General features: G+C 44.9%; 1 protein-coding gene and 1 long non-coding RNA gene across 8 annotated transcripts; both read right to left on the reverse strand.

Annotated features, from left to right (window-relative positions):
* Positions 1 to 3,744: 3,744 nt before the first annotated feature.
* On the reverse strand, positions 3,745 to 29,281 carry DCTD (dCMP deaminase). Of its 7 annotated transcripts, none has more exons than XR_015156096.1 (7): positions 29,193 to 29,281; positions 26,509 to 26,623; positions 26,017 to 26,152; positions 23,126 to 23,348; positions 8,761 to 8,877; positions 7,318 to 7,414; positions 3,745 to 5,027 (listed from the first exon to the last, which is right to left on the reverse strand). XR_015156096.1 is itself a non-coding variant. In XM_086379901.1 (6 exons), exons 2-6 carry the CDS (start codon positions 26,614 to 26,616, stop codon positions 4,949 to 4,951), a joined length of 537 nt encoding a protein of 178 aa, XP_086236027.1. In that variant the 5' UTR covers positions 26,617 to 26,623; positions 28,588 to 28,643; the 3' UTR covers positions 3,745 to 4,948. The 7 variants fall into 7 exon arrangements, 4 of the variants coding, with proteins under 4 accessions (XP_086236027.1, XP_086236030.1, XP_086236028.1 ...); XR_015156095.1 differs by lacking the exon at positions 29,193 to 29,281 and adding an exon at positions 28,588 to 28,643; XM_086379901.1 differs by lacking the exons at positions 23,126 to 23,348; positions 29,193 to 29,281 and adding an exon at positions 28,588 to 28,643.
* A 27,357-nt stretch (positions 29,282 to 56,638) lies between these two features.
* LOC147343546 (uncharacterized) lies at positions 56,639 to 57,344 on the reverse strand. The gene is made up of 2 exons (XR_015156098.1): positions 57,236 to 57,344; positions 56,639 to 56,814 (listed from the first exon to the last, which is right to left on the reverse strand). It is a non-coding gene; the product is annotated as an uncharacterized LOC147343546 (long non-coding RNA).
* Between the last annotated feature and the right edge of the window lie 14,745 nt (positions 57,345 to 72,089).

The raw sequence follows: 72,089 nt of genomic DNA on the forward strand, positions 1-72,089 counted from the left end.
CATATTAAAAAGCAGAGACATTACTTTGCCAACAAAGGTCCGTCTAGTCAAGGCTATGGTTTTTCCAGTGGTCACGTATGGATGTGAGAGTTGGACTGTGAAGAAAGCTGAGTGTCTAAGAATTGATGTTTTTGAACTGTGGTGTTGAAGACTCTTGAGAGTCCCTTGGACTGCAAGAAGATCCAACCAGTCCATCCTAAAGGAGATCAGTCCTGGGTGTTCATTGGAAGGACTGATGCTGAAGCTGAAATTCCAATGCTTTGGCCACCTGATGTGAAGAGCTGACTCATTGGAAAGGACCCTGATGCTGGGTAAGATTGAGGGCAGGAGGAGAAGGGGACGACAGAGGATGAGATGGTTGGATGGCATCACCAACTCGATGGACATGGGTTTGGGTGGATTCCAGGAGTTGGTGATGGACAGGAAGGCCTGGCGTGCTGAGGTTCATGGGGTCACAAAGAGTCGGACATGACTGAGTGACTAAACTGAACAATTCTGAAAAATGGAACCAGCTCCAAGTCTTTCCAGAACTCTTGGGCACCCTTCATGGGATAAATGTGATCCCAACTCCAAAAGACTGTGGCCCAGAGTTGCTTTGCCAGCTTCTGCCAATGCTAAGCTCTCATCACCATGGTTCCCAGAACTGAGCAGAGCACAGACCTTCTCATTGAGAGCCTGGTCCTCCCACAGAGCTTAAAGGCCACTCTCCTAACCGATGACTCGCAGAATCTACCACTTTCAGAGTAACCTTAGTTTAAAACAACAACAAGTGAACTATGAGTGTGAAAACGTCTCACCAGCATCACCAAGAGGAAAACTACCTGCCTGCACTCTCGGGCGCTCCTATTACAAGTCAATTCTCCAATCTAAATATTTTTAATCCTCAGGTGGATATGGATATTAGACCAAAAGTTCTCCTCGGGACTTCCCTGGTGGTCCAGTGGTTAAGACTCCCTGCTTCCACTGTAAAAGGTGCAGGTTTGATTCCTGGTCGGGGAACTAAGATCCTGCATGCTGCATGGCTTGGCAAAAAAAAAAAAATTAAATGCAAGAAATAAGCATATTCAAAACCCCGCACAAAAACCCCCCAAACCCCTGCTTCCTCTAGAGGCACAGAGGAAATGTAGATACCGGTCATACAAGCCTACATTTTTATTCAAGCTCTTCTCAACCTTTCTTTTTATGCTTGTTTCCTTATTTTGCTTCATTTTTAATTAAGGAGGAAATGGCTAATATCTCTGATCACTTCCATTGCTGGACCTTGTTGGGCTTCATAAGTCTCTAAGGACAGACTCTTTGAAAAAGGAAGAGAGAGCACAGAATGTGTCAGGGAAATGGAGTTCCTATCATTTCACTGAGAAATTTTGCCTTTTAAATGGAGTTCTCCTACCAACAGTTCCATGAAAGATGGTTTCCCTATTGTCATTTATTACCCATGACAGGCAGCAACACTGCCTGCGAATCAGCCTCCATTCACAATTATCCAGCCTAGCCTGCAAGGCAAGAGAAGGCTCGAAACGCCTTCCTTCTGGAGCGCCGTTCCCAAAGGCAACAGTTCAAAGCAAACCTCTATTAACTGGAACGCTGATATCTACCAAGTTCTCTGGACAGAAGATTCCACTGCTCCTACAGTGATATGGGAAACTAACACGGGAATTATGTGCACTCCAGTCACCAGGAAGTCCAGCAACGTGGCTATACATGGACACTTTATATCCCCACCCATGGGCGATCACCACCACAAACACAACCCAGCAGACTATCAAAAGACGTGCTTCCTTTCTAGCAAGGATCCTCCTTGTTAACCTCCTCCCAGGAAGGCAATGAAAAAAAAATTATTTTCACTAAAAATAAAATGGGACAAAATATGACAATATCAAAATTAAGTAAATTAAATGCACTACAGTCATTCCTTGGTATCCTAGGGGATTGGTCCCAGGACCCCTGTGGATACCCAAATCCATAGGTGCTCAAGTCCCTTAAATAAAATGGCACAGTATTTGCATATAACCCACGAATATCCTCTGCATAGTTTAAGTCCTCTCTAGATCACTTATCATACCTAAGTAAATAGTTGTAAATACAATATAAACCTACATCTAGGCAAGACCTCAGGGGTATTTAGGGTTTGTCCCACACCACTGCAATAAAGCAAGTATCACAATAAATCAAGTCATGTGCATTTTTTGGTTTCCAAAAGTCATGTTTACACTACACTACAGTCTATTAAGTGTGCAACAGCATTATGCCAAAAAATGCATATACCTTAATCAAAAAATACTGAACTGCTAAAAATGCTAACCATCATCAGAATCTTCAGTGTTATATTCTTTTTGCAACAGTAACCTCAAAGATCACAGATCCCCATAATAAACATTAATAAAGAAGCTTAATATATTGTGAGAATTATCAAAACGTGACACAGAAATATGAAGTGAGCAGATGCCATTGAAAAAATGCTGCTGATAGACTTGCTCCAACAAGGGTTGCCACAAACCTTCCATATGTAAGAAACACAGTATCTGCAGAACACGGTAAATAGACATCTGCCTGGAAATAAATGGACATGGTAAATTCAAGTTTTGCTTTTAAGAACTTTCTGGGTTTTTTTTTTCTCGAACATTTTTGATCTGAGGTTGGTTAAACCTGCATATGTGGAATCCAGGATCATCGAGGGCTGACTGGACAGGATACTAACCCCTAGGCGTATTCACAGATGTGATGTAACAATGACAAGTGCGTACGTGCTGTTGCTTCACTCGTGCCTGACTCTCTGACTCTATGGACTGTAGCCCACCAGGCTCCTCTGTCCATGAGATTCTCCAGGCAAGAATACTGGAGTGGGTTGCCCTGCCCTCCTCCAGGGGATCCTCCCAACCCAGGGATCGAACCCACATCTCTTACATCTCCTTGCATTGACAGGCGGGTTCTTTACCACTGGCACCATCCCTGCCAGAATGGCTCACAACTCATTTACAGCAACATAAAAATATTAACCTATATTGTCCATCTTTAACTATCTATACTGATTTTTTTTGTCTACCTACTTTTTGTTCTGTGCATTTTACAGCAGAGGGTGGGGGGTTTGAAGGAGATAATAGAGAAAAAAAAACTGAGGAGAGTAAAGGAGGTTTAGAGAAAGAATGCGATAGGAGAACAGCAGGAAAAGCCAGACTGGAGACTGGAGGATTCTGGGAGGGAGGAGGGCCTGGGACCAGTCAGGTTGCTGAGATGACCTGTCGGACAGCCACACCTGAGATGGGAGCAGGGCGTGCTGGGGAGACAGAGGGGGAAGACAGCCTTCCTGCATATCTCGTTTCTAGTCCATGGAGACGCATCACCCATCAGCCCCGGGGAAGGCACACAGTATCGGTGCCTCAATCTGTTCTCTGAGCATTAAAATACATGCAGTGTCTCTGAAAAAGGAAATGGCAACCCACTCCAGTATTCTTGCCTGGAGAATCCCAGGGACAGAGAAGCAGGCTCCTCTGTCCATGGGGTAGCAAGAGTTGGACATGACTTAGACTAAACCACCACCACCACCTCCTGTGGGAGTTTTCTCCCAAGAGTTTCCTGGGGTTCAGATAATGCATTATGGTCAGGTTTTTATGTTGTCTGCCAGGTTATGCTAGATGGAAAAAAATAAAATAAAATACATGCAGTGTGCTTCAGAGACAACCCGGAGACGACAGAAACAGAGTCGATCACATCATTATAATATAAAAACGAACATACCTCAGCGTGGCGGATTCTAATACGATTTTAATAATGTTGGCAAGGAGCCAAATTACAAATGCCCCAGAATCTGGAGTGCAGAACCTCAGAGACAAAATAAAAACTCATAAAAAGAGGAGAGTCTTTTTAAACGGTCATAATCTTTAGGATAAAGAAACCATTTTCTCAACGAAGGTACTGAGCGCATTTAATAAGAATTAAATGAGATTAAAGACAAGGTGTGCTGTGACCCATTCCCCAAACGGCGGTGATTAGGAAGGTGAGATTCATGTCGATGATGAAGGCAGGGCGCCAGGCGCACATGGGAGCTCGCGTCACCAACAGACGTAGACGAAACGGAAACCTGCTCCCATTTCACTGATAGGCAAGAAGAGGGCAGCCTTGGAAATGGTCCCTGGTGGCACGTGGGGCGGCAGGTGCATGCCCACCCTTCCACCCATACAACCCACCACCCAGCAGGGTGTGGACCTGGGGCGAGGCAGGGAGACAGGCTGCCTCCTCCGGGAGCAACTCGTTACTCAGAGATGCTAAGGTAAGAGCTCCACATCCCCCACAAACCAAGAGTGAGAAGCTGGAACAACAGGGGTCCCCAGCCCCTAGAGGGACAGGGTGCCACCACCCCGGGGGTGGCAGGACCGCAGAAGTGGAAAAAGAACCCCCCGCCTCAGCGACACTCATCACCCGTCAGGATGAAGGTGCACCCTCTGCAGGATTTCTGGGTGGGTGGGGGCGTCCCCTCAACTCTCCAGAGCAAATGCCTAAATGCTACTGTCCTGTGGGTCTCTCTCTTCTCCCCGAGGCCAGATGTTCAGTGCAGGGTGTCTGCTCATCCCGGAAGGAACACAACCACAATTATGTTTGTTGCCAGCACACGTGGTGTTGAAGAGTGGCTGTGAAACAGTGGATGACACACGGCTGACCCCCTTCTGCAGAGCCACCGGTGAACCAGGAGACTGGAGACCGGAGGAGACCGGAGACCGGAGACCAGAGGGGGCAACGCCTTTACTTTAAACCCTAAATCAAGAGTTTCAACAGATGCAGATTCCATGAGACTGGAGAGGGAGTCGGGAAGACTTGAGGTTTTATACTCTTTAGATGTCGACTTTGGCCATCCCGGCTATTAAAAAGTTATGTGTAACTTCAAGATGAGACACATTAGCAGCTTCTTAGAAGAGGATAATCCCAGTCTTCGGGAGATTTAATGAGATGGCGCTCACTGCAGCTTCTGACTTGGTCTGCTGTTAATTGAATCAAAGTCAATGACAATCTGGCTGCACTTTGGTGTGAATTTCCTAAAGTTAAGAAACAAAACATAGAAAGACATTATCCAGTGAGGAGTTAGAGCCATTTGTTTACTTTGGCTTAACCTACATTTTCTGCAGGGAGGGAAAAAAAAATTCCCTGGGATTCACTTGATATTTTGTCTCTATAGGAGCCAATTAGAGTGCACCATACCGAGAGAAACAGGGACAGGAAAAGACTAAAGACAAAAAAAGAGGCATGGGGTGGCTTGGTTTGTGTGTTCGTCAGCTGGCTGAGTTCATGAATTACTGGGGAATCAGAGGATTTCTAACAACTTAGCTGCACGGCATGACATCCGATGACTAGTTTCCCCACCAGATTTATCTTATTGCTTAGGAAATTTCTGCAGCCAACCTGCAATTGCTCTAAAGCAAAAAAAAAAAAAAGAGTACATTTTCTTTTGCTCTTGTGCATAGCCAAAATCAGCCAGCTCTAATGAAGAGTCATTTTAAAAATCATGTTCTATAAATGCAGAAGTAAAATAAACTCAAGATTTTTTTTTTTTTTACTCATTAATGTATCTTCTCAAAAAGGTAAAAAGAACATACTTGAGGACTAAACATATTCTTTAAAAAATCAGTAAACAGTAAATATCTAATTATTGTTGTTTAGTCACTAAGTCGTATCTGATTCTTTTGCAACCCCATGGACTATAGCCGGCCAGGCTCCTCTGTCCAAGGAATTCTCCAGGCAAGAATACTGAAGAGGGTTGCCATTTACTTCTCCAGGGGATGTTCTCAACCCAGGGATCAAACCTGTGTCTCCCACATTGGCAGGCAGATTCTTTGCTGCTGCTGCTGCTTATTTAGGTGCTTCAGCCATGTCCTACCATGCAACCCCATGGACTATAGCCCGCCAGGTTCCTCTGTCCATGGCATTCTCCAGGCAAGATACTGGAGTGGGCTGCCATGCCCTCCTCCAGGGGATCTTCCCAACCCAGACAGACTCTTTACGACTTGTAAATAATTTGTTTCTCATAAGGCACAATAGTCCAAGAGATTCATTACATAACCTACATCCCTAAAAAATCCAAAAAGTTAGCCATGTTACCAATTATAAGGACCCCAGCTGTGGACCACAGATACTCTAAAGGAACATCTTCAGGAGTTTTCAGTCTAAAAGAAGTTTCTACCAGAAACCAAAGGTGGTTGGACTGACTTGCAAGTAACATGTACCTCCCAATATGTGCATAGCAAAGAAAAGCACACAAATCTCAACAACTTTAAATCCCAACTTAAACTATTCCTGTAAAAAGAAGTCCCAGCGTTCCAACCTAGCAGGTTACTTGCACCTTAAATTTTTTTTATGCCAGAGTTGTTATGTTACATCTGCAAAATTTAGAAAGGTTTAATGTTAATATAATAAAATGTGTGAATTTTAAAATTTGTCACTACCAGAATAATTAGTTCAAGCCCTGGGAAGCCATTAATATTAAAGTGTAATCATTACACCGTCTTCTGATACTTCTGTCACCACCCATTAAAATCAACCCTGAGGATAATCTTTAGAGCCGAAACTCATCATATTTAGAAAGGTGCTTCCTGTATCCAGACAAAACTCTAACCCCCAAAAGATACACATACCCCTATGTTCACAGCAGGACTATTCACAGCAGGCAGCACATGGAAGCAGCCTAAATGTGCATCGACAGGTGAATGAATAGAGAAGATGGGGTAGACATACACAGTGGAGTACTACTCGGCCATAGAAAAGAATGAAATGATGCCACATGGATGTAACCAGAGATGATCAAACTGTGTGCAGCAAGTCAGAAAAGAGAAAGACAAATACCACATGGTATCCCTTCTATGTGCAACCTAAAATATGACACAGGTATCTATGAAAGAGAAACAGATTCACAAACATATAGAACAGTCTTGTGGTTGCCAAGGGCAATGGCACTGGGGGAGAGACGGAGTGGGAGGCTGGGGTTCGCAGATGTAAGCTTTCATGAATGGAATGGATAAACAACAAGGTCCTACTGTGTAGCACAGAGAACCATAGTGAGTATCCTATGATAAACCATAAAGGAATATTAAAAAAAAATGTGTGTGTGTGTGTATATATATATATATATATGTATAACTGAATCACTTTGCTGTACAGCAGAAATTAGCACAGCATTGTAAGTCAACTATGCTTCAATTAAAAAAAAATAAAAGAGGCTCCCAAGTGTGGCAGTCAGGCCTCCCAGGCAGAAATCAAAGAGCAGACAAGGTCAAACGTGCAGTCTTCATCAGGCTTTTCCCAAGGCCTTCTCCCCCAGTGGTTCCCACTCACCTGAAGGAGACCCCGGCCATTTCAAACAGGAGCCTCGCAGCTGTTGTCTCATTGCTGTCGTGGTATTTATCAGACATGAAGATAACTTCTTTTATACCTTAAAAGGCAACGATGGAAGAAATCTCATTATGGGCACGCAGAGACACTGCAACAGGCATGCAGACAGGAGCCCCGGGCGAGTCTGACGAGTCACGCTTCCTGAGTGGACCAGCACACGCCGTCCAGTTACTGACACCTGTGTCTGCTGCTGTCAAATACAGCAGTGGACGGATGATATGTCATCTGCCCTCCAGTCTTTATGGATTTTTTTTTTAATAAATGCAAAGTGAAAACATGTCAAATAGTCAAGCCTTGATCCGATTAACAAATTTTCTTTACTGCAGGCAATCGAATATTCTTTTTTTCACAAGGCAATGACTCCTTAACTCAAGAAGCTAGTCGGGGTGGTACAGAAGGCTGGCACCATCAAAGATGTGGACCAGCGTACTGCCAAGTAAAGACTCTGCAGACCAGTTCAAGCCAGCAGACCAGTCCAAGACAAAGGGCCCATATGGTTTCCTTCCCTGTCTCACTGGGCGGTTCGAGCATGAGGGCCAAGAGTCTGGAGGGCATGTGACATGTCACCCACTCCTCCACCAGCCTTGGAAGCTGCTCTTCCACGCACCCGCCGTCACCTCTGTGCTTGAGGATGGCAAGGAAAACTCGCAGAGGATGGTGCGCCGCCAATGAGGAAGCCCACAATGTTCCTTAATGGAGACTCTCGATCCTGAACCCCCCAGATCCCTTCTGCTCAGAGATCCATGGGCTTGTGATAAACAGCCCCGTTAAAGCACACATCTGGCTAACATGATAAGTCTTTAAATCTCAAGCCGAGAGCTTTATGGAGATAAAGTGTAACTGAATCTGAGATGTGACAGTTTGAAAAAGGTGAAATATTCAGCACACAATGGTGCAGATTTATGGTAACCGTAACGTGAGAAAAACCTGAAGTCGGACCATTTGAGCCTTAACGACGTTTATATGTAGAAAGATGTTTACATCCCAAGTATCTACCATATATTAGAGACAAATTAAAATTTCATATAGAGACTCCCAGCTGACTTTATTTCTGACAAAAGTTCACTTCTCTCCCTCCCCCCTAATCTATGCACAATATGTCAGAAAATGGTAACTTGACAGTAATTATACGCAACGCCTGTGTTGTTTTTTTGGCAGCTTGCAGTTTAAGAAGTTGCAAACTAAATTAAAAACATGCTAAGAATCACAGAGGATGCAATTAGTCTTAGAATACCTGGCACTGTTCAAAAATAAAACACAGGAAATACCTTGCAAAGTTGATAGTGCAATTAATTTAGATCTAAACAATAGCGATTTAAGATCAAACACATCTGCATTGAGCAGGCAGAGATGCAGACGCGACAAATGGGACGGCCCGGGTCCTACCTGCCTGGATGATGAGCTTAGCACATTCATTACACGGGAACAAGGCGACGTACATGGTACAGCCTTTCACGTCTGCTGAGTTTTTGTTCATAATGGCATTCAGCTCGGCGTGGCACACTGCAGATTTGAAGGAGAAAGAAAACCTTAAGACTGCAAGCTCGTGAAGAATTTGCTGATAGTGTTGAGGCATTCCGCTTGCCCCTCTGAAATCACACAGACGATAGGCTCAATTTTTCAAAAATTGATTAGAGATGGAAACTACTGAAAAACAAGTGCTGCCTGGACTGACGGGTTGGCGATGAGCAGCGAAACTGTTGACCGCAGCAGCCCTGGGCCTGTCGGCACCTAGAGCAGCCAGGAGGGGCTGAGGTCGTGTCTTCGCCCACCCCACGCAGAGCAAGAGTTCACGGCTCCACGAGACCCTGGGGATGGAACTGCCGCACCATTTGTGTGTTGATAAGCACACGCGGGGATATTTGCCCGAGCCATTAAAAGGGCAAAGAGCAATTTTAAGAGCAAGAGAATCAGGAAGTGAAGCTAAGCATTTCTGTCCCCAGGGATCTGCTGCACCATACGGTTCTCCGTTCACACACCCCCAAGAAAAAGATCAGCGGATAACCAGCAGTTTGTCACCAGAAAGAAAAACATCCAACCACTTAATGACCATGGAAAGTCGAGTTCTTGCTATACATGTCAGTGACCCCAGTCGGTGATCTAAGGGCATCCCCAGGCTTGACTGAGTCCAGGGTTAAGGAGGCCCCCTCCTCTCCTGTTCTGCACCTGTTGCAGCCCACCCATCTCCTCAGCTACTTGGCGAGCTGTTCCCATCACCTAACCCACAGGGCACTCCTGGGAAGGAGCTAGAATCCTTCCCCACTGGGCTCTACGCCAGAGTCCTAGACCTGCTTTGTCAGGCTGCTGTATTGCTTTCTAATAACATCACTTAAGTTTCTGGCTGCATTATCTAAAATTGTTCCTGTGGTTGTGATTTGCAGACTTGTCTGCCCCGTTGGACTTCCCCAGGGAGGACACACCCACGTCTGTGTCCCACACCTGGACACTGTGATGGTCTGGGGAATGGTCAGGGCTTTGGAATTTTTGGGATTCTCTCTGCAGACACATTGAGGAAACACTGCCTTATAGAATCCTCTCGTATCTGCAGGGGGGCCTAACACATTCCAGGCACACCAGTGCTAGATAAATGTTTATTGAATGAATTCCCATCTGGCCCTGGTCCAAATCATACAAAAGTCCTAATTCTTAATATAGGGCCTTCCAAGATCTCCCCCTCCATTTCCAACTCATCCACCTTCTACCCTGAGCACCTTCCTCCAGGAGCACTGAGGCTGTAAAAGTTGCTGCTTACCAACCGGTTCTACAAGATCAGGTCAGCAGCAACTGCAGTCACTGACCTGCCGTGCACCCTGAAAGGAATTCAGGACACAGCACAGGCACAGGCACTCTGGGCTCTGGGAAAGCAGGCAGAACAGGCCCTTAGACAGTTAGAGACATCTTTCAGGAAAAAATCAGGTACCGATTCCAAGAAAATATTTTGATGATCCCAGATTCATGAATCTTCCCATACTTCAGTTCAGTTCAGTTCAGTCACTCAGTCATGTCCGTCTCTTTGCAACCCCATGGACTGCAGCACAGCCAGGCCTCCCTGTCCATCACCAACTCCTGGAGTTTAACTCAAACTCATGTCCATTGAGTTGGTGATGCCATCCAACCGTCTCATCCTCTGTCATCCCCTTCTCCCCCTACCTTCAATCTTTCCCAGCATCAGGGTCTTTTCCAGTGAGTCAGTTCTTCGTATCAGTGGCCAAAGTATTGGAGCTCCAGCTTCAGCATCAGTCCTTCCAATAAATATTCAGGACTTAGGAAAGCACTAAACTCATTAACTGAGATACCTGTTTCTCGTGACTGGCTTATACTGATGGCACAAACTCCTTAGCCAAATCATGTATACACAGACTTCCCTAGCTATCTCTTCTGAGCTGCTCCTCTGACCGACCTGAGAGGCTGAATCCTGGCTACAGTCCTCAGTAAGACCCTGAATAAGCTCTGAATAAGAGCTCTTATGATCTCTGTTTTTCTCTCAGTCTACAAGGCCTTAAAACAAGAGAGGCCTGAACTCATGGCTCTCATGTATTCAAGCCAGGGCATGCTCGCTTGGTCAATGCACTTTTTTTTTTTTTAATCAATGCACTTTTACTCTGGCTCAGACAAGACACAGACCCCGCTCCACTTCCTCCCCAGGTCTCCAGTTTTCAGGGGACGTGCTAAGTGTCCCTGCAAACCCCGCAGCAGCTCTGCAATGCTGCAGGCAGAAAGCTGACCAAGGGCCTCTCGAGATGTTGAGGGGCCCTCATTTTAGCCTATGAATAACCACGATTTAGCCGCATGTGGAAATGAACATCTCTGGCATTGTTAAGAAATTCTAAAGGAGAAAAAAAAAAGCTGTGTTTCATCAGATCACAGCCAGTCAGAGAACAATCCTCGCTGACTGCAGAGGGAGCGGAGCCTGGCTCCCCGAGGCTCTGTGCTGTAAACCCCGGGATGGGGGGACGCTCAGGGCTCTCAGGGCACTGGCCTGGGAGGGGCCCCGTTAGCCTCATTTCCCTCCTGGGTGACCAAGATGTTCCCTAGCTGGTATTAACACTGCTCAGTGTTAAAAACAATTAGATGTAATTGTTTCTTTTACTTCCCCCTTGAGGGCAGAGCCCAGCCTTTCAGGTTCTCCGTAACTCCCCCAGAGCCCAGTGTTATGCCATGAACATAATGGGTGTTAAATATTTACTGAATGAATAAAGGAGGGAATTCAGATTCCAATTATTGATGGGGACATTGGGGAAAATACAGAAGGTCCTCTTAAATTCAAATAGTAAAAATATGCTTTCCCCTCTAATGACTGTTTTTTGATGGTGCTGGTATTAATATTCAGAACTGCAGTTTCTGAATCTGTTAGGAAACACTAGGATATGGTCTTCTTTTGCCTCTCTTAAAAACAGTCACATTGAAACTACCTTCCTCTAATTCATTGGAGGCAGTTTGGGGCAAAATTTAACATTATGTCTGCACTCATTAATGAAAATTATCACATGAAACAGATTCTCTTGGGTGGCATCCGACATCCCTGTATCAAGGGTAATTTATAGAAGTAATACACAGGACTATAAAACAGACTTCCTGTCTCTTAACTACAAACATCACAGAATGGAGAATACAGAGCTTCTTGTTAGAGAAACAAGAGGTCTCCCAGGCATTTAAGCGGCTGAGTGCTGGGCACACGTGAGTAAAGGAACAAGTCACAATCCACCATCCTGCATGTTCAAAACCAGACAAGACAAAAGCGAAACCCAGGCGTCCCACCCACGCTTCGCTGCCCTTGCTAACCCGTGCACCCCTCCAATTGCAGATGCATCCAACACCTGCCCCAGCCACCGAACTCTAACACCTGCGTCTTAAGCCTGCCTCTGAGGGTTGAGGGGAGAAGCCCCCCATCCCCGCCCCTGGAAGCACCTGACACTCAGGGGCCCCCCTGTGCTGTCAGCCTGGGTCCCCGGGTCTGAAAGTCTCCCTGGCCTGGCTGACCTCTTAGCTCCGCTGCCTCCAGTCTCAGTGGCCCTGACCCTTGCTTCCCCTCCAAAACTGCCCTGGCAAAGTTAAGTAAGTTCCTAAAAACTGTCCTGGGTATAACCTTTATTTGCTGGATCGCCATGTAAAAAGTTTAAGAAATACTAGTTCATGGAAACCTGGTGACCTCTGTAACGTGCCACAGCATGTATACAGTTGAGTTCAGTTGCTCAGTTGTGTCCGACTCTTTGCAGCCCATGGACTGCAGCACGCCAGGCTTCCCTGTCCATCACCAACTCCCAGAGCTTGCTCAAACTCACGTCCATCAAGTCGTTGATGCCATCCAACCAACTCATCCTCTGTCATCCCCTTCTCCCTGCTGCCTTCAATCTTTCCCAGCATCAGGGTCTTTTCAAATGAGTCAGTTCTTCGCATCAGGTGGCCAAAGTGATTGGAGTTTCAGCTTCAGCGTCAGTCCTTCCAAAGAATATTCAGGACTGATTTCCTTTAGGATTGACTGGTTTGATCTCTTTGCAGTCCAAGGGACATGTATATAACCAACTATTTAAAAAAAAGCTAAGCCCTAGGGTTATATACATGTCCCTTGGACTGCAAAGAGATCAAACCAGTCAATCCTAAAGGAAATCAGTCCTGAATATTCTTTGGAATGACTGACGCTGAAGCTGAAACTCCAATCTGCCAATTTCTGTGGTAGAAATACTCCCTGGGGGCCAATTCCAAGCTCCCAAAGTGATTATCATTGCGGAGAGATGCATAGAAGAGGCTGCGCCCACACCCCACCAGGCAGCCTCCTCCTTACCTGAATCCAGTCCCTTTCTGGCTTCAATCTCTGGGTTCCCTGCTCTCCTGGCCCCTGATTCTTGACCCCTCTCCCCCCAGCAGCCCTCTCAGCATCACCAGACCCTATCTCTGTGCGTCTCTGCCCTGCTCTCAGGTTTCTGGGCAATTCCCAAGGTGCAATCCTGCTCTTTGGTTTTCTTCCCACAATGGTCAACTTTGAGAATTCATCCATTCATAGATTCTCATAGAGCAGATCTATTTGTAAAACCCTGAAATCTACATTTCTAACCCCAATTTCCCATATTCTCCGCAGCCTTCTTCTTTGGGGGGTGGGGGTGGGGGGCAGAGTCCACTATGATAAACACTCCGCAGATATCTGATGACACCAAGTTAAAGAGTGCCTTTATCTTTTTGAGTGTTAGCGTTCTTATGATGGAGCTTAGGAAGAGCTTCAGCTGGAACTACAAACAGGCCTAAGCACAAAAACCAAGCAAGGAGGATGGTTCTGTTACTGATCTCAAGAGGAGCCTGGTTTCCACATTCAGTGTAGGAATCAGGACCAAGTATTCCCAAGAGACACAGTATCTAGGAAGTATTCAGAAGACAGTTAAATTGTTACACACAAGAAGACTCATTTTCTGTTTACCCAGAATTACTCACCTATGGCTGAGCAATAAGCAAAAGAAGTCTCCAAATACTACATGTATCTTTGTTAAGCACAAACAGTGACACAGAAACCTTCACTGATTCTCAACACTGTTAAAAAGGAAAAGAATCAAATGCTGAAAATATCAGATTGATGCTTCCAAAAGTTCTTGATTGCTAGAAGGAGAACCTCTGTTTCAGGTAATTATAAGACAATTCATATGCTTTGGTCTTTTTTCTTTTATATTACTGACTGTCAGAATTCAGAACGCATTAACCTTGGCCCACTGAGAAGAGACTGTATAATTAGAAAACTGTATTTTTCAAATTCCCTCTTACTAGGGCTTGATTAATCCTTACTGTCTCATGTAGGCGTTTCTCTGGAAGTTTGACAAATTAACAGGATATATTCCATCCTTCGTTAGATTTAAGAGACTCAACATTTTATAGATTTAACTTTCATCTCATTTGATGTAAGACTAATACAATATCTATTTTAGACAGTAGCATTATTAAGGTTTACTTAAATAGTTTTTTTTTTTTTTTAAAGAAGCCTCAGAATAAAGGCTAAACAACTGCTAATTGCTGCACAAATAATTTAATAATGTGATTCTAGCCCAAACTTATCATCACGTGGCTGCTAGGACGTGAGGGGAGCTACCAGGGCCTGATATAATTTGGGGTCAGGAAAATGAAGTTTCTATTCTGGTTAAACTCTCCAGGTTATTTAAGATTCCTTCTCGTTAGTAGTACAGGATTTTACTTGAAGAAAATGACTTTCGAGGGCCTGAGGGCTATTCTGCTGAGGCTGACCTAGAAAGCGGGACAGGCTGGTGAGCAGGCAGTGTCCGGGTGAGTGAACAGTCCAGACACAGGGCACCTGTTGAACTCAGCCTGGCCCGCACTGCCTTCTACCAGCGCTCCCCAGGCTGCATTGGACAGGCCTCGGCGTCTCTGGGGACACTCCTGGGCCCCTGACTGATGGCCGTGACATTTCTTGCGGCGGTGAGGCCAACCAGGATCAAAGTAGGGACAGTCTGTCTCACTGCTGAGATAGAGGGTCAGGACTCGGAGCCAAGAAGGGTGCGCTCAGGGCTGGAAATAGGTGGGAAGCTTCACCCTGCAATTAATAACTGACACAAAACAGGGTGCCGGAGTTCAAGGTTGATCCGTGTATTAAAAAAAAAAAAACAACTCAGTGTTAATTCTTTCAAGATACTCCACTTCTCTTCTGATGGCAGAGCTTTTTTGGCATTCCTTCTGGAAAGCAGGGTCTGTGTTTTTACTGCTGGAGTCATAGAGGGAAGCGAGGGGTTCACCCGGGTCCGTCTCTTGGAGCAGAAGCACCCGCTGACCCCCTCGGACACCTGATGGGGGGCTTCCACTGAGGGGTTGGCGTGTGTCCGCTCCTCCAACAGATCCATGCAGGGGCCGCTTCCCTGCTTCAGGAGTTAAGACGGAATTTCCACTACCTGTTTCTTAATTATTGAAGGATATCCTGACAGGGCTTCATCCATCACCACCAGCCTCCAAAGGACCCGTCCTTCAAGTCAGTAATTGAACAGCAGGGGAGCCTGCAAGGTGAAGCCCTCCCTTGGACAGGTTTACACTGCTGTATTTAAAACGGAGCGCCAACAAGGACCTACTAGACAGCACAGGGAACTCTGCTCAATGAGATGTGCCAGCCTGGATGGGAGGGGAGTTTAGGGGAGAATGGATACATGTATGCATGGCTGAGGCCCTTTGCAGTCCACCTGAGACCGTCACAACATTGTTAATCGGCTATACTCCAATACAAAAGAAAAAGTAAAAACAAAAACAGAAAGTGAATCCCTCCCCGCCTGACCACCCCCGGCACCCCCACGAAGGTTATAAACTATCCGTTATCCCCCAAATCCACAGCAAACATAGCCACAATTTGGCTCTCAACATCACACCTCATCACTCTTGTGTCTCACCTCCCATCCGTGAAGTTCCCACATCTGCAAAGTAGCGACTGGATTCGTTATCAGAGTTTCAATGGACTGGAGGTTAAGGTGGATAGGGGAAAGGGAGAACCAACTTAGAAACCCGCAGTTATATCGCTTCTTTAAAAGAAAGTGTTGATCGCTCAGTTGTGTCTGACTCTATGATCTCATGAAATATAGGAGCCCCCAGGCTCCTCTATCCACGGAACTCTCCAGGCAAGAATATTGGAGTGGGTTGCCATTCCCTCCTCCAGGGGGATCTTCCCGATCCAGGGATCGAACCCAGGTCTCCTGCACTGCAGGCGGATTCTTTACCGTCTAAGCCCCCTTCTCAGGGACTCTTCCCCCCACCAGAACCTGCGAGTTCTATGACCCTCTACATCCCGTGAAGCTCAGCCTCCTGGTCTATGAAACTGAAAGAAAGGGACCTGCCTCTGAGACCCGCCATGCATGCTATGTGTGCAGCCCCAAAGGTGAACTTGGTAAACGTCGGCTCCTGCTGACCCCTCCCGAGACCAGTCGCTGCCCACCTGAGACCCTGAGGCCCCCAGCTGCTCAGGGGGGTGAGCAGGAGGGGAGACATCTCTTCCCCCTCCGTCCCCTGCCCTGGTCCCCATCCCCTGCCCCCTTCCTCTTGCTGAGGCTGCTGGCGAGCAGCTCAGGCACCCAGGGGAGCCACTTAGCCCCAATGGTAGTGCTTAGGGCTAAAGAGACTTCTGACTGTGGTGTTTCCATTACTGATAACACAGCCCCCGGAACTCTAATTACGCTGCCTCCCTGTGTGCTAAGGGCACACAATCAGGTCAGAGGGAGGAGGAGCTGGAAACGCTGCACTTCACCGCGGGGTGAGCCGTGCCCTTCTCACCGTGCATGTGCGACAAGACTCGTCTGATGCTGAAAGGGGGAGGCGCACCACCATTGGACAGCGTCGTGATGCGAACAGTCAAGCTCCCCCACTCCCCTCCAGGTTAACAGCTTTTAAGAGTGAACTGGGACTGACCAATGGGCACTGGACCGGGAGTCAGGACGTGGGTTCTACCTGACCCCAGCTCTATCAGGCATGCCTCCTCGGGCAACATGCTGATCCCGACTCGGCCGGAGGAAAGGGGGCTGAACTGATAATTCGAGATTCCTGGGTGAGACCCAAGCTCCTGTCCCTGCCCCACACTTCCCGGGCAGCTCTCAGCCCCTCCCGACACAACCACGCCTCTTCCTCCTCCCCAGTGCCCATGCCACTCCTGCGCCTCCTCCCTCCCCTTTCCGCCGCGACCTCCCCCATCCTTCACCGAAATAGGAAATTGATCACATTGCTGTTGTTCAGTCGCTCAGTCGCGTCCGACTCTTTGTGACCCCATGGACTGCAGCACGCCAGACTTCCCTGTCCTTCACTATCTCCTGGAGCTTGCTCAAACTCATGGTCACTGAATCAGTGATGCCATCCAACCATCTCATCCTCTTCCTTCCCCTTCTCCTCCCGCCTTCAGTCTTTCCCAGAATTGGGGTCTTTTCCAGTAACTCAGCTCTTCACATCAAAGGTGGCCAAAGGATTGGAGCTTCAGCTTCAACATCAGTCCTTCCAGTGAATATTCAGGATTGATTTCCTTTAGGATGGGCTGGTTTGATCTCCTTGCAGTCCAAGGGACTCTCAAGAGTCTTCTCCAACACCACAATTCAAAAGCATCAATTCTTCAGCACTCAGCCCTCTTTATAGTCCAACTCTCACATCCATACATGGCTGCTGGAAAAACAATATAGCCTGGACTATATGGACCTTTGTTGGCAGAGTGATGTCTCTAACACTGTCTAGGTTAGTCATAGGTTTTCTTCCAAAGAGCAAGCATCTTTTAATTTCATGGCTGCAGTGATTTTGGAGCCCAAGAAAATCACGTCCCCACCTGTAACTCCAGGAACCGAAGGTCGGCTGCCATGGGCTCTGTCCCCACACAATGTCCTCCCCCATCACTAAGCGATGAGCTTGGGGACCAGCCCTCTCACATCCCTCATCAATCTCTCTCTCTCTCTCCTGGAGTATTCCCATCTGCAAGCAACTATGTGCTGCAAAAACAGACACCAGACCCTCCCCTTGGTCAGACAACATAAACCTCTCCCTTGCCGCACCCCAGTCCTGCAGCTGGCCGTCAATCTGCTCTCTTCCCAGACACCTCAAAACCGGATCTCCATCCGCTCTGCCCACTGCCTCACCTGCTGTGCGCCCTCCACCTGCCTCCAGTGTACCTTCAACCCTCCCTGCTGCCTGGAGCTGCTCTCTGCAATGGGGACATGACCCCGTGGTGCTGAACCACACGGGCATTTTCCCACCTCCCTGGACCTCTCGGCAGCCTTTGGTGTGGCCGCCCCTTGCTACTTCTGGAAACACTGTTCCGCGTGCTCCCTAACGTCATAGTCCTTCCCTGCAGCCCCTTCTGCTTCCATCAGCCTCTGCACCCATGGTGCTCAGGGACGCGGCCAGGGCCCAGCCTCTGCGTGCTCTCCCTGAGTCACCTCACCCATCCCCATGAAGTCATCCCAGGCCAACAGGCCACGCAGACATCACCCTCTGCTCTCATACCCAGCCTACAGACCTCACACCCTCCATGGGAGCTCCCACAGATGCCTCCAACCTCACGGCTCCAGATTTCCCTGGCTCTGACCCCAGACCTAGGTCATGGGACCAAAGCTCTTCCCATCCGCCAGGACCCGCCCATCCTTACCTGATGGGGCCTAATGAATCCTTCAGATCTCCAGGTAATGCTCACTTCCTCAAAAAGAACATTCAGCAACATCTGTTTATGCCAGTCCCAGCCACCTGCTCTACTACTAGTCTGCAAGCTCCTTGAACACAGAGGCCATGGTCATTATTTACTGCTGTTGAGTGCCTAGCATAGAATATGTATCATAGATCTCCCGTAAGTTTGCTGAGTAAATGAACAGCTACAGGTGAACATACCCGGGAAGACATCATGTATTATAAAATACAGTTACAATTTTTAAAAAAGGAAGCAAGAAGCCTCAAGAACTCAGCAACAGACCACTCAAAGTGATACAAGAATACAGGGCTCATTAGTATTTACTTCACCTTCTAAAAAGTTATAATTCACTTGCAGAAGCAAAAAGGACATGGAGGAATTCTGCTTCTCTTTCCCACCTAAACTCAAAATTAATGGCATTTTGAACAAAGTCTTTTAATTGCAGAATTTAAAAATTCATGCTCGGTTATCTTATTCAATATTTTAAAGTTACTATGGCATCTATCATTTGAAAGAAGCACAGAGATGAAATTTACACCTCCACTAACTGGCCAGGACCTGTGCATCAGATGGTTAGAGCAGGGAGAAGACGGGCACGTTCTAATCCCCAAATTCTCCATTTATCATAGGATTTCCTGAAGCCGGGCCAGCATCCGTGTTTCAATAACCATCACCAGATGGACTGACTCACAGAGGACTCGCCAGTCCTTTCTTTCTGTTTGGTCTTAGAATCACCAAGCATGATTCTTGGTCTTGACTAAGCATGTCTCCTCTCTTCATATATTTCCTTGTACTTACAGATGGGCTGGAGGAGGAAATGGCAACCCACTCCAGTGTTCGGGCCTTGAGAATTCCATGGACAGAGGAGCCTGGCGGGCTACTGTCCATGGGGTCACAAAAAGCTGGACACGACTGAGCGACTCAAGCATGCACGCCCACGTGGGGTCTTCTTCACTGCTGTCCGCCAACCTTTTTCTCATCTGTTTGTGGATGAAACACTCTTCAACTGTCCCCTCCTGCCTGGTTCATACATCTCAGAACTGAAGCAGATTTGAATCGCTGGAAGGAGGGGAAGGTATAAAGCCTGTTCTCTATTAATTTGTCCACAAGCACAGATGCATATTCCTTCTGTGTTGCTGCCATTAGCAGCCGTTTGCTGTAGCTCTCACCCCAGATGCTTCCAGAATGCCTTAAAAAAAAAACCCTAAGCAGAGAAACTATACCCTGATTGAATACAATCAAAGCTATATTGTTTAATTTTTCTGGAGAAGTCTAGAACTGGTGGAGTCCTCAGTAATCACTTATTTCATAGAGATATTGGGATGTGAAAGTCAAGTTGTGTATCTGACAGCCCCACAATCCCTGGGGTTTACACACACCACACCCGGAGCCCAGGCTCTGGACAGTCAGTCTAGGAGGATTCTCTCGTGTGAACCTGATAACTGTCATCTTAAGCACTGCGCAGCTTTTCTTAGCCAGTATGCATATTCAAGGTTTGCACAGTCCTATCCAAATATAAAACCATAGTCCCTTAAGAAGCAGAAGCCAAAAAACAATACAAATATTTGCAAAAATCTCTAGGAACCAAACTTTGGTGTGTATTTCTGGGAGAAGATATGTATCAGTGACAGCATTAACACAGCTTATGAAAGATGGACTCTTGATGGAAAAAAACTCAAAACAAAACCTTAACAATTCAGGCCAGTTTCAGAACAGATCAAACGAGATCAGCATAACTGACACAGAATAGATGGATAAAGACCCCAAGGGTCATCAGAGTCAGCGGCTCTCTGTCAGCACACTGCCTGGTACACAGAGTTTCTAAGCAAAAGCTTATCATTGTAGAGAATTAAAGAAGTTATATTTATCATTCAGATAATTAATGGGCTGACACGCTTGATACAACCTAAACGAGGCTGAATGTGGCCCTGAAGTTTTACAGAGGCCATTAATCTCTCAGCAAACCTTTTATTTAGAGACAGTACAAACTTTAGCCTGCTTCCTGGTCATCAATTTGGAAATCACTAACCTTGAGTTGTTTTAAGTTTTATTATAAACTTCCATGAAGTAAACAGACTCTTTATAAGCAAAGGCCAATAAGTGTATTTTCATGGGTAGGTTTGATCCCATAGATGAGCATTTGAGCTGTTCCTACATTGCCTCCACAGAGCCAGGTATTCGTATGCATTGTTACTACACATCCTTTCTAGATACTCATGGTGAAATAGTAATCTCCTGCTCTTTGAAAATAATTAGCCCTGAATCTATAGATTAAAATGTATAGGTAATGAGACTTTCCTGGCAGTCCTGTGGTTTAGACTTAGCCTTTCACTGCAGGGAGCGCAGGTTCAACCCCTAGTTGAGAAGCTAAGATCTCACAAAAAACATAAAAACACAAGCACTATTGTAACAAATTGTATGCAACAAATTCAATAAAGACTTTAAAAATGGTCCACATCAAAAAACTTTTAAAACAGATAAAAGTCAAATAAATGAATAAAATCATGATTTGTTCTTTCCTAAGGACTGTTTATAAATGTTTATAAACATTTATACCTGAAAATGAAATACACTTATGTTAAGCTGGTTGAATGTCAGGGGGAGCCTCATACATAAGCCGTTGTGTTTGCCTGTTTGTCTAAGACAGTACATGGTTGAAACCAAAGTTTGCCTCTCTTTTCATAAAAACGATCCCCTTTATTTCTTTACTGTAAACTTGCTCCAAGGTTTTCCATTGATTACACTAGTTATTTTGTATAAAGTCCCTAATTAGACCCACTGTCAGGATACGAGTGCAGGATGGCCAGGGCAGGGGAAGGGGGGTTGGGGGCTGCCACCAGTGAAATTAGAATTCTGCAGGAAAAGAAACAGCAAGTCATCAAATCCATGGATCTGCCTAACAGAACCAGAGGGCATTCAGTTTCAACCAGCTGAGGGAACAAATTTGATCTTAATTACTAAGAAGCTCCTACAAGTTGTGAGGAAGCCACAGCTTAAGGAGGATCAGCCTCCTAAGTTCTTGATAAATTAGTTTCTCAAGACTAACCTTTTGGATGCCAAAGAAATATATCACATGCGTGGCAGTCAGGAAAATGTCAGTGTTCAAGGGGGTAAGGTAAACGGCTAAGGAAATCACGAAAATGACATCTATGCATGCTTAACAATATGCTAAATCTGAAAAATAAAGATTACATTTAAATATAAAATTGAAAGAACTGCCACATACTGGCAAAACTGTTTCAAGCTGCCATGTTCAACTCTTGCCTTAATTAATTCCAGCACTTTCCTTCCCAGCATTATACCCTTTTTAGAGTTTTTCTGCAGAAATACGAACTGACTCTGGAAAAAGCCCCACATCGCCATGTTTAGCTGATGCATCAGAGAACAGGGCTACCCACCCCCTTGGGACATCAAGACTATGGTCCCTTCCATGATGAAAAGGGCAAAGCAACAGGCAAAGCAATCCTGGCTTCGTGATTGACCGGGATGGGAAGAGGAGGCCAAGCAAAGGCATGTGCTTCCCCACGAATCCCTTCTCCCGTGGGAACCAGCATGGCAGGAAAACCCAGGCAAGCTTGATGTGCATGGGGAGCTCCTTTACAAACATGAACTTTAACAACAGCTCCTGAGAAAGAAAGAAGCTGATTTCACGCCAACACTCGGTCTGTAAACCATGTCATCAAAATCGCTTATGAAAACCCACAGAAAGAGCGATCTCTGCATTACCACAAGTATTTCACCTCCATTTTATAAAATTGGTATTTTGATTAAATGTGCTTCACTCTGATAAATTCCACAAAGAGAAACGAATGGAAAATGTCAGCTGAATTCTTCATCCTGGGGTTAGCAACCACCCCCTCATGAAAATCAAAGCCTTCCAAAGGTTTTTACCTGGTAAATTAGATAAATCTGCTCCTTCCTGGGTTTTTTTTTGTTGTTGTTTTTTTTTCCATTGTCATTCATGTGAAAAGTTGTCACTATAATAATGCTGATTTCTTCCTGACACAGTTAACTGACATCATACTATCTTTTGGATTTTTCGGGAAAGAGATGAGATAAAATGCAGTTTCCTTGGCAGGGGGAATTTTCATTTTCCATATTAATACTACATTATCGTCAAATCATTTCCTGAAGTTTTGATCCTAAGCCTGGAAGAACAGAAACACCCTTTAAAAATGCCTCTCCAGAGACCTGGCCCAGAAGCCCAGTCTTCCTATTCTGACACATGTATTCTGTGCTTACCTCCTGTCCACAAAGTGTCAATCAAGACTGCTGCTGCTGCTAAGTCACTTCAGTCGTGTCTGACTCTGTGCGACCCCATAGACGGCAGCCCACCAGGCTCCCCCATCCCTGGGACTCTCCAGGCAAGAACACTGGAGTGGGTTGCCATTTCCTTCTCCAATGCGTGAAAGTGAAAAGTGAAAGTGAAGTCGCTCAGTCGTGTCCGACCCTCAGCGACCCCATGGACTGCAGCCTTCCAGGCTCCTCCATCCATGGGGTTTTCCAGGCAAGAGTACTGGAGTGGGGTGCCACTGCCTTCTCCGAAATCAAGACTAGTGACTTCCAAATTTACAGCATTAATAAGGAGAATGACTAAGTTGTATAATTTACTGGTAAACTTAAACTCACACAATTCCCAAGCTCCCCTTTGCAGCAATGTGAAGGCAGGCCAGGTGTATATGGCTTCCTACCCCGTCCTAGGCACAGGCCACCAACCACCTGAGCATTCCACCTCTGGCAGGTCGTTTCATGGAAATCTCTGTTTGTTCAAGTGCATAGAGAGAAGACGAAAATGGGAGGTCCGCTGTGCCTCGATCCACCCATTTCGGCAAAGCTGAACTCCGGTGCCTCCCTGCAGGGAACACAGAGCACCAGCCCCAGCGTTAGATGATGTCACCCTCCTGTGTGGCGTTGTATTCGTTACCTGACGTTTCTGGGCCTGCAGATTCCTAACCATGAATGATGTGGGCAGCTAAGATCCTGTGGGCATGAACTCCAGCCACCAGTGAGGTTCTTCCACGGGTACAGGACCACAGACTGGCAAACAGGCATCCAGCACTTACCTATACTTTTCCCAAACGTGTGCAAATGCTGTGCAGTAACGTTCAGATTACTGCAAAGTATTACTGATAAACAACTCTTTGTCATCATGGATTTTCTGACTCAAAAGATACTACGAAAAAGCATGACCTCACTTATATATGGAATCGAAAAAATAAAAACAAGGTCACAGGTACACAGATGGATGGTTGCCAGAGGTGGGAGGTGGGGCAGAGAAACAGGCAAAGGGGGGTCAAAGGTACAAACCTTCAGTTATAAAATAAGTCCTGAGGCTGTGGTGTACAGCATGGTGCCTGCAGTTAACACTACTGTACTGCACACTTGAAAGTTGCTAAGAGATCTTATAAGTCCTCATCATAAGAAAAAACAATTTTCTGTAAACATTATCAAATATCGGTATGTATGAATCATCATGTCATATGCTTGCCACTAATGTAAGTGTGTATGTCAATTACACCTCAACTTTTTAAAAAAGATACTAATAGTTTAACTAGCATTATATAGGGGTCTTGGAAGTTTTTTGGTTTTTTTTTTTTTGACATTTAAAAGAGGGTCCCATATAATCAGTTGTTGTCCTTCAGTTGCTGAGTTGTGTCTGACTCTTTGTGACCCCGTGGACTGCAGCATGCCAGGCTCCTCTGTCCTTCACTACATAATCAGAAGAACTAGGAAATCAGTGGTCTAGAATCTAGATCATCTCTACAGCTCCTTTATAGGGATGGACACATCGTCTATCCTTCCTGAAATAGCAGTCTGTCCACCAGGTCAAGCCCACACAATTCCAGACACGGTCACTTACTTTGTCATTAATTTTTTTAAGTCATAAAATGGAAAAAAAGAATCTGTATTTTAGGAAGTAACTGAGCTTATTATGAGTAAGCTGAGATCATGAGTAACTGAGCTCAGTAACCCATGAGGACCCCTCTACACCCATGCGACCACTGGCATCTCTTTGTGTAACCAGCCTTAGCACCAGAGACACCTCCCAAGAATCCCTCTATTGGGAATTCAGCACTGTCCCGACTCAGTGAATAAGGGCTGGGGTACTCATACCCTTCAGCGCGGACTCTGAATTCACTGACTCATTTCTGTGATCTTTATATGGGACCTTGGACTGTCCCATGAGAAATCACCTTTGCATGTGCCTACAAACAATGAAACCATTTCCCTTCTTTCTTATTGAAAGCACACAGAATCACAAGCAAGAAGACCAAAAGTTTCTAAAACACATAGACCCATCTTTCCCGCACTTCACTCCTCTCAGCTGAGGCAGAGAAGGCAGTTTTACCCTCTTTTCCCTGGGACCCTGCCCTTTCTACTCCTCCAGGGGGGACTATGAAACCCCCTGCAGCACCAAACTGTGTCTGATTCCCTGAGAACCCATAGTGCTCCGTAGTTCTCCCCAGTCTCATTCCTCAATTCCTTCTCCACCTCCAGGCACGTCTTTCTTCTTGCCCTGAAGCAGCTTAGACGGAAGTTATGGGGCGTATTTAACATGATTAAGGTCCAGGAACATAGTAAAAAATACGTAAATTCGGCTAAACGGAGACTTGGAGCTCTTCATGAGGGAAAACTTTAGAGGAAAACCTCACAGGCAAGAGTCAACTTTAACAGAAAGGGCTCACATCACACCTGAACTCACTGCCTGCCTGCACTCGTTTCCCGCAAGCACATCTTTCCCATTCGGGTGGCCCCCATCTATGTGACTCCCAGCAGAGGCGGTCTGTTCATAAACACAGGTCCACGCCTTAAAAGAAATTCAGCAGCATATGAAGCCCAAGGCACCTCTTCCCAGCATTAGCTGCATATTCTCCAGGGAATTCAAGGAAGAAAAGGATGCTTGCTGGGCCCTCCCAGCTTATCTCTCTGAAGGGAGTCTCCCTGGGGCTCAGATGGGCCACAAGCATCCTTCCCTAATTTAATGATAAAAACCAGAAACGGCCAGGCCCAGGGTCGGCTCCACGCATCTGGCTTGTAGTCTGACCCCCATCCACCCTGGCAGTGCAGCGCCCCAGAGAACAGGAGGAGGTGACTGCGTCATCCCTTGCCCAACGCCCAGCTCACAGCTTGTGTCCTGCCTCCCAGAGGTGAACCTGAGCCAGAGGTCCTCAGTTTGGAAATACATGCTGCTCCTCATCAGAGCAAAGCCCAGGCTGGTACTCAGTTAACTGGCTCCGTTCATGAGTCGCCAAGACACAAAAGGCAGGGGCCACCATGCCCACTTCACAGTCGCCACCCCCAGGGCTGCGGCACTCTGCAGAGACGCCCGCCACCTGCAACGCTGCCCAGCCTAGCCACCGCCACGCCTCCACTCCTTGGCTCCCTTTGGAATTTAAGGGAAGGGGGTGGGAAGCTGGGCTAGTTCAATAGGATTTGTTTTCTTAACTGGAAAGGTAAGCCCTGGTAAGCCCTCACCAAGGCCATGCCACGAGCAGGACAGAACACACAACGTGCCCTACCGTAAGGGTACTTGGTATCCAGGATGTTCTCTGCTGTCCTCCTCCAAGGCAAGAGGTCATCACTGCACCCATTTGGCATCCCGTTGTATCCGATGCCCACAATTTTGTTTTCTGCATTCACGATGCAGGCACCGACCTGCAGGGAAACACGCCCAAAGGCTTGATGACTTCGAGGGGCCGGTCTGCCACTGCAGAGGCAGCAAATGAGACCAGAGGCCTGCAGAGCTCCAGAATGGGCAGGCAGCCTCTGGAGGGGCCGAGAGCTCTGTCTCCTTGGGGTACGAGAGACAGTAAACAGGGGTGTGTGACAATTTACTCTCTCACAGGAGAATGTGAGCAGGCAGGAATGCTGTGCAAAAGACAGTAGATTGACTCTGCTTTTCTAAGTTGTCAGGGGTCCACAGAGCCTCTTCCTTTTGTAATTTGCTCACTCGTGGGCATCTCCATGTCTGTCTGCCAGTGTCCAAACATTCTCCTGCAGAAATTGCTTACCTGGGAATTTGGATCTTTGCTCCTCTGTGCTGATAAGAAGGCCACCGCCATGAAATACTCAGGCCATTCGAGATAGTCATCACGTTTTCTGCAGGGAACTTCGCTCATGCTGGGTCTAGAAGGCAAACACACAACAAAACAGCAGTCGACAAACACATTTTGGTCAATCTGCTTTCCAATTCGACCCAAGCACACGTCAGCTTTGGCTCTCCAAACTTAAAACAATTTCTATTGACATTTATCAATCAGACATCACAGCACATTAACCCTGGACATTCTGTGGTCTTAAGAAAAAAAAAATTAAGTTAACTATTTCAAAAGTTTGCCTGTGCAGCTGCACCTTCCCAAATATTATATCTATTTACTACTTTCTCATAGGATTTTTTTTTTTGGAAGTTACTGCACATGCCTGAACTACAAATCATTCTCATCTTTTACCTCTCTCCCTTATCAAATGATGTCAGCACAAGAGGGCAGGGGAAAAGAGAACATTTTTTGACCATCTAATCTACCCTGCCTGCACACTAAGTCACTCCAGTTGTGTCCAACTCTTAGTGACTATGGACTATAACCCGCCAGGCTCCTCTGTCCATGGGGATTCTCTAGGCAAGAACATTGGAGTGGGTTATCATTTCCTTCTCCAGGGGATCTTCCCAACTCAGGGATCGAACCCATGTCTCTTATCTCTCCTGCATTGGCAGGCACAATTTCTTACCAATAGGGCCACCCAGGAAGCCCAATCTACCCTAATCTATTTCAGATACTCTTAAAGGTTGTACACATCAACTCAATGAAGGCTTCTTCTGAGTTAAGGTAACTCACACCCCTCTAACAGAGACTCAAAGAGCTTATGTAACTTGCCCTAAATCAGGTGGGATTACTATCCACGCCAGAAGGATTCCACATGGCTCCGTCCTAGTTGTGATATTCCTGTGTCCCTCTCCTTTCCCTTCCCTTAGTTTCCCCAGATGGGACAGAAATCATCCACCCAGAGTAGTGACTCAAACGAAGAGAAACTATTTAGACTCTTGCTATGATTATGGCAAGATTTCAGTAACACTGGGCTACACTCAGGGGAAGGAACTGTCTCTACAACGGGGACAGAGCCCCTAAAGTGGGCTAAAACTGCCAGTAAGGGGGAGGGGCCCTTTCAAGGGAGAAGAAAACAAGAGCAAAGAAGCAGAGCAACACAGGAACCGACTTCAGTGAATCTGGAGAAAGCCTAGGCATCTGGGCTTAAGAAAGGTGAGCATTTCCGGCAGCTCGGCTTCGGGATCCAGCTGTGATGCTACAGCTAGGACCAGAGCCAGAGGGTGCCTACGACTGGGTACCATCCACTGGGAACCATCCGATTTGTTGTGTAGTCGCCAGTCGCCCAGTCGCTCAGTCACCTCCGACTCTTTGCAACCTCGTGGGCTCCTGGGCTCCAGGCTCCTCTGTCCATGGGATTTCCCAGGCAAGAATACTGGAGTGGCTTGCCATTTCCTTCTCCAGGGGATCTTCCCCACCTAGGGATCGAACCTGTGTCTCCTGCATTGGCAGGCGGACTCTTTACCACTGAGCCACCGGGGACGTCCCCGAACTGGTTCATTCAAAATTTAAGGGTTAGCACCCAAACTCGCTGCGGGGGCCCCGGGATGAGTGCCTGCCAAACAAGAAGACGAAGACGGGAAGGAGAGGGTAACTTAATACCCCGATTTGGTCTACCGTTCGCCGCCGGTGCAGAAGCACAAGAGGACCACAGGTCCGGGGAGATGCCGCTGGTCAACCGGCAGAGTCACAACCCGCCCTCCTCCCGCCCCAATCCCAGGCAGGAGCCCGCCGCCCCGCTGCACACGTGGCCGCTGGAAGTGACTTCCAGACTTCCCCGGCGCGCGCCCTCGGCTCCCACGGCAGGGAGAAGGCGTCTCGGAGGCCGCGGGGCCCGCCGCGAAAAGCACCGAGCGCCGCCGACCCCGCACGCGCTCCCCCGGCAGCAAGTGTAACCGGGAGGGGGCGTCCCCGGGGCTCCGCGCGCCCCGGCCGCGCCACGTGGCCCGCACCGCTGCCCCCGCGCCCCCTCCGGCCACGGCCGGCGACCTGCAGGCCAGCGCCCTTCCCAGCCGTCCTGCCGCCGCCGCCGCCGCCGCCCCGCCGCGCGCCCGGGGAGGAAGTCGGCCGAGGGGGCGGGCCCGCCGCGCGGCCGGAAGGCGGCAGAGGCCCGGGCCGGCGCGCGGCCGGGGAGGGGTCCCGGGTGGGGTGGCGGGCGCCTCCGCGTCCCGGCATGTTGGGAGCCCGGCCAGCCCACCCGAAGGTCCGGCCGCGGCCTCTGGGCCCGGCGCGGGAACGACCCCTGCCGGGGACCCTGTCCCCACTTTGTTGTGGGGGGTGTGGTTTGGGGTTCGCCGTGACTTTGATCGGGTGGCTGCGACCTGCGCGGTCGCCCCACCGCCCTGGGTTCTCCCGAGGGACCGCCGGCAGCCGCTCCCCGGCCGCGGGCTCCGACTTCAAGACAACCGCTGCTTTTTTCCGGAACTCTGGATCTGAGGGTAGTTTTTGTTGTTGATGGTGCAGGTTTGGGGTGTTTCCCCACCACCACCACCGCTTGGATCTACCGTCAGCTACTTAAAGCTCTCGCTATAAAGCAATGTGATAGATAGAAACTATGAGCGTAAGAGACCCGAAAGAGTCTATAGCAATCAAACCGAGAGGGGCAGGAAGGAAGAACTGGTTTTGGCCTCTGGAGTGGGCCTCCCGTGTCGCCGTAGCAGCTTCGGTTTCTGGGAGGAAGGGTTCGTCGGAGGCAGCGCACAGAAGCTCTGCTTCGAGGCACAAATGCCTCGAAGCTGTATTTGCATAGGCGCTTTGCTTGGCCAGCTTCCAGTTCCTACTCAAATTCTGTGGAAGGGCCTGACACGTGTGCTGAACTAGCCTGCTACCCCTTCCCGGCCCCCAGGCCTGTGCACACCCCCTCCTGGTATTCCCCATGAAAGGTTTGCTGGCTATAAAATTGTGCATAATCTGTTACAATTGTTTAAAAGATCAGCAACACGCAGTACAGGTCAATAGGAAAGCCCTTGGGTGACATTTCTGAAGTCCTATGCTCCAAGGAAGTAAATCTGATTTTAACTTTGGTATTCTATTCAGACATCCAGCCCCTAAGTCTGGTGGAACACTGGTTCCACCACAGAGAATGACAAAAGAACCCCTTTCTGTCTCACATATGGGGCTTGAGGATACTGTCAGCACTCCATAAATAACAGCTAGTGTAGTAATCGTGAGTTCTGATCAGCACCTCCCAGATCTGAGCCTCTAATCCAAACAAAAGCGTGTTAACTATATTAATTTAGCCTCACAGAGGAAGAATGATGAGAATAAACAGTTGGTTCTATCTAATTTCTCACTACAGCAGACACATCATTCTTCATCTCCATGGTCCAGCCTGTAGATTCAATAATTAAATTATGTACTGCGTTCAGTGAATGCCGGGAAAGCGAAGGGGGAAAATACTTCATCGTTAACTATAGATTTTTTTTTTTATAAGACTCAGGCTGGAAAGAGCTACATAGATTAAGATGATGATTTTTAATGTCAAGATAACTTTACTCGGCTGTCTTGTTGCCACTAAAATATATTATATGCTGAGCCCCTGGTTCCCCTCCCCTCTCCCAAATCCACTGCTTGGTCCGTGTCACCCTCATCTATAGTCTTTGCATCTTCATAGATCCATTTCTCTTCTTACCAACCTCCAACCTATACATCACCCATTGCTGCTGGTCTTTCAACCACAACATCATTAAGCTTTCTTCCTTCCTCTGCTCTGTAAAGACTGTCATACATAATTTAGTTACTTCTCATCATTCTCCATTTTGGTCAACTCTCACACTCCCCTCTGCAATAAATTCAGGATCCTGCTTGCTGCAAACACATTACCCTCAGTGTTCCTGCATTTCACTGAAAGTCTCTCATCTTATTAGATGACATCATTCATAATACAGGAAACCCTCCTGATTCATGGTTTCACAACCTGAGGTTTCAATTATTCTATACACACAGTGAACCCAGGCAGCCCAGGAGGAAAAAAATGCCTTCCTTGGTTATCTTGCTCATTAACACCCTGTAACTCCAAGTGTGACTGTAGGTGTTAAAGCTCTCCTGTTAATACCTTGCATTTTGGTTTATAATTGAAGATCTTCCTCCACCCACCCCAGACACAGGGGCTCACTATTTTCAGCCACATCAAGTGTGAGGTTTCACATGGGGTGAACACAATCAGCTGTTTGAAGGATTATGGTCACGGGCTTTGGCTTGGTGCCTCTATTTACAGGCCTGCGGGTTATCTATGTCTGATCTGTAGCACAACCTGGAATATATTTCAGTACCTTGAAGGTGGCGGATCCAGGTTAAAAGGCAGCCTCAGATGGGGCTTTGATGGCATTCATAGATGTCGGCTCTATCAAGACACTGCTCACCACTTCTCAGCTACCCAGAAAAGGAGGTGGTTCGCAACCCAGAAACAGAGGCAGGAAGTGAGGAAAGTCACCGATCTAGGGGCATTAAGTTTGTCATGGGAAAAGGGCACCTGCCTTGGCGTCTAACAAGACTGTGACCTCCAATTCCACTTCTTACCATGTGATCTTCAAAAGTCTTTTGTTTCCTCATCTGTAAAATCAACAACATTCATGCATTCGATCATTTTTAAGTAATTCTCTATGCATTAGGTGAAGTGAAAGTCACTCAGTCGTGTCCGACTCTTTGCAACCCCCTGGACTATGCAGTCCATGGAATTCTCCCCAGAGTGCTGGAGTGGGTAGCTGTTCCCCTTCTCCAGGGGACTTTCCCAACCCAGGGATCAAACCCAGGTCACACGCATTGCAGGCAGATTCTTTACCAGCTGAGCCACCAGGAAAGCCTAAGAATACTGGAGTGGGTAGCCTATCCCTTCTCTGGGGGATCTTCCCAACCCAAGAATCAAACCAGGGTCTCCTGCATTGCAGGCGGATTCTTTACCAGCTGAGACATCAGAGAAGCCCTTGCATTAAGTGCTGTGAATCTCAGTGACAAACAAGATAAACCCATTCTTGCCTTCACAGAGCTTACCCCCCTCCAAAATAAATACTAAATAAATGACCCTCATTGCTGACTCAGCTAATGCAACAAATGCTATTATTAGGTAACATGCCCATCAGAATATCTTTGTTCTTTATCCAGTCATTGTCAGGACCAAAAACTTCTTTCCATACCTCAACCACAACCCAGAAGAGAAGTCAATGTAAATTACAGGAAATTAAAATTAATTATATGCTCTTGTCAATATATACATTTGTATACATGTGTTAGAGCAGGAAGTCGGTTGTTCATGGTTAATGAAAGGCAGACAGACGGCACATTGACTTCAAGATTCCTAAACAAGATGTGGGTCTATGAGTTGAGGTCCCCAATTATTTTCATCATGACAGAGCTTCAAAATGATAACAAAGATCAGTGAAGAAGTGTTAACTTGTCATGTGCACAAAGCTGGGTGCTTTGGTCTTGTGTATCACTAAATGTTTGTGGACTAAATAAAGGAATTTTGTTGTTTTGTTTAGTCACTTAGTCATGTCCGACTCTTTGCGACCCCCTGGACTGTAGGCAGGCTCCTCTGTCCATGGGATTCTCCAGGCAAGAAAAACTGGAGTGGGTTGCCATTTCATTCTCCAGGGGATCTTCCCCACCCAGGGATCGAACCCACATCTCCTGCACTGGCAGGCAGATTCTTTGCCACTGAGCCGGAGTGGGTAGCTGTTCCTTTCTCCAGGGGATCTTCCCAACCCAGGGATCAAACCCAGGTCTCCCACATTGCAGGTGGATTCTTTACCACCTGAGCCACCAGGGAAGCCCAAAAATACGGGAGTGGGTAGCCTATCCCTTGCCTTCTCCAGCAGATCTTCCCAACCCAGGAATCGAACCAGGGTCTCCTGCTTTGCAGGCTGATTCTTTGCCAGCTGAGCTACCAGGGAAGCCCACTGAGCCACCAGGGAAGCCTAAATAAAGGAATTAATAGGCAATAATTGCTTTATGCCAAATTTTTTGCAGCATCCATCCCACGTGTCAAGAGAAGAATTCCTTGAGACTACCCTGGAGGTCCAGCAGCTAAGACTCCAAGATCTCAATGCAGGGGTCCCAAGTTCGATTGCTGGTCAGGGAACTAGATCCCACATGCCTCGAGTCAGAATTCGCATACTGCAACTAAAGATCCCACGTGTTGCAACTAAGACCCGGTGCAGCCTACGTAAATAAATATTTTAAAAGGAGAGAAAGAAAATGACAAGGGTTTTGGTGCAACCCTGGGAGCACAGGAAGATTTAGTAGCTTAAAAAATGAAGGGGAAGTCTTCCTTTGTAAACTCTATTATATGCCTCTATCTGCTTCCTTTTTCTCCTTGTGCTTGATGGACCTGGAAAAACATTAATAAGTAAGACGCTAGAGCGAGTGGCTGAGGCGCCAAGGGGGAGTTGAGTTGTTTTCAAGACTTGTAGTATCTTAGTCTTAGAATCTGAGTCTTGGCCTGTAAGTAACCAGCCATCTCCAGGGCCAGAGCCGCAGGCAGCTAGGAGGCTGGCTGTAGCATATCAGTTCTCCCCACAACTTGCTTTTCCTTCACAGAGCTGCACTTGCAGCCTCTTTCACACATAACTGGTTGAAGTTGATGGAAATTACATGTCTTATCACTTCTTAAAAGAAAAAAATATATAGAAAATGTAAATCTAAAAGAAATGGGCAATTTTCTTGTACCACTTTATATTTCTGTGTAAGTTACCAAGTGCCAATCATTCTTACTTTTTAAAATTCAAATTTGTCAAGCAGCACGCAGGCTTTCAATGTTGTACAAGAAAAGATAATGCTTCGTGGGGAACAGTCACTTATGTTAGTTCTGCAGACATGCCTGCCTACCAAAAGAGAATTTAGCAGATTGCTGGTTTGGGAGAAATGTTAATGACCTCATTAAATGATCCTCTCAGCTCTGGGGTCACCACGGAAGGGTAAGCAACAAGGTATTACAGTTCTGGATACAGAAATCTTTACTGACATCAAAGTCACCACTCATCTTGTAGTGTGTTTTTACCTGATGTAACAAGGTGAGTGCCCAAGAATCAGCATAAATGAGAAGCCCTGTTAAACTGTACTGGGAAGTTAATGGCTATCACAATCTGCTTGGAGCGTTGTGCCTTCCATCAGCTCACCAGAGCGCTCACTAGGGGTAAACGTCTAAAATGAAAAAGCAAGAATCAAATTAATGTGTTAGTACTGCAGTTCACCTGTAGTTGTTCTTCAGTCGCTAATTCATGTCTCACTTTTTGGCATCCCAAGGACTGTAGCCCACCAGGCTCCTCTGTCCATGGGATTTCCCAGGCAAGAATACTGGAGTGGGTTGCCATTTCCTTCTCCAGGGGATCTTCCTCACCCAGGGATCAAACTCGAGTCTCCCGCATTGGCAGGGGGATTGTTTACCTCTGAGCCACCAGGGCAGCCCATTGCAGCTTCCTCTGTATGTGTATAGTGAGGGTAACATCTGTGGTCTTGCTAATGACATCAACAGTCAAGGCCATGAAGTGAAAAGTCAGCTTCTACAGGCATGAACAAGCAAAATAAAGCAGGAAGCCTATCCTGTCTGAGTCGCTACTGACACTGTTCACAGTAAGAAATTCTAAGCTTGGATGCAGGAGGTGATGGAGAACAACACGGCAATGACAAGGTCAAAGTCTGTCCACGCCCCTTTGGGATCAACCTCTGTCCGCTGCAGGGTGTGACTGACAGCCCAGATATGATGCCGGGTGCCAGCCATGGAGCATTCTGAGACACTCTGCTAGTCATGCTATCTTCAAATTAGCCCTGGGTTGAGTTAAATATCCACCGAAAGGAGTGGAAGCATCCTCGTGAAATCATCCTTACGAGAACAGGAGAGCTTTAAGAGTTTGGTGGTTACAGTAACCACTAGCCTGCTAGAAAAATCAATATCTCCGCAGTGTTACAATCACACCAAGGGGTCCTGGAGCCGAGCCCTGTCACTGAAGAAGAAACTCGGATTCATTAGAGCAGGAAGTCAGGATGTGCAGGGAGGTCAAGCACAAATACAACCTGGGCTCTTTTGTCCGCAAATTCAAGAAGATGCTCTTCTTTCAGGATCCAAGTTTTTTTTTTTTTTGAAAAGCACAGAATTTACAAAGCTGGAAGTGACCTCAACAATCACCGAGTCCAGCCCCTTCTCTTTACAGATGAGGAAATAGTGGCCCAGAAAGATGACTTGGCTTGCTCCCATTCACCCAGCTGACCTGGTGAGATTTCCTCCAGGCGTCACAAGGCTCGTCCCCAGTGTTAGAGCCTATGAACAAAAGCACACAGCTCTTCATTTAGAGCCTCGAAGGAAGGCACTCTGCTCAGCCTTCCAGGAGCACAAAGAAAGCGGAATCAGTTTCTCCCAACTCTGCGCCTGAGAGAAGGTAAAACTACATGACAGGTAAAACCACATGACAATGTTCGATGCTTAGGTTGCAATGTTCGATGCTTAGGTTGCAATGTAAGGTGACGATAAAAAAGGTGTCCAGGGGACTTCCCCAGCGGTCCAGTGGTTACGGCTATGCATCCTAATCCAGGAGGCACAGGTTTGATCCCTGGTCAGGGAAACTAAGATCCCACATTCCGCACAGCATGGCTAGAGGGAAAAAAAAAAAACCAATTTGAATGAGCTGTCCAGAGTAGAACATGATTTGTTGTATATGTCTTCTACAGAAAAATAGTCTTTTCTGCCCACCCAGGAAGTCGTTTATAGACATAGAGTTACCCCTGCTCTCTTTGTCATCACTGCCAGTAGATACAATATTCTGTTTATAACCCAGTTCCTTTTACAGAAGAAGTGCAAAATACACAAGATGCAAAGGACGAGAGCCTGCACAAGACATAATAAGGATCACACGAATCTCAACCATCAGTACCAGAAGTTGCCCTAATTGTAGCCATTCACAACCTGGGGACAAGATCCCATCTTAGATCAGATCAGTCGCTCAGTCGTGTCCGACTCTTTTCAGACCCATGAATCGCAGCACGCCAGGCCTCCCTGTCCATCACCAACTCCCGGAGTTCACTCAGACTCACGTCCATCAAGTCAGTGATGCCATCCAGCCATCTCATCCTCTGTCGTCCCCTTCTCCTCCTGCCCCCAATCCCTCCCAGCATCAGGGTCTTTTCCAATGAGTCAACTCTTTGCATGAGGTGGCCAAAGTACTAGAGTTTCAGCTTTAGCATCATTCCTTCCAAAGAAATCCCAGGGCTGATCTCCTTCAGAATGGACTGGTTGGATCTCCTTGCAGGCCAAAGGACTCTCAAGAGTCTTCTCCAACACCACAGTTCAAAAGTGTCAATTCTTCAGCGCTCAGCCTTCTTCACAGTCCAACTCTCACATCCATACATGACCACAGGAAAAACCATAGCCTTGACTAGACGGACCTTTGTTGGCAAAGTAATGTCTCTGCTTTTGAATATGCTGTCTAGGTTGGTCATAACTTTCCTTCCGAGGAGTAAGTGTCTTTTAATTTCATGGCTGCAGTCACCATCTGCAGTGATTTTGGAGCCAGAAAAATAAAGTCTGACACTGTTTCCACTGTTTCCCCATCTATTTCCCATGAAGTGATCGGACTGGATGCCATGATCTTCGTTTTCTGAATGTTGAGCTTTAAGCCAACTTTTTCACTCTCCACTTTCACTTTCATCAAGAGGCTTTTGAGTTCCTCTTCACTTTCTGCCATAAGGGTGGTATCATCTGTATATCTGAGGTTATTGATATTTCTCCCAGCAATCTTGATTCCAGCTTGTGTTTCTTCCAGTCCAGCGTTTCTCATGATGTACTCTGCATATAGGTTAAATAAACAGGGTGACAATATACAGCCTTGACATACTCCTTTTCCTATTTGGAACCAGTCTGTTGTTCCATGTCCAGTTCTAACTGTTGCTTCCTGACCTGCATACAAGTTTCTCAAGAGGCAGATCAGGTGGTCTGGTATTCCCATCTCTTGAAGAATTTTCCACAGTTTACTGTGATCCACACAGTCAAAGGCTTTGGCATAGGCAATAAAGCAGAAATAGATGTTTTTCTGGAACTCTCTTGCTTTTTCCATGATCCAGTGGATGTTGGCTATTTGATCTCTGGTTCCTCTGCCTTTTCTAAAACCAGCTTGAACATCTGAAAGTTCACGGTTTACATATTGCTGAAGCCTGGCTTGGAGAATTTTGAGCATTACTTTACTAGCGTGTGAGATGAGTGCAATTGTGCGGTAGTTTGAGCATTCTTTGGCATTGCCTTTCTTTGGGATTGGAATGAAAACTGACCTTTTCCAGTCCTGTGGCCACTGCTGAGTTTTCCAAATTTGCTGGCATATTGAGGGCAGCACTTTCACAGCATCATCTTTCAGGATTTGGAATAGCTCAACTGGAATTCCATCACCTCCACTAGCTTTGTTCGTAGTGATGCTTTCTAAGGCCCACTTGACTTCACATTCCAGGATGTCTAGGTCAGTGATCACACCATCGTGATTATCTTGGTCGTGGAGATCTTTTTTGTACAATTCTTCTGTGTATTCTTGCCATCTCTTATTAATATCTTCTGCTTCTATTAGGTCCATACCATTTCTGTCCTTTATCGAGCCCATCTTTGCATGAAATGTTCCTTTGGTATCTCTGATTTTCTTGAAGAGATCTCTAGTCTTTCCCATTCTGTTATTTTCCTCTATTTCTTTGCATTGATCACTGAAAAAGGCTTTCTTATCTCTTCTTGCTATTCTTTGGAACTCTGCATTCAGGTGTTTATATCTTTCCTTTTCTCCTTTGCTTTTCACTTCTCTTCTTTTCACAGCTATTTGTAAGGCCTCCCCAGACAGCCATTTTGCTTTTTTGCATTTCTTTTCCATGGGGATGGTCTTGATCCCTGTCTGCTGTACAATGTCACGAACCTCATTCCATAGCTCATCAGGCACTCTATCTATCAGATCTAGGCCCTTAAATCTATTTCTCACTTCCACTGTATAATCATAAGGGATTTGATTTAGGTCATACCTGAATGGTCTAGTGGTTTTCCCTACTTTCTTCAATTTCAGTCTGAATTTGGCAATAAGGAGTTCATGGTCTGAGCCACAGTCAGCTCCTGGTCTTGTTTTTGCTGACTGTATAGAGCTTCTCCATCTTTGGCTGCAAAGAATATAATCAATCTGATTTCGGTGTTGACCTTCTGGTGATGTCCATGTATAGAGTCTTCTCTTGTGTTGTTGGAAGAGGGTGTTTGTTATGACCAGCGCATATTCTTGGCAAAACTCTATTAGTCTTTGCCCTGCTTCATTCCATATTCCAAGGCAAAATTTGCCTGTTACTCCAGGTGTTTCTCGACTTCAGGGAATTGTCTTATGTTTCTGTGTGAGTTGCTCAGTCGTGTCAGACTCTGTGTGACCCTATGGACTGTAGACAGCCAGGCTCCTCTGTCCATGGGATTCTCCAGGCAAGAATACTGGAGTGCATTGCCACTCCCTTCTCCAGGGGATCTTCCCGACCCAGGGATCCAACCCGGCTCTCCAGCATTGCAGGCAGATTCTTTTCAGTCTGGGCCACTAGACCTGTGCTTAAGCCCAGACAAGGAAGACTGCATGCCCTCTTCTGTATTCACTGAATATTAAATGTTACTATGTCCCTAACATCTTCACAGCCCCCTCCCTCCAGAACCATGGACTTTCAGACAAATAAGTATACACACATATTCGAGGCCTTTCCGCTTTGTTCTATTTAATTCAAGCCTTGTTGAAATCTCAGGGATAACATTACTTTTTTAGATAGAGTCCCACTATCTTTGCACCTATACAAAAAGCATCGTATGAAATACATAAATAAGAGCAGGCAGGGAGCACACCCTCGCGGATTGGAGAAGATGCCTGGATCTGGCTTGGAGGCTGATAGCTTAAAAAACTAAGTCTGGCTGCTGGAAACCAACAATATCTCCACAATAGTGCAGAGACCCCCATGTAAACTCCTTATCTTTGCCTTCCACTCCTTTATGTTTTCGTATGCTTGGCTCCCTGTGAGACCCAGAGGAATTCCCTTTCTTGAAAGTCTTTGTAAATAGCCTATTCACTCCCTTGCTATTCTCATGCAACATCACAAATGCTATGTGCTGGCAAAAGGTGAGATAGCAAGTTTACGTTTTAGAGTGTAATTTCACCATGGAGCAATTCGTTTTGTTTGTAACAGCCTGCCACTGTTCCAGCCAGATGCAGTACGCTAGGCTCTGGGACAGAGGAAAGAACTTCATTTTCTAAAAATGGGGGCAAATTCTATCACTGCTTTTAGTGGCACATTAAGCCGGTTAGTACTAGCCAGAACCAACATTTCACATGCAGGCATATTCTCTACTTGAAAGCCAAGTGTCCTTCAAAAGACGGAGAAATTATTTGGGATTTTTGAAAACATCAAAAGAATCCCCCGCAAACAGTCCCCATAAACGCCTCGATCAGTTTAGCAACTGGGGCCAGAGCCAATGGCTTTGGTTTCTCTTTGATGCAAACCATAATACAGGATGGAATGGCTTTGGGAAATGGTCATAAGCAGTGGCCAGGAAAGTGCATTCTTCTATGTTAACAGCCAGACCCCCGCGCTGATGTGCTGAAGCCCAGTTGATGGTTGGCATTATTCATTCACAATGCGGACTACAAAGCACTTCCCCCCCTTGCTTCACCCAAACAGAATCGCATCCTCCTGCTGTATATACAGAGATTGCAGCAGTAACCGAGACGCTTGAAGAGTTTTTTCACCGCGTCTGCCTTTAGAGGTGCACATTTGGCTCAGCAGAAGCTAAACATTTTTAAGAGCACAGTAAGAAATAGGCCAGAAAACATCAAAGCTTTATAGCTTTTGAGAAAACTTGATGGTCTTGCTGGTACAACTCCCTGTGATATGGTTCAGTTGTAATAACAATAGAAACTGTATCAGTGCAAACTGCTGATGAAACATCAGAAAATGTAGCCAAGGGTCTTTTAAACCCATTTAAGAACTGTTCTTTTGAACTGCGCCTCTTAGCCTTGGAAAAACCTCTTCGAGATTTTAAGCAGGGCTTCTGGATGAACTGCAGAGTGAGAACCCGAAATTATCTCGTGCACTGAAATCAATATCCAGCGGTATTTTCTCTTTGAGAGAAATTCAACCCGACAGAAAAGAGAAGGAGCCATAAGGAAACCGGGACCCTGGCTAAAACGCTCGCCTTAGAAAATACACTGTAAAACAGTTCAAATGAGGTGATGTCACCAGAAGCAGAAAACCATAGTGACAGAATCAAATGTGATCTGGACCTCAGAATACTTCATTATCTCTACCGCAGGTCACTAACCTTCACACGACGCATCCATCAGCCTGGATAGCCATTTGGAAGCCGCCGCTGGTAGCTAGACGGCGCAGTGACCACCCACACACCCCACGATCGCAGGCGAGCAGGGTTCAAACGGAGGCCTGGGCGCTCAGACCCAGGTTTGCTAGTCTCCAAGTGCTCTCTAGTGGCCAGAGGAACAGAAAATTACCTGACACTTGGAAAGCACTTCGGGGGATGATTGAGAACTAGGGAGAGGTCTTGGGACCGGCAGGGTAGCGATGCTGTCTAACGCAGTCTGCATCTCCTGGGTCTGGAGTGTTGGTCGCTCAGTCGCATCCGACTCTTTGCGATCCCATGGACTGTAGCTCACCAGGCTCCTCTATCCTGGGTCTGTGGGAACATTTTATGAGCAAACTTGCCATTTCCAACGACTGTGTCACTACCTGTAAAACACTGATAAATCATTATGCTCAGCAGTGTAATTTCTATACTGTGTGCTACAGGCTTATCAAATTCATGGGGGGAAGCACTTGGAGGGGGCTCATTAGTGAAAGGTATGTCGAAACAGAATACAAAGTACATTGAGCTTGTCCATTTATCTGACCGTGCCAATGCTCTCTGCTCTGCTTCATAAACGTAAGTCATTGTGCTGTGCTTCGTAAGCATAAGTCACTGTTTTAGGGAATGTGATGAGCTTAGGCGTCAGGCTTGGCTGAAAAAAAATCATTTTTCAGCACCTGTATATTCCAAGCACAGTCCTATATTTTATCTTTGTGTGCATGTTCAGTTGCTCAGTCGTGTCTGACTCTTTGCGACCCCATGGACTGTAGCCTGCCAGGTTCCTCTGCCCATGGAATTTTCCAGGCAAGAATACTGGAGCATATTGCATTTCCTCCTCCAGGGGGTCTTCCCAACCCAAGGATCAAACCCACGTCTCCTGTGTCTCCTGCACTGGCAGGTGGATTCTTTACCACTAGCACTTTGTTTAATCCTCACGAAGAATCCTCTGATGGAGGAATCACTGTCTGGATTTTACTTTTTTCCAGAGATAAGGTGGAGGTTGACAAACTTTTCCTAGAAAGGACCAGTGAGTAAATATTTCAGGCTCTGAGGGCCACCTGGCCTCTGTCACATCCGTGTATCCACTGAACTCTGCAGTTACAGCGTGAACACGGTCAAGGACGATAGACAAACAAATGGGAGTGGCTGTATCCCAATAATACTTTATTTGTGGGCGCTGAAATGTGAATTTCATGTAACTTTCACACGTCTCCAAATATTGTTCTTCTTTTGGTTTTGTTTCAGCCATTTAACAATGTAAAAACTGTTCCTGTCTCATGGGCCATACAAAAATAGGTAACAAAGCCGTACAAAAACAGTGGGCTGTGTTGGCCACCAGCCAGAGTTTGCTGAGTCCTGCGATAAGAAAACTGAATCTCAGTCCACAGTTCTGTAAGTGGTGGCATCAGCAGTCAAGCCAGCCTGACTGTGATCCCAGCTGAATCGTGTGTCACGAGCTGGGCCTTCATTTCTAGTACATCAGACCTCCTCCCGCTCCTGCCTTCAGCATCGGAGTAAATTTGGTTTTTGTTTGTTATGAAAGAGAAAATTCAAAAGAGAACTTCTCCAGAAAGAGCCAAGACAAAGACAGGGGAAAAGAAAACAAGCATTGAAGGTAGCCAATTAAGCATTAAGAGTTATGCACAGCGCCCTTCCTGGAAGACCAAGACACTGTGGAGATTTCTAAATCAGACGGAAGTCACAGTCCCTGAATTCAAAAGACTTGGTATCATAGAAGGAACATATTAGGAAATCATCAAAACACATTTTAAAACTTGCATGTGTCTATCCCATCACCTTTAGCTGGAGGGGAATACACATAACAAGAGGGGCTGCTAGGAGACAGCCTCCCAGGAGCCCAGGTCTCCTACTTTCAAAAGTGTCAGGCAGGTCTTCCCTGGTAGTCCAGGAGCTAAGCCTCTGAGCTCCCAATGCAGAAAGCCCAGGTTCAATTCCAGGTCAGGGAAATATAGCCCACAAGCCACAACTAGGAGTTCTCATGCTGCAACTAAGATCCAGAGAAGACAAAAAAAAAAAAAAAAAAAAAGACTAGCAATTGTCTAAAAAAAAGCAGTGTCAGGCATTAACTCACTTGTAGCCTGAAGAATTTCAAGTCACAATACCCAGGCACACACACAAAAAAATTTCTTATCTTTTCTACAGTTTAGATTTAACTTTTACTTTGGGCTGTAACACTGTCTAGCAAAAGAAATGTAGACTTTGTCTTTTCAAGTTTAAAATCGTACGTAAATAAGTAAGCCAATCACACTTTATCAGCACAAAGGTAGAGAAATATGTTACTGGAACAGAAAAGAGAATCCATAAACAAGCTCACTTATGAACGGAGACTTTATAAATTACCATGTTAGCAACCTCAGAGCAGTGGGGGGGAAATCCATAGTGTCAGAATAGTTGGAGGCCCATGTGGACAAAATTAAAACTTGACCACTACCAAACATGAACACAAAAATTAATTCCAGGTGGACGGCAGATCCAAAGGTAAAAAGTAAACAATAAAACTTGGCGATCAGTGCTGTCCAAGAGAACTTTCTATGATGGTAGAATATTCTATAATTCTGCACTGCCCAATACATTAGCCACGACTTACGTGTGCTTACTGAGCCCCTGAAATGTGGCTAGTGCCACTGAGAAACTGTCCTTTAAATTACATTAAATTTTAGTTAATTTAAGTTTGAAAGGTGAAAGTGAAAGTCACTCAGTTGTGTCTGACTCTTTGCGTCCCCATGGCTTATACAGCCCATGGAATTCTCCAGGCCAGAATACTGGAGTGGGTAGCCTTTTCCTTCTCCAGGGGATCTTCCCAACCCAGGGATCAAACCCAGGTCTCCCACATTGCAGGTGGATTCTTTACCAGCTGAGCTGTAAATGGCCAGGGGCTTCCCAGGTGGCGCTAGTGGGAAAAGAACACGCCTGCCAATGCAGGAGACGTAAGAGATCCAGGTTAGTTCCCTGGGTGGGGAAGATCCCTTGGAGGAGGGCATGGCAACCCACTCCAGTATTCTTGCCAAGGACAGAAAAGCCTGGTGGGGTCCATAGGGGCTCAAGAGTCAGACATGGCTGAAACGACCTAGCACGCACGCACGTCACACATGGCCAGTGGCTACTACTACATCAGCACAGACCTAGAGGAAAATTCAAGATAATACTTTGCTGACCATGCGTCAGGAATGGCGAACCACTTCAGTATTCTTGCCTTGAGAACCCCATGAACAGTATGAATAAAGCAAAATGATAGGATACTGAAAGAGGAACTCCCCAGGTTGGTAAGTGCCCAACATGTTACTGAAGATCAGTGGAGAAATAACTCCAGAAAGAATGAAGGGATGGAGCCAAGCAAAAACAATACCCAGTTGTGGATGTGACTGGTGATAGAAGCAAGGTCCAATGCTGTAAAGAGCAATATTGCATAGGAACCTGGAATGTCAGGTCCATGAATCAAGGCAAATTGGAAGTGGTCAAACAGGAGATGGCAAGAGTGAATGTTGACATTCTAGGAATCAGCGAACTAAAATGGACTGGAATGGGTGAATTTAACTCAGATGACCATTATATCTACTACTGTGGGCAAGAATCCCTTAGAAGAAATGGAGTAGCCATCATGGTCAACAAAAGAGTCCGAAATGCAGTACTTGGATGCAATCTCAAAAACGACAGGATGATTTTTGTTCGTTTCCAAGGCAAACCATTCAATATCACAGTAATCCAAGTCTGTGCCCCAACCAGTAACACTGAAGAAGCTAAAGTTGAACGGTTCTATGAAGACCTACAAGACCTTTTAGAACTAACACCCAAAAAAGATGTCCTTTTCATTATAGGGGACTGGAATGCAAAAGTAGGAAGTCAAGAAACACCTGGAGTGACAGGCAGATTTGGCCTTGGAGTACAGAATGAAGCAGGGCAAAGGCTAATAGAGTTTTGCCAAGAGAACGCACTGGTCATAGCAAACACCCTCTTCCAACAACACAAGAGAAGACTCTACACATGGACATCACCAGATGGCCAACACCAAAATCAGATTGATTATATTCTTTGCAGCCAAAGATGGAGAAGCTCTGTACAGTCAGCAAAAACAAGACCAGGAGCTGACTGTGGCTCAGATCATGAACTCCTTATTGCCAAATTCAGACTGAAATTGAAGAAAATGGGGAAAACCACTAGACCCAAATCCCTTATGATTATACAGTAGAAGAGAGAAATAGATTTAAGGGCCTAGATCTGATAGATAGAGTGCCTGATGAACTATGGACGGAGGTTCGTGACATTGTACAGCAGACAGGGATCAAGAACATCCCCATGGAAAAGAAATGCAAAAAGTAAAATGGCTGTCTGGGGAGGCCTTACAAATAGCTGTGAAAAGAAGAGAAGCCAAAAGCAAAGGAGAAAAGGAAAGATATAAGCATCTGAATGAAGAGTTCCAAAGAATAGCAAGGAGAGATAAGAAAGCCTTCCTCAGTGATCAATGCAAAGAAATAGAGGAAAACAACAGAATGGGAAGGACTAGAGATCTCTTCAAGAAAATCAGAGATACCAAAGGAACATTTCATGCAAAGATGGGCTTGATAAAGGACAGAAATGGTATGGACCTAACAGAAGCAGAAGATATTAAGAAGAGGTGGCAAGAATACACAGAAGAACTGTACAAAAAAGATCGTCACGACCCAGATAATCACGATGGTGTGATCACTGACCTAGAGCCAGACATCCTGGAATGTGAAGTCAAGTGGGCCTTAGAAAGCATCACTACGAACAAAGCTAGTGGAGGTGATGGAATTCCAGTTGAGCTATTTCAAATCCTGAAAGATGATGCTGTGAAAGTGCTGCACTCAATATGCCAGCAAATTTGGAAAACTCAGCAGTGGCCACAGGACTGGAAAAGGTCAGTTTTCATTCCAATCCCGAAGAAAGGCAATGCCAAAGAATGCTCAAACTACTGCACAATTGCACTCATCTCACACGCTAGTAAAGTAATGCTCAAAATTCTCCAAGCCAGGCTTCAGCAATATGTAAACCGTGAACTTTCAGATGTTCAAGCTGGTTTTAGAAAAGGCAGAGGAACCAGAGATCAAATAGCCAACATCCACTGGATCATGGAAAAAGCAAGAGAGTTTCAGAAAAACATCTATTTCTGCTTTATTGCCTATGCCAAAGCCTTTGACTGTGTGGATCACAGTAAACTGTGGAAAATTCTTCAAGAGATGGGAATACCAGACCACCTGACCTGCCTCTTGAGAATACTATATGCAGGTCAGGAAGCAACAGTTAGAACTGGACATGGAACAACAGACTGGTTCCAAATAGGAAAAGGAGTACGTCAAGGCTGTATATTGTTATTTAACTTATATGCAGAGTACATGATGAGAAACGCTGGACTGGAAGAAGCACAAGCTGGAATCAAGATTGCTGGGAGAAATATCAATAACCTCAGATATGCAGATGACACCACCCTTATGGCAGAAAGTGAAGAGGAACTCAAAAGCCTCTTGATGAAAGTGAAAGTGGAGAGTGAAAAAGTTGGCTTAAAGCTCAACATTCAGAAAACGAAGATCATGGCATCCGGTCCCATCGCTTCATGGGAAATAGATGGGGAAACAGTGTCAGTTATTTTTCTGGGCTCCAAAATCACTGCAGATGGTGACTGCAGCCATGAAATTAAAAGACGCTTACTCCTTGGAAGGAAAGTTATGACCAACCTAGATAGCATATTCAAAAGCAGAGACATTACTTTGCCAACAAAGGTCTGTCTAGTCAAGGCTATGGTTTTTCCCGTGGTCATGTATGGATGTGAGAGTTGGATTGTGAAGAAAGCTGAGTGCCGAAGAATTGATGCTTTTGAGCTGTGGTGTTGGAGAAGACTCTTGAGAGTCCCTTGGACTTCAAGGAGATCCAACCAGTCCATCCTAAAGGAGATCAGCCCTGGTGTTCATTGAAAGGACTGATGCTGAAGCTGAAACTCCAATACTTTGGCCACGTCATGTGAAGAGTTGACTCACTGGAAAAGACTCTGATGCTGGGAGGGATTGGGGGCAGGAGGAGAAGGGGATAACAGAGGGTGAGATGGCTGCATGGCATCACCGACTCGATGGACATGAGTCTGAGTGAACTCTGGGGGTTGGTGATGGACAGGGAGGCCTGGCGTGCTGCAATTCATGGGGTCACAAAGAGTCAGACACAACTTAGCTACTGAACTAAACTGAAATGACCATGCGTTAGGAAAAAAATTCTTAAAAATCAGACATGGAAGAGTACTTAATAAAAATTCAGGGCTTCTGGGACATTATGCTATGTGAAATAAGCCAGTCACAAGAGATGAATACTGTACAGTTCCACTCATCTGAAACATCTGAAAGTGAAAGTGAAGTCACTCAGTCATGTCTGACTTTTGCGATCCCATGGCCCTGGGATTCTCCAGGCAGGAATACTGGAGTGGGTTACCATTTCCTTCTCCAGAGAATCTTCCCGACACAGGGATCGAACCCAGGTCTCCCGCATTGCAGGCAGACTCTTTACCATCTGAGCCACCAGGGGCTCCTTTCCATCAGTACTTCTGTCAAAAGACCTATCAAAGAAAGAGTGAGAAAGGGTCATGACTCACGTTCCTCCCTTTAATTTGGCAACAAAATTTGGCTAGTAAACAGCAATTTTCAATATTTTCACTGGATTGTTCTTGGCCAGGTTCTACCTTTCAGGACTTTTGGTATTCTTAGGTCGGTGATTTTAATTTTTTTTTAAAAAACCAATGGTTTGCTTGAAAAAAGTTGGAATAATTTTTCTTTTAATACAGGAAAGTATTATATTAATATAACCAAAGTTAATTGCTTCACACATGGAGCAGAAAAGAAAGCAAACAGATCTCACACGGCTTCAAAAGAATTTGAATTATATTTCTGAATTCAGACCTATATCATCAACTGAGATAATAACTGAAAATCGACCAGGATTCTTCTCTGACAATAGCAAATATTGCATGGAATTCATTAGTACTTGAGTTATCAAACAGAGGATGATATCTGGGGGAAAAAATGAGTTTAGTGATTATATGAAAACCAGTATGACATACACTAAGTCACATTTTTAGTATCAAGGCTTAAAGCCAGACAGAATATTAATAGATGTGTGTGTACTTTTATCATAAACTGATATCCAGTGACAGTCACTAGGCTCACCGAAGCTTCCTATATCCAAAAGAGAGTAAGCGGTCTGTCTATAACTCCAAAATAACAAGACTGACTGTTGCGGAGTCCATTACTTTATAATCAAATTGTATGACCTCTTGAAGTGGCTGACCTTTTACTTTCATTGAACAGTTTTACTTTTTTAAAAAAATGACATATTAGTTGTCACTGCACAGGTTTTATTTTATCAATACCTACACTTTTCAGAATTTTGAAGAATTTGTCCAACCAGAGGTCAGATCTACACTTTCTGGTAAGCTCTACACTTTCAGTTAACCCACTTTCTAGAAGTCATAAAATTAGTAATGCAATCGACACACTCTGGAAATACATTAAATGTTTGGAAACACGTTAAATGTTTGGAAATACCACTACCACCATCAGCAGCAGCACGTAAAACTTACTGAGCATTCATGGATAAATAGAATTATACCCATTTCCCAGATGGAATTATACCCATTTCACAGATTAGGAAACTGAGACTCCAGAAGTTGAGTAACTTACCCAATTCCACACAGATAGTAAGTAGTGAAGCTAGGAGTCAATTCCAAGCATTTTGTTTGACTCTGAAGCCTGCTGCTGTGCTATACTGTCCTGGTTTCTACATTGCACCATCATCAAAAAGGGATGGATATCGAGTTCACAAATATAATGGAATATGAACCAAGCAGAAAGAACCTTATATTTGAAAAAAAAATGTAATAGTTGATAAATGTTCATCATATCTTAAAGAAAAGAGAAAACTTTTCTCTGGAGTACTTACTGTATGCCAGACATTGCAGTTAACTTGCTATGTACACAACTGTTTCTTTTAATCCTATTAACTGCTAATATAATTCATTCTACTATTAACTCCATTTTTAAAATGTGGAAATTAGGTCAGAGATTTAAGAATCTTGGCCGAGATCGCACAGCTACTAGATGGCAAAGCCAGCGAACATTTCAACGTTGATTTCCTTTTTTCGTATTTACCCTCCAGATGAGACTCCACAGCTTGGCCTTTAATCACCTCGCCTGTCTTTCCTTCCATCACACCTGCCTGAACAGACCCACGCCTGCCCCCAGCAGTGAACCGTGCCAGGCTCACACAACTTGGCAAATGGGCTTCACATTGAACTTCAGTGGACTTCCCTGGTGGCTCAGACAGTAAAGAACCTGCCTGCAATGCAGAAGACGTGGGTTCAATCCCTGGGTTGGGAAGATCTCCTGCAGAAGAGAATGGCTACCCACTCCAGTATTGTTGCCTGGAGAATCCCATGGACAGAGAAGCCTGGTGGGCTACAGTCCACGGGGTCGCAAGAGTCAGACATGACTGAGCGACTAACAGCTGCACTTTTCACTGTGAACTTCACTATCCCACACCCCAGATGTGGGGTGTCATTATAACCCAGTGAGCTGATGCTTGTCTGCTGGTAAGATTACCGTCCTCGTCTCCAACAGAACTGTCTCTTCTCTCCTCTCAAACCTTCTTCCTCATCTAGTGCCTTCCTCACATCTTCCATTAATGATACTTTACCTTTTACTTGATTGAGAAAAGAAGACCTTCACACCATCTGCTTTACAAATTTACCTTCGCCTGTGCCTTTGTCCATTTTTCCCTTCCTTTGGCAGCTGAGCAAACAGCTTCCTTTCCTGTCAAGGGCAATCCTTCCAGTGTTTTCTGGATCTCACCCCTGCTTGAGAAGTGATCCCTTCTCAAGTAGTTTGCTCCTCAGTTTTCCCTTCTTTCATCTTCAATTTTCCCTTCCCTCATTTCTTAAATGGAAAAAGAAATGGCAACCCACTCCAGTATTCTTGCCTGGAGAATCCCATGGACAAAGGAACCTGGTGGGCTACAGTCCATGGGGTTGCAGAGAGTGGACACGACTGAACGACACACACATTTCTTAAAAACAAGCAAAGACCCTGAATCTTCCATCTTTTAACCTCTTAGCATCTCAGCAAGATCGAGTTAGGGTGAGTGGTGGAACCACTTTTTAAGGGATTCAACCAGCTAGTGTCACGATTAGTCCTCTAGGCTCAGAGCAGACTCAGCCGCGTCTGCTTCAGCCTGACCTCATGCAAGGACCCCCTTCGTCCTGAAGTACTGACCTTGTTGGTCATCCAAGAGAACAGGAATGGCACCTGCATCACCTCTGCTGGAAACCAGGTGCTCTGGATGGACGATGCTTTCACGTTGAAGTAGGGTGCCCTGGCATGGGGAACACCCTGTTGACACTGGTGATCTCTTATACACACTCTAAACCATTTGCAATAGTTGTAGGGGACTGCAGTGTCACAAAGATGACCCCACTATGGGCCAACTGTCACATATGTGTTCCTGAGATAGGTGAGAGACGGGGTAGAGGCTGTTGTCCAGGTAACGATGGGAAACTGAGTACCAGCCATGCCTCTGGGCATACACTCTCAGTACCCCTGCAGGTAGTGACTATCGTCCATCAGCCTTTTGTGTATTACTGGGCAATGGACTAAAACACGCTGTCTGGACAGTCACTTCTCTGGAGAGGGTTTACAGAAGTAAACTATGTAGATCTTGAGGCTCTGAGTCTCTTCAAGGGTTCCAGGAATCTCTGCCAATCTCTCTGCCCTCCCACTTACCATTACAGATGGTGAAGTTCCTGGCCCCGAGCTTCATTTGACACGTTGCCAGTCTGACTGCCCGTGAGAGGCTGATATGAAGAAGGAGACCAGGGATGAGTTTCAGAAAAGTGAGATTGATCCCAGAGTTAAACATGGCAGGCTATCAATCTCAGCAAGAGAGAGAGGGGGTCTGTCGTATAGATGCTTCAGCCAGAGAGATCTGAAATATCTAATCCTTCTAATCCAAAGTACTAGCAGCTTCCCAAGACCCTCCAAGGAAAAATCCAATTCTCCATGCCCTTGACCACTCAGAAAAGTCTGGTGGGATTAATGCCAACAGGAAGGCAGAGATGCAGAAAAGGAGAGAGAGAGAGAGAGTCAGGGTGAAGAAGTTCTTCCAGACATAGAACTCAGCTGTCCTGGATGGAACCAGTGAGAAAGGAAGGAAATAATTTACCTGCCCTCCTCACCCCCAACCCCAGCCTTAACAGAAGCACAAGCAGACAAAGGTCTGAGGGCTTTCTAAGGTCCCAGTGCCAGCCCGGCCTGCAAGCAGGGGAGGGTGGAAATTCCAGAGAACTGTGGTGCAGAAGAAGACCCTTGAGAGTCCAAGGGACGGCCGGGAGATCAAACCAGTCAATCCTAGAGGAAATCAGTGGAAGGACTGATGCTGAAGCTGAAGCTCCAATATCCTGGCCACCTGATGCTAAGAGCCAACTCATTGGAAAATACCCTGATGTTGGGAAAGAGTGAAGGCAGGAGGAGAAGGAGGCGACAGAGGATGAGATGGTTGGATGGCATCACCAACTCGATGGACATGTGTTTGAGCAAACTCTGGGAGACAGTGAGGGACAGGGAGCCCTGGTGTGCTACAGTCCATGGGGTTGAAAATAGTTGAGATATGACTTTTGGCTGAACAAAGCAACTCAGCTCCACCCCAGTGGTCCACAACCCAAGACAGGGAAGGGTTCTTTCTACACGGGTTCCAAGTAGGGTTAAGCTCCATGACCACAGCTGTGGTTGGCTTGACGCCCACCCCATACAGGTTGCTTTCCTGCCCTGCCTCACTTTCCCCTCTACTACTTGTGTTTTTAGAAGAGTTTCCAAATAAAGACTTGCCTTGAATCCGGTCTCCATTTTGTTTCCACTCTCACAGATTACTTATTAATAACAAAAGAAATCTGGCAGACCACATCTTAACTAAATGGACAAACTTAGCATCCTCAATGACGGGACAAACAGATTCAATGGGAAGTGAATACAGCATCACCTATAAAGTATTCTCGACAAAAAAGCTTCAAGCTCAATTCAATCATAAGGAAACAATCACACTGTTAAGTGTCAAATTGTGTCTCCCCCAAAATTTGCTTGTGCAGGGTCTTAGATGAGGCATGTGGGATCTACTTCCCCAGCCAGGGATCGAACCCAGGCCCCCTGCATTGGGAGCAGGAGTCTTAGCCACTGGACAACCAAGGAAGTGCCAACATGAATATTTTTAAAGAATCCAACTAGTTGTCCTGTAGAACATCCCACAAAACTCATATGTTGAAGGCCTTATCCCCAGTATCTCAGAATGTGACCTTATTTGGAAATAGAGTCTTTGTAGATGTAATTAATTGGTCAAAATAAGGTCAGGCTGAATTAGGGTGGACCCTAAATCCAACGAGTCGTATTTCTTATAAGACCATCATATGAAGACAAAGGTAGAGATTAGAGTTATGTTGGCCAAGGCCAAGGGAAATCAGGAGCTGGCAGAGGCAAGAAAGAATACTTTCTTGGAGCCTTTGGAGGGAGTGTGGCCCTGCCAACTCCTGGATCTTGAACCACTAACCTCCAGAACTGTGAATCAACACATTCCTGTTGGTACAAGCCACCTATTTGTGGTACTTTGCTATTGGTACAAGCCACCTATCTGTGGTACATTGTTACGGCAGCCCTAGTAAACTGATTATACACAACACAGATTGTGGGATATTCTACAGGACAACTAGTTGGATTCTTTAAAAATATTCATGCTGAGACTTCTTTGGTTGTCCAGTGGCTAAGACTCCCACTCCCAATGCAGTGGGCCTGGGTTTGATCCTTGGCCAGGGAACTAGATCCCACATGCCTCAACTAAGACCCTGCACAGGCAAATAAATAATTTTTTTTAAAGTCCATGTTATGGAGAAGGAAATGGCAACCCACTCCAGTATTCTTGCCTGGAGAATCCCAGAGACGGGGGAACCTGGTGGGCTGCCGTCTATGGGGGTCGCACAGAGTCGGACATGACTGAAGCGACTTAGCAGCAGCAGCATCAGCCACCTGCAACGCAGGAGACCTGGGTTTGATTCCTGGGTTGGGAAGATCCTCTGGAGATGGGAAAGGCTATCCACTCCAGTATTACAGCCTGGAGAATTCCATGGACTGTATAGTCCAAGGGGTCGCAAAGAGTCGGACACGACTGAGCGACTTTCACTTTCACTTTTCACTTTCAATACAATCCATTGTAAATGTATGTTTACTTATTCAACAGACGTTCTTCCATTCCCATCTTACTTGACCTCAATGAATAATTATTGGTAGAATAAACTAATGAATAAATGCACTGGGAACTCAAAATAAAATAAAATAAAAGTCCATGTTATAAACAACACCAACACACACACACACAAGGGGTGGGAGGTTGTCCTAGGGTGAAGGAGACATGATAATTAAATGTACTGTGTGGCTTGATTAGGCCCTGGCTATTAAAGGGACAACTGGAGAAATCTGAATATGGATAGAAAAGATTATGTTTTTGTGCCCAGTCAGGTCCAACTCTTTGAGACCCCATGGACTATAGCCTGCCAGGCTCCTCTGTCCTTGGGATTTTTCAGGCAAGAATACTGGAGTGCGTTGCCATTTCCTCCTCCAGGGGGTCTTCCCAACCTAGGGATTGAACTTGAACCCATGTCTCCTGTGTCTCCTGCATTGCAGGCAGATTCTTTGCAGGCTGAGCCATCACATCAAACTTCTTGGGTTTGCTAATGCTCCTATAGTTATACAGGAGATTTCTTCATTTCGGGGGGAAAATGTTTCTTGATGTCTACAACTTATTTTCAAATGGTTCAAATAAAACCATTAAACACACACACACACACACACACACACACACGTCCTCACATAATGACTGCCCAAGCGAATGGGGCCAAATGTTACCAACTGGTGATTCTGGATGAAATGTAAATAAATGCACTACTCTTTCAACTTTTCTTTAGTTTTGAAAATTTTCAAGGTGGTAAGTTGAAGGAATTATTGTATTTTTTGTGACTGGTGGTTTATGGCAACCAATACTCCTTTACAGAGATGATGCCTACGCTTCTTTTCTAACAAAGTAACTAGTTGTAAGCAAACTGGTCGGCTTTTGTTCAGTCCACATCTTGGTTAAGCGGGCAGATATTAAGACATATAAGACTGCATCTCCTTTGAGAAACCAGGAGAAAACTGAGCAGATGATCCGCCTAAAATTTGTATCCCTTTGGGAAGTGTGCACCAGTTCCTACTCATCTGTGCCATCCCACCTCTTAGGCAATCTTGACTCTAGATGTGTCGTTGCACAGACATCCCTTAAACCCAATGCACTGACTTTCAACTAACTTGTATTTTAGCCCTAAAGATGAGCATCCCAGATTTAGATTTCAGCATTCTTTTTTGAGATTATTATAAATTGGTATGACCCTAACTCATGGAATAAACCTTATTAAATGTCTTTTTCTCACTCAACTATTTAGGTTGAACATCTACGTGATAGTGTTGAGAACTCTGAGTACGTTTCCCTCATATTCAAAGTATTTCTATTCTCTGGACACCTCAGGGTAATTTCTGACATTATGACAAATATAAAAACCTGAATGGCTGAACTTGGAGTGCAAAGTAGTTATATTATGGCATTTATAAAGAATCTCTCAAAAGGATCCATTCAGCCGTATACTAGAGTTCATTTCTAGAACATAAAATTTGATTTTTACACTGGGGAATCTCAGGAAGGGTTGCTCTATATGGTTCCAGGCTTGGCTTCAAGCACAATAAGAAATGACACCTCTGGCATAATCATAAGAATACAAGAGGGAAGATACATGGACCTGGCCACGATTCTTAGCTGTGATATCTATAATCTGATGTGTATATTTTAAGTAATTTATTTAAATTTCTAATATTTTTATTAATATATTTAGTATCTAATATAAATAGAATGGCACTAGTGGTAAACACGGAGAAGGCAATGACACCCCACTCCAGTACTCTTGCCTGGAAAATCCCATGGACGGAGGAGCCTGGTAGGCTGCAGTCCATGGGGTCCCTAAGAGTTGGATACGACTGAGAGACTTCATTTTCACTTTTCACTTTCATGCATTGGAGAAGGAAATAGCAAACCACTCCAGTGTTCTTGCCTGGAGAATCCCAGGGACGGGGGAGCCTGGAGGGCTGCCATCTATGGGGTCGCATAGAGTTGGACACAACTGAAGCGACTTAGCAGCAGCAGCAGCAGCAGTGGTAAAGAACCTGCCTGCCAATGTAGGAGACATAAGAGACGCGGTCAGGCCCTGGATCGGGAAGATCCCCTGGAAGAGGAAATGGTAAACCACTCCAGTATTCTTGCCTGGAGAATCCCATGGACAGAGGAGCCTGGCGGACTACAGTCCATAGCGTCACAAAGAGTCGGACACGACTGAAGCAACTTAGCACAAAACCTACTACAGGTTTCTCGACTTCAGTAACTCAGTACCAATAATACAAATTTCAATTGGTCAACTGGTCAAAAAAATGACCGAGGGTGAGTCACATAGAGACTTCAGTCTTACTCACTGTTTCCCCTGTTGGAAACTGCCCCTCCACTGGCTTCCATGATACACATTCTCCTCGTTTTCTTCTGACCTCTCAGTTTACTCAAATTTATTCTTCCTTTGATAGCTCCTCTTCCTTCAGTCACTACTTAAATATTATCTTTCCCTGCAGACTTTATCTGGCTTTCTCTTCACTCTACACACTCTGGGGATCCTACACAGGGTTTCACCCACCACTGATGGCTCTCAAATGTCTCCTTTGAGCTAGCACTGCTCTTTGGAATGTCAAAATCAAGTCTATTTCTTCCTGCTGGACCTCTTTCCCCCACATATGTTCCTCCTTCTGTAACCCAGTGCTCAGCAAGCAACATCCTTTTCCTGCACGAAACAGCCTTTTCCCACACAAAACTTTGGGGTTATCTGTGACTCTTCTTTCTTTCTTTCCCTAAATGTAATTGCTCAATATGTCCTGTTGAAACTACAGCCTAAATATCTTTAGAATTTTCTCTTATTCTCCATCTTTACTTTCAATAACCGATGACTCAGTATTTCTGTCATATTCCAAAATCGTCTCCCTCTTTTAGACACTACTTCTGAATCTACTCCTTACATTACCGTCAGAAGGACTTTTTTAAGTATGAAAACATCACATCGCTTCACTGCTCAGAATCCTTTTTTCCTTTATCTCCCCTTTATTCTCAGGGAACATCTAAACTCCTTAGAATCCTCTACATAGCTCTTTCTGATCTTGTTTTTTGTCCATTCATATCCATTGTGCCACCATAGTGAGTACATTTAATTTCAAAATCTTACTCGATTGCCTTGCACCTCTGCACACACTGCTTTCTTTCTCTGGAATGACTTTCTTCTGTTTGTTTTCCTAGCTGACTCCTACTGCCCTTGAAAGTGCAAGCTCAGGCATCATCTCATCTGGGAAGGCTGTCCCAGTCTGCTTAGGTACTTCTCTGTGTGCTGACAGGCTATTCTGTTTATATATCTATCAGGAAATATAACACAGTGATATTAGTTTATCTTCTTGTCTGTGTCCTTCACTGGATCATTAAATTCCTAAGTATAAGTTCAGTTCAGTTCAGTCACTCAGTCATCTTCGACTCTTTGTGACCCCATGGACTGCAGCACGCCAGGCTTCCCTGTCCATCATCAACTCCCAGAGCTTGCTCAAACTCATGTCCATCGACTCTGTGATGCCATCCAACCACCTCATCCTCTGTCGTACACTTCTCCTCCTGTCTTCAATCTTTCCCAGCATCAAGGTCTTTTCTAAGGTGTCAGTTCTTTGCATCAGATAGCCAAAGTATTGAAGTTTCAGCTTCAGCATCAATCCTTCCAGTGACTACTAAGGACTGATTTCCTTTAGGACTGACTGGTTGGATCTCCTTGCAGTCCAAGGGACTCTCAAGAGTCTTCTCCAACACCACAGTTCAAAAGCATCAATTCTTCAGCACTCAGCTTTCTTTATAGTTCAACTCTCATATCGATACATGACTACTGGAAAAGCCATAGTTTTGACTAGACAGACCTTTCTGGCAAAGTAATGTCTCTGCTTTTTAATATGCTGTCCAGGTTTGTCATCGCTTTTCTTCCAAGGAGCAAGTGTCTTTTAATTCCAAGGCTGCAGTCACCATCTGAAGTGATTATGGAGCCCAAGAAAACAAAGCTTCTCACTGTTTCCACTGTTTCCCCATCCGTTTGTAAGGAGTGATGGGACCAGATGCCATGATCTTAGTTTTTTGAGCACTGAGTTTTAGGCCAACTTTTTCACTCTCCTCTTTCACTTTCATCAAGAGACTTTTTAGTTCCTCTTTACTTTCTGCCATAAGGGTGGTGTTATCTGCATATCTGAGGTTATTGATATTTCTCCCAGGAATCTTGATTCCAGCTTGTGCTTCATCCAGTCAGAGTTTCACATCATGTCCTCTGCATAGAAGTTAAATAAGCAGGGTGACAATGTACAGCCTTGACCTACTCCTTTCTCAATTTGAAACCAGTCTGTTTTATGTCTGGTTCTAACTGTTGCTTCTTGACTGGCATACAGATTTCTCAGGAGGCAGGTAAGGTGGTCTAGTGTCCTAAATATCAGTTTCTTTTTAATCTCTATATCCACATGGCCTGGCACATAACATTCTCAAACAAATATTTATTAAATGGAAATATACATTTAAAACTTTCATCAAAAAAGAGTTTCAATGCATTGAGTCATTCAAGTATTATAGTCAGTATTGAAGTCGAACACTGATGGTGATATCCACACTCAAACACTAGTTTTTCTCATTATCAAGTGGCCAGAGATTTGCTGCAATAGAAAGGGAAAAGTAAGTTTTAAAATGGTCTACTAGAAGTTGCTATAATGGTTATAAATTCTCTAGTGGCATTACAGTAGAACCATTAATGACAGATATTGTTCTGTTTTTCTAATTTCTCAGTATATTTTTACTTTTATGAGAAACCTAACTATTTTTCAACACTTTGGATCTCTCTTAAGCTTTCTAATTGGCATTCAGCTGAACTGTAGCTAGCTGGAGATTTAGAGAGGAAATACTCTTTCATCGTTTATATAACAAGTGCTGCAGGTTCTATAATCTTTATGAGTTTCATATGAACCACTGATTTGTGACAACATCAGTTGACATTTTACAGATCATCAGAATCTTCCTCAAGGCAGAAATTTACAGTCTTGTTTCTAATAGCCAACAGTCACAGAAGTATTCATGTACCTGCTAACATTTATATTCTTGAGCCCCACTGTACAACTCCATTGTACTGTATAATCTTTGACAGCAATTCTTTCTCCTGTTTTCAATCATTCTCGGTTATGAAGCTATAAAATTAAGAAAACATCAGTGTTAGAATCTTCTTTCAACATCTTCCGTGTCTTTGTTTTTTTCAACAGAAAAGTGCAATTATTCAGCTAATATGGAGACTTACTTAAACCCTCCATTTCTTTTTAATGTCAGTCTGCATCTTTCCAAGGAAAAAAATGATAACTTTGTTCCTCAATATGGAGGAAAGAGAATGTTTACTTTACTCCTCTGGAATTTCATGTCAGGAACTAGAATGTTATTGAGATGATAGCCTAAAACATTTCCTTTTGTTTCAAAAATAAGGGGGGAAATAGACAGGAACCCCCAGTATCTGTAGGTCGAAAGATATAAACAATTATGCGGTAATAGCAATCATAGTTCAGCACCACGGACAGTGGGATAGCACTCACTTGCCCATCTCTGATTTTTTAAAATATTCTACTTACACATCATTACCCAAAGTGAGCCGCACTAAATGTTCCTCTGGGATGCCAGGAGAAAAATATTATAACTTCATTTCTAATTATTTTTATTTAAAAGATTGTAAAGTTAAGCTTAGTTAACATTAAGTAGATGAACAGACGTGAGTACTGATGTATAATTTATAAGTAAATATACATACATATGTATATATTTGGGGTGCATGCTCAAAATACATTTACTAATATGTACACAATCAAATGAGTTTTGAGAGTGCTCCTAGAGATGATGGGGCACTACTGAAAATTTTGGCCAGGGGAATGACATGATGAAAGGAGGGTTTGGGGAAAAACAATCTAAGAGCAGTATAGGGGTTAGATGGGAAAGAGTAGATGTTGAAGTTAGGAAGACTGGTTAGGAGGCTATTGCAAGAATCTAAGTATCAATGAGGGTGGTGACATTGGGGAAGCAGAAAGCCATACTTGCAAGAGATATTGTAAAAGAAGAATCTTCAAAGTTAGGAGTGAAAAAATGTCAAAGAGTAAGTGGAATTTTGATCTATACAGGGAAAAAGGGAATCAGTTTTGAGACATGAACCACATTGTAACTGCCACTGACAAAAAAGCCCACATAAATAATACACGATCTACAATATTATCTTCTTGAACAGGAAAGTTAGGATCCTGAAAAGGTCCACAGCAGAAGATACATAGTTGAATAACTTAAAACCTTATAGGGAAAAAAAAAAAAAGAATTGTGGAGGCAACGATTGTACCCAAACTTATGGAAGTCTTATGAATTTTTATGTTCAGAAAAACAAAACAATAAATACTGAGACCCCTCTGAGTAATTTTCTCTCTATAAAATAATAAATATTAGGTAAGAAATAGCAATCAATTAAGGAAACATCATAAAATGTACATACATATGTAACTAGTAATGATGATTTCTACAAATTATTCTCATTTGCCAGCTATAATACACTGGGAATTTTTCAGGTACTTCCTCTTCCATTTTCAAGACGTGCTTTGGAATTTGTTTTTATTTTTTGTTAGACAAATACATAATAAAGAATTTCCTGGCTGCTAGTGATACATTTGAAAAGACCCTGATGTTGGGAAAGATTAAAAGCAGGAGGAGAAGGAGACGACAGAGGATGAGATGGTTAGATGGCATCACCGACTCAACAGACATGAGTTTGAGTAAACTCCGGGAGTTGGTGATGGACAGGGAGGCCTGGTGTGCTGCGGTACATGGGGTCGCAAAGGGTCGGACACGACTGAGCTACTGAACTGAATTTTATCTTCCAAATTTCTTTCTAATTTTTGACTTGGATATATTGCTTTGTTTCTTGGATCCCACTGTGACTCCCGAAGATACACAGTAATTGGGATGTGAAAGGTATAAAATCTTTTAACCTTCAAATCACCTTAACCTTGGCTCTGCCTTTGATAAAACAGGGCTGAATTACATGGCAACAGCACACCATAAACTTCTCCCATGGAACCTCTGCTAGCTTTTGTGCAACTAGAAAAAGGGCCTCCCTTTGGGTAGAGGCAGCCCCCAAAATAAGTGTGCATTTCAGTCTCTATTCTCACCATCGCCAGACACTGATGTACAGCACACAACTTCTGCTGTTTTAAGCCACTTGGTTTGCAATATTCTTTACAACAGCCCTAGAACATGAATACATATGCCATCAACTCTCTCTCATCTCGCACCTATGTCCAGTTCACTGAGAATTTTTCAAATGGCCAGGGACTTTCCTGGTGGTCCAGTGGTCAAGAATTTGCCTTCCAGTGCAGGGGATATGGCTTTGATCCCTGGATGGGAACTAAGACCCCACATGCTGCAGGGCAACCAAGCCCGCACGCCTCACCCTCGCTCCAGAGCCCATGCTCCGCAACTAGAGAAAGCCCGCAAGCTGCAACAAGACCCAGGGCAGCCAAAAAAAAAAAAGGCCTGGTTCAAAGATGAGTCAATGGGGTATGCTGAAGTGAGCTACAGTGGACAGCTACTACCCTGCAAATCCACTCAGAGGTGCCCCTGGGTGGCAGTGATTGCACTGGGCAAAGCAATGGGCACTGTACCTAGTGGTCCCTCTATATCGAGAGAGAACTGGCTCAAGGTAAGTATGTATATGGACTCTTGGGCAGTGGTGAATGGTTTTGGCACGTCTGTTATGGGCATCAGGAAGGTAGGTCTGGAAGGGGCAAGGAGGTCTAGTGAAGAGACATATGGATTAACCTACAGAAGTGGACACAAAGCGCGAGAATCTTTCCATGGCACGATGGTGTCTATCAGAGAGCTTCTGCCACAAGCAAGGCATTAAACAAGCAGGCAGATGGTACGGCTCATCCAGCTGATGTTAGCCAGCCTCCATCCTTGCCATCCCAGTGCTTGCAAAAGTGCTTGTGAGCAAAACAGCCAGGCGGCACAGATGGAGACTGTTATGGAATTTGCTCTGGCTGTTTCCTCTTTCTGGAGCAGTCTTTTGCAGATTTCTATGTCCTTGGCGTACGCACTCCTCTCCTTCAAGTCCTGGACAAATATTTCCTTCTCAGTTGGACACACCTGCAGAGGTGGAGTGATGTGTGAGGCTAGTGACGTTTAAGTCGCCCAGCACATCACTCGCACAATCCCCTGTGTGGGCTGGAAACTGCTGGTAGTCTTTGAGTGTGGAGAAAAGGATGTGGATTTACAATTAGATAGTATTTCTATGAAAATGACAGTGCCTGGAGAATCCCAGGGACGGGGGAGCCTGGTGGGCTGCCGTCTATGGGGTTGCACAGAGTCGGACGACTGAAGCGACTTAGCAGCAGCAGCAGCAGCAGCAGTATTTCTATGTCAACATTTCTGGTAATTGGCTTCATCAAGAGATAGGGACCTATAACTCTGATGTGACTATAATTTCTTGTAACCTTTTCTCATTCCATAAATATTCACTTTGGGGACCAAGTTTTAATTCCCAATTTTGCATTTGTTTCTTAAGGTGGATCCCCCGCTTCAACTTTACAAGCTTTGGGTACCACAAAACCTGGCTGTCCCCACCTCTTCCAACCATGGTTTTACTACTTTTTTTAAAAACTGCATCTGCTTTTTAAAACAATATTTTATTTATTTATTTATTTGGCCCTGCCAAGTCTTAGCTGAGGGACACAGGATCTTTGTTCATTGTGGCCTGTGGGATCTAATTCCCCAACCAGGGCTTGAACCTGGGCCCCCTGCATTGGGAACTTGGAGTCTTAGTCACTGGACCGCCAGAGAAGTCCCTGTTTCACTTCACTGCGCTTCCTGGTCTCATCTACCCTGCTTTAATTTTTCATTTCTTTTCCCCACTGCCCTCATCACCTTTGAACATTCTACTTGATTCACCGCTTGTTGTTTATTGTCTGATCCCCTCCACGTAAATGTAGGCTCCAAGGAATCAGGGGTCTTAGTGTCAGTCCTGGACTCCACGCGCCTAATGACTAGCTGCCTGACACATGGCAATCAACAAATACTCGCGGAGGAGAAGACAGAAGGGAAGGAGGGAGCGAGGAGGGAGAAGGAAGGAAAGGAAGGAGAGAAGGGAGGCAGCAAAGGCCGCAGGTGGAAACAAAGGCAGCAAGATCGGAGCAGGATCGAGGCAGCCAGGGACGACAGGAGCGCCCTGACCACAGAAGAGCGCACACACTCATCGACCGCAGGGGTCGTCAGGGGCCGCGGCCGCGCTCAGGCAGCGGGCGAGGGGGCCGCCAACCCTGAAGTCGGCGCAGTCTCCGCGGGCGGCACGAGGACCTCAGCTTGAGGACTTGCGGCCTCCTCTCCTGACCACCAGGAGGGCACTGAGGCTTGTCTACACGCCCAGCATCTGCAGGAGGAAAAAGCAAGGAGAAGCACTCCGAACACCTGAGCCTCTGCCTGGAGAAGTGGATTTAAACCGGAAGAGAAAGCACGCATTGGCAAGCCCTTCCTCCTCTCCCTGAAGAGTCTGAAAGACTGAAGGTCTGAAACAAGATTCTGTCAACTAGAGGAATAAACCATGCGTTCCTGGCGCATCAGAGTAGTAGTACACAACATTTTAGAGACTGGGAAAAACTAGTAACAGAAGTACACAGAATAACGGGCGGTGTTTCGACATGCTCTATTCTAAAAGGTCTGAGAGCACCCACAGAAAAGAGGTGTGCCTCAATATTTTGGTCAGTTCTAGAAAACAGGTCTTTCTTAGTATTTTTCCTTGCATTTGTGCTTACTTGTGACTACTGACAGCATCCACCCAACTAAGAGACACGAGGTGGTTTTTACTGCGCTTGTGTTATTTTGACAAAAGCTTGCTTTCGGTGAGTTATTATATCATTGATAGCATCTATGTCATGCAACATTATGGCTTGTAGCTTCTACTTTTAAAACTTAATTGGATTTTTAAAATATGTATAAAACAAATTAATGGAACAAGTAAGTACCTCTAATGCACCTTTTATTTAGTTACATTTATATTCCAGTCACAAGATGAGTGATTCATACTATGCACACACACACACACACACACACACACACACACACAGAGTCTCCGCCGTGTGAAAAATCATCCTCTTGGCAAAAGAATGCATTTACCTGGAATTTAAAGAAGCTAGAAATAAAGAGTATTTGCTTTCCTGGAATAAATAAAAACCCACCTTGCCTTATGCATTTCCTTCTGGACATGGCAGGAAGCCTCTTCTCGGACAAAGCTAATTGCTCAACAGAAAATGCCAGCGAAGCTCATTGTAATGGGATTCTATCCATCTGTAATTTCCATTCCCAGAACCAAACACTTTCATCTGTTCCCATGTCTTCCAAAAGATTAGGACCCTTGGTGGTAAAGGGAAACATCTACAGATTGTCATCTCATTTTTGAGAGCCATTCAGAGAGAAAGAGACATACTACAAGCTGGGGACCAGAACAGATTGAATTCATAAAAAAGGCACAAGCCAAACTGTTCACTCTGGTTCATGAAAAATTATTACTGTTGTTACAGCCATATGTTCTAGGTAAGAGGACAGGTTTTGTATTCACTGTGACATTTGTTCTGAGGAATGGTAATGTACTTAATGCTAGCATGTGCCTAGCAGCAATTTGCAAATTTGAAAAGTAACCCAGAGTTCAAAAAATGAGGAAGGAAGATAAGAAACTTCATGGGAGATATTTCTCAATTATCACTGTGTCTGAATGTTAGAGCGGAAGTGGAGACCCTTGACATTTGTCATCATTTCATTGCTTTAGGTATGCAGATTCAACCTTTAAAAGTTGGTTCATTCCTAAAAAAAAAAAAAAGTAATTTTTTTAAAAACCTTTAAATTGTTTAAGCTGCTGTAAGGTGAAATTAGTAGAGGCAAAAGAACATAAATTACATTATTTCACTCATATGAGTCATCTAGCATAGTCAAATACATTGAGACAGGAAGCAGAAGGGCAGTTGCTGCTGCTGCTGCTGAGTCACTTCAGTCATGTCCGACTCTGTGCGACCCCAGAGACGGCAGCCCACCAGGCTCCCCCGTCCCTGGGATTCTCCAGGCAAGGACACTGGAGTGGGTTGCCATTTCCTTCTCCAATGCATGAAAATGAAAAGTAAAGTGAAGTCGCTCGGTCGTGTCCAACCCTCAGAGACTTCATGGGCTGCAGCCTTCCAGGCTCCTCCATCCATGGGATTTTCCAGGCAGAGTACTGGAGTGAGGTGCCATTGCTTTCTCCAGAAGGGCAGTTACCAGGGGTTAAAGGGAGCAAAGACTGAGGGGTTATTGTGTAATGGGCATAGCGTTTGTTTTGCAAGATGAACAACGTTCTGGAGGTGTGCGCAGTGATGGTTACATCATTGTGCTGAGGTGTCCTCAGTGCCCCTGAACTGGACACTTACAGATGGTATGAATGGTAAATTTCATGTTACGCACGCTATGTTGCTGTTCAGTCACTAAGTTGTCTAGGCCAACTCTTTTGCAACCTCATATATTGTAGCCTGCTATCAGTATATGTCTATATGCAGCCTACCGTAGGCTCCTCTGTCCATAGGATTTTCCAGGCAAGAATAGTGGAGTGGGTCCCCATTTCCTTCTCCAGAGGATCTTCCTGACCCAAGGATGGAACTCGTGTCTCCTGCTTTGGCAAGCAGGTTCTTTACCGCTGAGCCACTCGGGAGGCCCATGCATACTATACTTACAATTCAGAAAATAAATTTATAAAAAAGTATATTGTAAGAATTCTGCTTTCCAAATGGCATTGTGAAGAGCTCTACAGACCCATTTCTTAGTGTAACAAGCCTAACTGGTGAAAATTATAAAAGTGTAAAGTCTCTAAAAATTGTTCTAAAGGCAAGTGAAGAAAATTTAAGAAAATCTACCAAAATTCAGCAAGAAGAGCAAGAGTCTATGGCATGTGAACCACAGGTCTCTTCCTATGGCCTCATTTCCAGCTCAGCATGAGGAAATCTAACCTCAGATGAGTGCAACTAAAACACAGAGAAAGAAATGAACAGAGCCGCGGAAGTATGCAGAACAGCACCCAGTGTCCCAGGGTACACACGATGGGAGCCCCAGAAGAAGAACAGAGACAGGGGAGAGCAGGAAAAGGTTCAAAGCAATAATGGCTGCAAAGTCTCCAAATGTAATGAAAAATGTAAATCTGCTCATTCAGAAATCTCCATAAACTCCACGCAGGATCAAAGCAGAGAGGGCCACTCCCAGGTACAGTTTAGTAAAAATGCTGAAAAAGACAGAGATTCTCTTCAAAGCAGCAACTGAAAAACAGCTTATCACAAGGAAATCTCAAAAAGATTAACAGCTACTTCTCATCAGAAACAACAGAAGCCAGAACGCAGTGGGAAGACATCCAAAGTTCTCAAAACCCCTCCTAACAACAACAACAACAAAAAACCCAAACCATATCAAACGACAATCCTACACACAGCAAAAGTAGCCTTCAAACAGGAAAGCAGAGTAACACCATTCCTAGATGAACAAAAATTGAGTGACCTCACTGCTAGTAGATCTGCCTTTCAGGAAAGAAGTTCTTCAGACTGAAAGCAACCAATCCAGGCAGTAATTCTAATCTACATGAAAAGACAAAAAGCACCAGCAACGTTAATTATATAATTAGGAAAGATACTGTAAAAGCATTTTTCTTCTTTCTTCTCTTTTTTAGTAACTAATTTCAAAAACGGTTGTATGAAACAAATGTACTTAATGTATCGTTGGGCCAAAATCATATAGAAATACAGTATATTTCCCAATAATAGAACAAAGGAGGTGTCTGAGCAAGGCTACATCAAAGTAAGAAAATGAGATGTGTGCGTGCTAAGTCGCTTTGGTCATGTCCAACTCTTTGCAAACCCATGGACTGTAGCCCACCAGGCTCCTCAGCCCATGGGATTCTCCAGGCAAGAATACTAGAGTGGGTTGCCATGCCCTCCTCCAGGGGATCTTCCCCATCCAGGAATGGAACCTGAGTCTCTTATGTCTCCTGCATTGGCAGGCAAGTTCTTTACCACTAGCACCACCAGGAAAGTGAAAGTCACTCAGTCATGTCCAACTCTATACAACCCCATGGACTATGTAGCACACCAGGTTCCTTTGTCCATGGGATTCTCCAGGCCAGAATACTGGGGTGGGTTACCATTTCGTTCTCCAGGGGATCTTCCAGACCCAAGGATTGAAGCCACATCTCCCACATTGCAGGCAGACTCCTTACCACTTGGGAAAGCCCAAGGAAATGACACAAGACGGTAACTCAAATCCACAAAACAAGAGAACCAGGAATGGTAAGATGGAAAATGCTGTAATCACAAACTTGGTCTTCTTTCTTCAATCAGCTTCTTTAAAGCATATCCAGTTATATACATTAATAATTATAACCATGTATTGTTGGGGTTGTGATATTCATAAATATAATACATATAACAATAATTGTACAAAAAGGAGGAAATCTGACATTTCATGATGATATGCCTTGAAAGGTGTGTGTGTGTGTGCATAACGCCTCAGACCTTTCACAGTTTTAGAGTCAAACTTCCATAAATCCCTTCCATACACAGATCTAAGATGTAGTATAAAGACTTTCTCAGAAGTCTGTGTGAGACAGGGACTGCCTTTTCCAGTCCTCTTAACATGGTGTGCCCAAGGTCTTGCTGAAGAAATGAGACCAGAGCGCTGGGTACCGTTTTCTTCTCCCTTACCTAAGAGACAAGACGGGCTCTAACCTTGGACGTGGCATGCCATCATTCCCGTCCGCTAAGATGGAAGAGTCTACCCTGACCTTGGAAGTCACCTCCTGAAGGTGGTAGAGCCGCCGTCAGCCAGAGGGCCCTAAGGACATACATGTAGAGGAGAGTCACCTGCCACCCCAGAACACGTGCCCTGTGACCCGAAAGAAAATTAAATTGCTATCGTGTGTGAGTCACCATGTTTTCCTGGGTGCGTGCTTTGCTAGAGCAGGTACAAAAAAAGTGAAAGTATTAGTTGCACAGTTGTGTCCAACTCATTGGCACTCCATGGACTGTAGCCCACCAGGCTCCTCTGTCCAAGGAATTCTCCAGGCAAGAATACTGGAGTGGGTCGCTATTCCCTTATCCAGTGGCTCTTACCAATCCAGGGATCGAACTCGAGTCTCCTGCATTGGCAGGCAGATTCTTTACGGTCTGAGCCACCAGGGAAGCCCCACAGTAGGACCTGAGCTAATAAAGCAGCCTCTAGAATCACAAAGCCTGCTCTTCTGCCTTCTTCTGACATGCTCTCACCCTGTGTGTAGTTCAAGGAGACGAATCCCTCACCTAAAGCTGTGACTCCCAGGGTTCATTAATCAGCAGGGAGATTCACCTCTGAACCCAGGAAGATTTGAAGCAGCTACTTAGCAGGAAGACGACCTGGCTGGCTGGCACGCTTTCAATATTCTGTGCCAGCGTCACATACACCTAAAAGCAAGTATACGTTCCTTATAACTGTAACCTCATTATCTGTTCTCCCACAGAACTAAGAGTTAGGAACTGTCACTCTTACTGTGATAACAAGGCTAAAGTTAATTTTTCCAAGCAAATCTACTTTGTTAAGTAAATATTGATGCTAGTTCCCAGTATTTCTTCTGTTACTGTTTTATTTAATTCTGTGCGTCCATGGGCAGACTTGCACAAAGCTGGTTGAACTAATTCCCATGGCACCTGGACACTTAGCAAGTTTCCCTTGGCAAGAAGTCCTAATGTTCCTTTTTCCACCATCAAAAAATGAAGGAACCTCCAGTTTCCCCACTAGCATTTGCACTTGCCCAAAGGCATTTTGAGGGCTTCCCCTGTGGTGCTAGTGGTAAAGAATTTACCTGTCGATGCAGGAGACATAGGAGATATAGGTTCAATCCCTGGGTCCGGAAGATTCCCTGGAGGAGGAAATGGCAACCAACTTCCCGTATTCTTGCCTGGAGAATCCCATGGCCAGAGGAGCCTGGTGGGCTGCAGTCCATGAGGTCGCAAAGAATCGGACACAACTAAGCATGCACCTACACACACATGCATACACACACAGACACACACACAGGCATTTTGAAACATTCTATGATTTTCATGGAGGACTATTTTTTAAATATCTGAGCACAGACAAAAAGTGGAGGTACATTCAAATATGTATTCTTATTACTAGAAAGTTCCCAGGATTGGTAAAATAACATCACAGTCCTAAAATTCTTTTCATTTGTTTATGGACCAAAAAAGCCTTAGATAGTCAGAATCCAACACAAAGCCATATGCAGCACGTATGTATATGGCTGAGTCCCTTTGCTGTTCACCCAAAACTATCACAACATCATTAATCTGCTAACACACAGTCAAGAGATTTGCTCAGCTATGTTTAGCTCTCTGCGACACCAGACTGTAGCCTGCCAAGCTCCTCTGTCCGTGGATTCTCCAGGCAAGAATACTGGAGTGGGTTGCCATTCCCTTCTCGAGGGATCTTCCTGACCCAGGGATCGAACCTGGGTCTCCCACATTGCAAGCAGATTCTTTACCATTTGAGCCACCAGGGAACCACAATAGAAAATCAGATTTTTTTCAAAAGCCACATGCAATCATATTTCTTGATATTAATATTCCATGAAAAGGGTGACATTAGAGAGGGATTAGTTCCTGCTAGATTCATGTTTTTACATAAACGAATGCCTGACTCTATAATTTCACAGCAGAGCTTTATGGCTGCAAATCAAAAACACAGCAAAGATCCATCTTTCCCCCTCTTCCTGTGTGCCCTAAACAAACAGGAAATTTGAATCAGGAATTCGTTATCACAGACAGTAGAATTCCATCAAATATCTGTAACACCAAGTACATCAAAATTATGAAGGTAAACTAAATTCTCAATTTACCGGTTTCTGGCAATAATCTACAAATACAGTTCAAGTTCTGAAAACTTAAAACATATTCAACGCCTGACAGCAAAAGGCGTTTTCTAATGCTCATGTGTGAAGGACGCAGGTTTTGCTTTTTAGACAAAATTTTAGACTGAAATTCATAAATAATGGGGACTGTCAGTGAAAGCTAGAGAGTCATCTTTCCTTTCATCTAAACAAAAAGCCCTGGGAATGAGCCTCAGAAGAAAAATCCTCAAAGATGTGTGGAGAAGCCCGAGAAAATATATCTGTGCATCTCTATAAATATAGTTAAATCTACCTACAGCTATTGCATAAGCTGTACATTATATCACACTGGAGACTTTTTAAGAGGTGATTTTTCACATGCATATAAGTTTAAAACAAGACATTTTCTGTATTCAATAAGTTACTAGCCTCTGAGACCCATAAGAGAAATTCTGAATTGACAATTTTCCTCCAGAAGAGGTATGAAAGAAGAACCCTGGCAAGCAATAATTTAATAATTTCCTCTTCTGTGTAACATTCAATAAATCCAGTTATTTTGTCTAACCAAGATCTATAAGCACAATAAAGGTAAGTGATATTGTATCCACTGGACACATGTTACATATATCCTGGCTAAAAACAAAACTCAATCTAGTTTCCACAATAAATGAAGAATAATTGGAAAAGTCATGCATCTTAGAGCTTTGTTGGTTTTCTTTTTTAAGACTTATTTTTTGGCCATGCTGGGTCTTCACCACCGCATGCAGACTTTTCGCTAGTTGCAGCAAGCAGGGGCCACTATGGTTGCAGTGTTTGGGCGTCTGATTGCAGTGGCTTCTCTAGTTGCGGAGCACAGGCTCTGGGTTGCGCGTGTTTCAGCAGCTGTGGCACGTGGGCTCAGTAGTTTTGGCTCCTGGGCTCTAGAGCACAGACTTGATAGCTGTAGGACACAGGTTTAATTGCTCTGTGGCCTATGGGATCTTCCCAGACCAGGGATCAAACCTGTGTCTCCTGCATTGGCAGGTAGGTTCTTAACCACTAAGCCACCACGGAGGCCCTAAGATTTTTTTTTCTTTTGACCCAGACCATTTTTAAAGTCTTTATTTAATTTGCTACAATATTGCTTTTGTTTTTTACGTTTTGGTTTCTTAGCCAAGAGGCATGTGGGATCTTAGCTTCCTGACCAGGGATCGAACCTATATCCCCTGCACTTGAAGGCTAAGTCTCAACCACTGGACTGCCAGGGACATCCCCATTTTGTTGGTTTTTATTTTAGGGATTAAAGGAAATTATGTATAGGAAATAATTTTTATAACGTCTATCAATACTAACATTTTTCTTTTAAAATCTAGATTTGGTCTTAAATGTAATATGTGAAGTGCATGAAATATAAAGACAGTCTTTTACTGGTCGTTAGTCACACCAGAAACCCACTGTTAAATTAAAAATTAAGCCCAAGAAGAGAAAATTGAAAACAAATAAATACATAGCATTTATAGGCCAAAGTATGAGAGGCTTTGTTGTGTTGTTTAGTCAATAAGTCATGTCAGACTCTTGCAATTCCATGGACTGTAGCCCGCCAGTTCATGGAATGTCCGTGGAATTCTCCAGGCAAGAATATTGGAGTGGGTTGCCATTTCCTTCTCCAGGGGATCTTCCCGACCCAGGGACTGAACTCCCATTCCTGTATTAGCAGTTGGATTCTTTACCACTGAGCCATGAGAGGCTAAAGTTGAATAAATTTGTAACTGGGGCTGCTTTGCTAATCATCAAAATCTTCACCATGATGTTCAGACAGGATCCTCTTAGCCCAGAAGTCTCTATATAACAAGATATTAGAGTCTTTCTACAACCTTATGATGTCATGAAAAGATTTGACAAGAATGATACAACCCTCACTCTGAAGTGAAAACTCCGTACCCTTCCTATTAATCTGAACATCAGTATATACAACTAAGAAGAAGGCTTAGGAAAGCCCTGTTATTCAACCGCTAGTTTCCCCACACGGAAAACTCTAGAATGGGTTTTCTATTTGACCCGACATCTACAAAAACATTACCACTAATATACTTAATAGCAAAAGACTGAAGAGTTTCCTGCTTTTTAGGAACCAGGCAAAGATGTCCTCTTTCACCATGTCTATTCAGCATTCTCCTGGCTGTCTTGTGTGTGTTAGTCATTCAGTTGTGTCTGACTCTTTCTGACCCCATGGGCTGTGGCCCACCAGGTTCCCCTGTCTATGGGATTTTCCAGGCTTTCTGCTCCAAGTGTGACCAACATTTTAGCTAGTAAGCAAGTGTACTCTAAGTTGGTATTGTCTGCCATTCTTGCAAACCAAAAACTCCTATCAGCAGGTTTTCCCAATGGCCCTAGACATTTTGGTCGGACTTCAAGCACTGCTATAAGAAGAACTATAATACACAAGTAGTTTGAACTTGGAACTCCAGGCCCAATATTCAAATTACCTTTTCATGAAAACCTGGGAAATCATGTTTATCTCATCGTAACCTTTGAGAGGAAAATAACCTATGACTCTGTACAGATAAACAGTCTTATTTTCTGCACTTAATTTTACTTCAACTGCAGGGAAATTGGTATCTTCGTGCAGGCAATTATAGACACTCGCTGGCCCTGTCCCGCCTTCAGGAGGTCCAGGTGTCTTCCTCTTTCCAACGGTGTTTTTCAGGCCTCATAATGTGAGCGAGGTGACACCAGGGACACTCACAACTGCTGAGCAAACAGGCAAAACCAAAAACACCCAATGGAGCTGCTGAAATGCAGCTGCTACCGGAAATACTCCATAATCAAGCAGAATGCTTTTGATAACCAGGAACAAAAAGTGAAGAATTATTACACGTTGTCTGAAAATCATCGGATTCATTAAAGAAGGCAGATTCAAAAGGAGTCATCAGTGTTTGTTAATCAGCATAGTATCAGAGTAACTGTTATATCACAGGATTTAAAAACTCTAAGTAACTTAGGGATCATTGAACTCAAATGTCTTCAGGGAAGCTACAGGTCTGAGTGGCTGTGGATATTTTTCAAGGTCAGATATTGTTTATGGCAGGATTATAATGTATGTATGGATGTGAGAGTTGGACTATCTATAAAGAAAGCTGAGTGATGAAGAATTGATGCTTTTGAACTGTGGTGTTGGAGAAGACTCTTGAGAGTCCCTTGGACTGCAAGGAGATCCAACCAGTCCATCCTAAAGGAAATCAGTCCTGAATATTCATTGGAAGGACTGATGCTGAAGCTGAAACTCCAATCCTTTGGCCATCTGATGCAAAGAACTGACTCATTGGAAAAGACCCTGATGCTGGGAAAGATTGAAGGCGGGAAGAGAAGGGGACAGCAGAGAATGAAATCATTGGATGGCATCATTGACTCGATGGACGTGAATTTGAGTAAGCTCCAGGGGCTGGCAATGGACAGGGAGGCCTGGCGTGCTGCAGTTCATGGGGTCGCAAAGAGTCAGACACAACTGAGCAGCTGAACTGAACTGAGGATTAGAATGAGCAACCAGGTCTCCCAAATCTTCCTGAACAGCCGCTACTCTGCGACTGGGGACTGGTGAGCCGAATTCAGAGCTCACAGCATTTCTTACATGGCTGCAAACCCCAGGTCTCAAGTGGAGAATTGCCACACTGGGTTAGTGGTATCTACTCTGCTGTTGTTGATTTGACACTGAGCACTTGATCTCACTGAAATAGTGTCTCATGGGAAACCGCACTCACTGGGTATCTCTCACCAGCTACCTGATGGTCCAGAGACCTACTGTCTCTGGACATGCCACCGATGCCACTGTGGAAAGTATAACCTATTTCAAACTATCTAGTGTACAGAACCATTTTACTGTCATGAAACCCTTTCACTGAATGCCCAATAAATAAATAAACCTTAAACAGAGGTTTAAGGTGCAAAACAATAGAGACGGTGGAGAAAAACAGCATGGTAGATCCTCAAAAAATTAAACAGAATTACCACGTGATCCAGCCATTC

The sequence above is a fragment of the Bos grunniens genome, chromosome 27, assembly GCF_055505025.1.
Source record: "Bos grunniens cultivar Pamir isolate PY7600 chromosome 27, Bosgru_T2T1.0, whole genome shotgun sequence".
Taxonomy (NCBI): domain Eukaryota; kingdom Metazoa; phylum Chordata; class Mammalia; order Artiodactyla; family Bovidae; genus Bos; species Bos grunniens.

Coding starts and splice junctions, on each gene's coding strand:
- DCTD (XM_086379901.1), bottom strand. CDS start 26,616: ATGAGCGAAGTTCCCTGCAGAAAACGTGATGACTATCTCGAATGGCCT. Junction 26,153..26,508: donor GCAAAGATCCAAATTCCCAG/GTAAGCAATTTC, acceptor GTTTCCCTGCAG/GTCGGTGCCTGCATCGTGAA. Junction 5,028..7,317: donor ATGGCCGGGGTCTCCTTCAG/GTGAGTGGGAAC, acceptor TCTTAACTTTAG/GAAATTCACACCAAAGTGCA.